Source organism: Pezoporus wallicus, unplaced genomic scaffold, assembly GCF_028554395.1.
Source record: "Pezoporus wallicus isolate ANWC-B61680 ecotype Strahan unplaced genomic scaffold, APGP_CSIRO_Pwel_v1 contig_8723, whole genome shotgun sequence".
NCBI lineage: Eukaryota > Metazoa > Chordata > Aves > Psittaciformes > Psittacidae > Pezoporus > Pezoporus wallicus.
In genome coordinates, this window is record NW_026635404.1 from 360,864 (window position 1) to 421,811 (window position 60,948).

At 43.4% G+C, this 60,948-nt stretch overlaps 1 protein-coding gene across 1 annotated transcript; it reads right to left on the reverse strand.

The window, feature by feature from the left end:
• Positions 1-19,281: 19,281 nt before the first annotated feature.
• LOC130606904 (uncharacterized) lies at positions 19,282-60,636 on the reverse strand. The gene is made up of 76 exons (XM_057423526.1): positions 60,415-60,636; positions 60,182-60,325; positions 59,932-60,088; positions 56,272-56,299; positions 56,062-56,173; positions 55,771-55,863; positions 55,583-55,646; positions 55,393-55,491; positions 55,183-55,286; positions 54,963-55,101; positions 54,554-54,672; positions 54,310-54,459; positions 53,496-53,666; positions 52,590-52,899; positions 52,360-52,433; positions 51,535-51,622; positions 51,323-51,440; positions 50,857-50,980; positions 50,634-50,770; positions 50,274-50,529; positions 49,306-49,548; positions 48,942-49,118; positions 48,715-48,860; positions 48,538-48,628; positions 48,061-48,450; positions 47,788-47,914; positions 47,506-47,624; positions 46,858-47,054; positions 46,371-46,554; positions 46,119-46,284; positions 45,822-45,946; positions 45,356-45,664; positions 45,053-45,256; positions 44,658-44,783; positions 44,392-44,562; positions 44,201-44,305; positions 43,975-44,070; positions 43,262-43,413; positions 36,199-36,412; positions 35,966-36,109; positions 35,716-35,872; positions 34,060-34,087; positions 33,869-33,972; positions 33,567-33,679; positions 33,374-33,437; positions 33,184-33,282; positions 32,974-33,077; positions 32,515-32,653; positions 31,830-31,948; positions 31,585-31,734; positions 30,771-30,941; positions 29,870-30,179; positions 29,639-29,712; positions 28,508-28,595; positions 28,299-28,416; positions 27,862-27,985; positions 27,136-27,272; positions 26,789-27,044; positions 25,515-25,757; positions 25,124-25,300; positions 24,825-24,970; positions 24,648-24,738; positions 24,171-24,560; positions 23,898-24,024; positions 23,616-23,734; positions 22,968-23,164; positions 22,481-22,664; positions 22,229-22,394; positions 21,932-22,056; positions 21,466-21,774; positions 21,163-21,366; positions 20,768-20,893; positions 20,502-20,672; positions 20,311-20,415; positions 20,085-20,180; positions 19,282-19,493 (listed from the first exon to the last, which is right to left on the reverse strand). Exons 1-76 carry the CDS (start codon positions 60,619-60,621, stop codon positions 19,338-19,340), a joined length of 11,667 nt encoding a protein of 3,888 aa, XP_057279509.1. The 5' UTR covers positions 60,622-60,636; the 3' UTR covers positions 19,282-19,337.
• Positions 60,637-60,948: the final 312 nt, after the last annotated feature.

Below are 60,948 nucleotides of genomic sequence, written 5' to 3' on the forward strand. Positions count from 1 at the left end.
CAGAGAACATAAACCACCTCTTCCTTTCTGAAAGGACAGACCTAAGATTATTGAGACAACTGGGAAAGGACTGTGGTGACCACCCTGTGCCTAAAATAACAAATATATTCTTCGCAATATGTGACTGCCAGGGCACAGGGATCTGTTACCTATCCTGACAGGAGAAAAGATATCCTTGAGCTTCAACTGATCCCATAAAGGAGCTGCTCATTGAACTGCTGCTCAGCTCCAGCCCAGACAACGCGTTGCAGGGTGACTGTGTCTGTCCAGCTGCTACACATTCAAGCCATCATACCTACCTGCTTTACTGCTGTGTGTTGGCTTGTTGTGACAGGCTTGTCAGGACATGGCAGATGGTCTGGGCCAGCCTTGAGCAGTGTCTCCCTGGCAGTGGCTGAGAGCCTCACTGGTGTCTGAGACTGACAAAGCTCAGGAATTATGGGTACAGACACATGTGCAGAGGCTTTCCCTGATCACTGCCCCATTCCCCAGGTGTTCTGAGCTTGGACACATCCCAGTCCTGATTCCTTTGTTGTGTGTGGGATCAGGATCAGGTGGGATCTGCACCTGGTTCTCCTCTCATGGATTTGTGTGGCAGGTTCTTGAACAAATGAAAACATACAGTAGCCACTCCATTGGTGCTGAGGGTTTGCAGAGTAATTATATGTGACAATAAATGGTCTCCAAGGAATGATTCTTCTCATAGTGGAGGCACCCTCTGGGTCTGTGAACATCCTCTCCAGTGCCTTGGGGGTTTTTGACCATATAGCAAGCTAAAATGAGACAGAGGGCAGATCCTATTCCAGCACACATGAACTGTGCAAGTAGCTTTTTCAGATTTGTGTTGCTAGTTTGAAAGGACTGAGTGACATCTAATATGATACGGACATCTGCACTGTCTTGGCCTGAGCAACTCTGTCAATGATACATCCCTAAGGATCCCAGGCCAGACATGGATGTTTAATATCATTACTCCTTGTGGCTGGGTTTTAGCAACATGGATCCCATTCTTCACTGACATCTTAAAATTTGAGGGTGAGGTTCAAACTTCTGGAGAGCAAGGGTAGGGTTTCGCTCTGTCAGCTGCACAGAATATAGGATCTGTTCCTCTAACAAAACACAAGGATGTGTACAATTCAAGACATCACAAATTCATCCAAAAGAATTATTTCTTTCTATGTTTGGGAAATTACACTCATGGATAAATGAAAGTACACCCACGTATGCCCACACACTGTTGATGGCCCTCTAATATTTTACTTCTGTGTCAGTTCTCTGATGGCTGTGCAGAGCTTGGACTCTTGCTGGAAAGAAATCTCTGCAGAATACAGAGTGGTGACATTTTCCTGAGAGAGCCATGAATGTTCCTGAACACAAATTCCAGGATTCTACCCTGTTTCATCTTCCCAGTCCTCACTGTATTTATTGCCAAGTGAATTCATCCAAATGCTGACTTCTCTTTTTGGTAGGAAAACAGGTTCCTTCATGTCGGGGGGTGAAAACCAGCGTAGGCTGATATGAAGAAAGGCTTCCTGCTGGTTTTCCATGGAGGGGGATGGACTCATTTTCTTCTTTGCAGCAGCAGTGAGGTAGTAGATATGTTCCTTTTCCCTGGTCTCCATGAAATTCACCTGGAGAGCAGTCTCCTACATGGCATCAGAGTTCCTTAGGAAATTAGGATCATCATGTGTTGGGGACATCACAGGTTCCCTTGAGAAATGTCTGCAGCAGGATCTCTGCTCCCTCCGTTTTCAGCACCAAAGATTGTAACAGGCATTATGTCAGCAAAGTTTCAGGGTGGGTCCTGAGTTTTCCCATGGAAAATTTCACACAGCAATGTGCTCCATGCTTGCATTTGTCCTGTCCTCCTTCCATTGCAGCATTACTGAACAGTTCCAGAGCTTTTGGGAAAAGGAGGCAGTGAGTGGGGGTGTGGTTTGGGAAAGCTGCCCTGTAGGGACGTGTGCTCACAGCAGCGTGAAGGAGACAAGAAGAAACCTTGCGGAGGTATTCTGGCTCCCAGCACTGCGCCCTCCTGTGCCCTCTTCTGCTGTCATCCCAGACCCACTGGACAGGGAGAAGTGGGAAAGCCTGGAACCTCACTGCCACAGCATGGCACTGTCAGCCATGGGGTATAACAGCATGAACATGCCCCAGGGGGGTAAGGATAGCTGCTGTGGTGCAGTGCAGCAGTAACACATCCACTCCAGAGTATGAAAACATCACTGACCTTGTGTCAATCTGACAGTCTTTTTCTTCCTTCTCCTCCTTCTGTGGCAAATTCTGGTCCCCTGCCATGGCAGGACAGCCCTGTTGTAGGTTTCCCCATAGCTGTATGATGGTGTCTTGCAATTATCTCACAGGAAGGTGCTGAGATTCTATCAGTTCAGCCTTGCCAGAGCAGCAGTCCCCTTGTGTCCTTAGATGAGATGCCCATGTGGCAGTCATGCCAGAGGCAGTCTTGCAGCAAAGGGCTTGTTAACACACCCAGTCAACAATCCACACATTCAATGGCTTCTTGGATTGTTTGGGAAGAGCCTGAGTGGAATGACATCTACTAAACAGTGGATTATCTGCATAACAAGGAAGTTTGGCTTCTGCCTTACGCAGGGCATTCATGGCTCTTCTGATGCAGGCCAACAAAGTGTTAGGCATGTGCAGGCAGAATGTGCTTCCCCTTTTAGTGTCATAATCAGTGAGTACAATGTGGCATGAACGAAGTCTTCTCATAGCACAGAATTGTATAACCTCCAGCAAGCAGCTCATCGGGAAGAGAACTGCAGGTGGGTGCCAGAGAGTACAGGCAGCAGTGATCTCCTGTTAATAACAGAAACAAAAAGAAGCAAAGTGAGGAAAAAAATGTAATGATGTGCCATAGAAATTCTGGAAAGAGGATTCAGTCATTTTAGAAGATGAGAAGTCACCAAGAGTCAGTGCAATATTCCCATCTCTTTTTCTAAATTCAATATTTACAGGGGATGCACATTCTCTCCTTGATGGTGAGAAATGTTTGGCATGTCATGTAAAATTATTTTTGTTCTTTACAGATTACTGTTGCTGAGTGGGCATTTTGGCATATGAATTTGTCTACCTAATAATAATACAGTTTGTGCCCTACTAATCTGGACAGATAAAGAAACTTGTCATTCATTTGCTATCCATGACACTGCCAAAATGTCCTGAGCAGAAGGACATTGTACTCCTGACGGTCCAGCTGGGATCAAATGAATAATTTTGAGCTTTGAATTGAAAGAAAGAGTGCTTTTAAACAGAAGGACAGGAACACAGAATAAACACCTTCCCAGTCTGTCTGTACCAATCAACATGTCTTAAAATCAATTCTGCAATCTCATTGTGTCCCACATTACTACCATTTATAATGAAGAACAGTACAAGGATGGAGAAAAATTTATAAGATGGAGCTCACCACTGCAGTGACCAGAATTTGATGTCATCTTTCAAATTCTCAAATTCCACAGAAATTATTTGTTTAGCTCTAAGATTCTCAAAAGATGGATCTAACATACAGGTGTTTGAGGATCAGAAATTGACCTTTAATTCTCAAAATGATTTAGCATATGGTCTCTTCACAATCATTCATTTACTACTAGGATTTTCTTTCAGCCTAAAGAAATTCTTTCTCTTTATGGTTTTCTCTCCTCAGTTCACTTACACAAATAAATCCATCTTGTATCAGCTTCATCTCACTGGATTAACCAAGTCAATCTTTTCAAGTCACTCACCATAAAATAGTTCATCCATTCTCTTGATCATTTGAATAATTTTGAGCTGTACTCCTTCCATGTAAGTGATTCTTTCTCCACTATCTCATCACTTCTTGTTTCATTGAGATCACTTTCTGATGAACATGGTTTGCCTATTTTTCAGTCCAGCTGGGTTTTTTTTGCTATAGTTGACTGCCAGTTTGACAGATTCACATGATCACAAAATGGCACAAATAGTCTTTCAGGCTGCAAGGGATCACAGCCACATTGCTGCTTTGCAGGAATGCGTCTGTGCCTTCAGTACAGGCAGCAGAACTGACATACTCAGAGAAGTTGCTGTCTTTCAGCTGGAGCCACAGGCTGCAAGAAGGCAGAAGGCATAGGTCAGATAAGAAGGAGCCAGAGGCACTCAGAGTAAAGATATCTAGGTTTTAAATGTGCATCCATTGCATGACTGCAGTAATGGAAAAAGATGAAAAAAAATGTAATGCAGGATTTAACCTCTGAAGTACCCTTAGCTATTTTTTATCACCTAATATTGTTTCAGAAGTTAAAGTTCTGGCTTGCAATCCCCTTCCAACTTTTTTTCTGTAGATCCCTGCTGTTCTATGTGCTTCTTTACTGCCCTTCAGAGAGGAAGGGAGGCTCTAATGACTCAGTCATTATGAATGAGGCATTATGGTGTGCAAGCTCCCAGTAGAGTTGCTTGCACATTTTAATATACATGGAAATCTCAGACTTTGCCATTTTGCTGCATCATTTGCCTTTCTGCATTTGTGAAATTACAGGATTCAGTTAGTTCTGGGCTCCAAATCTAATATTAATATTATTCTCTTGTCATTCATAAGTCTGGTGACAATTGTTGTCCATTTGCCTGTTGAATAGTAGCCTACACTGATCTGTCAAAAACAAACCACCCCTAAATGTTCTGTGACATTTTGAGATACTCTCAGGATAGAAAAAAAAACAGTAACTTAAGTAAAACTTCCGAGAAGTCCTGATATTTCCTTAGAACATACAGGCATTCTGGAGACATAAAGATTAAGATCAAAATACTAAGGAAATGCTCTCTGCTGAAAGAGTAGCAATACACAGTATCAAAATGGAAGAATGTACTGTGCTGAGCAGCAGTGATTTGAGATGCGCATTGGAGTTATATATACAGAGCTTTCACTGTGAATTTTCAGCTGGTCCCATAAGTTAAGAGGCTGCCAACATACCAGAAGGCAGTACTGAGAAAGCGACACTGGAAAAATTAACTTGAACTATTCCTTCAGATAAAAGATGTAACCGCATAAGGACAAGTTCCAGCTGTTCAAACTACAAATAAACACTAAATCACACAAGATGAAGAGCAACCCAGTTAGGTCTCATTTTGCACAGAGAGAAGCAGAAATGCTGTTGCAGCAGGGGCTGGACATTCCCCGTCACATGGCTCATCAGGGGTCCACACATGTCCCAAAATGGAGAATTGGTTGTATAATGCCAAGTGGCAGCATGTTGGAGCTTCATGATCCATCACAGCAATCCTACCTTCACACCAGGGAGAGAAGAGATCTCAGAAGTGTATGTTGTGACACAAGTGTAACACTGACAGCACTCTCCATGGCAAACTGCAGCAGCTATCAGGCTGCAGTGAGAGAGCAGGTGGATGAGGTGGAACAGGAGAGACAGGGAGGCAGAGATGTGCAGTGGGGACCAGGAGGCAGGAGCCAAAAAGCGATAGGGAGGTGAGTAAAAGGAAAGCTGGGTGCCATGGTTTAGTGTGAGGTGTCCCAGCCCATGGCAGGGGTTGGAACTGGGCATCTTAAGGTCCTTTCCAACCCTGACTAATCCATGATTCTGTGAATCTATGATTCAAGAAGTGTGGGAAAGCACTAACGCCCACCTTGTTCAGGGAGCAGTATTTCTTCCCAAATCAATTCTTTTAATGACCAGCCATTCACTGACTTACTGTGTTTTCCACCTCTCCCAAGACTTCCCAAGCTGCTTCTGGACAGCATACCCTTCTTCAGTGCTTAGGCTGGTACTGTGAGAAGGACCATGATCTCACAGCTCTCTGCTTCATAGCTGATTGCAGACTCCCTGTATCTCAAAGAGCAACCTGCTCATAAAGTATCTTCTCATGCACTGCCCAGTGCACACACACTCTCAGCTGTCCCAGGAGCATCCTCCCAATCCCCACCAGTAGCTCTGCTTTCCCTTCTTTTGCTGTTTTCAGCCATTTCTTTTGGCTCACAAGGACCTAAGGAGTGAGGAGGCACCAGACGCCTGCCTGCTTGCCTCTCCTGCAGTGAAAAGACAAAGATTTGGCAAATGGATTCCCAAGGCACTCTTTCAGCACCCAGTGAGACAGGCATTGAGGCACCCAGGCAATGGGTGTGAAATGGGTGGAAAACCACAGAATATGCCCCAAGGCTGGTAGATCTTTTCTGCAGACGTTTCTGAGAGATTTACTTCCACTCTTCTGTGTGAAATTACACATTTGGCTTTAAAGATTGCAAACCACCACTCACCACTGCTTAAATAGTATTTATACATACTAGTACTCTTTTTATTTTGAAAGAGCCCAACAGCATGTGCAAACGGTGAACATTCCCCACTGTGAAAAAACCCTGCCATATTATCAAACCTTAAATTACATCTCAGGAGTCAGATATAGTTTCTTCCTGGGCATCAGATTACTCGGGTTAAAGCAGTTTCACTACTTAGTCTTACAGGACTTAAATCCCTCAAGGAAAAATACTTTCTGTGGAACTGAGATGTGTTCACCTAACTCTGATGATAAGAAAGGGAACAGAGCTCATATATTCCTAGAAATTCACTCACTTTTACATCAAGGTTGTTGTGGACTCAAAGTCTGTGCAATACAAACAAGGTATCAGATGCATCTATTTTAAACTTCCTCTCAGAGGTGTTCATTTATGCCTATTATGGACCCATGTTTTTCCCAAGATCAGTTACCTTTGCATCAGCACTTACCAGCTGACAGGCAGCCTGACTCCAGAAATAGTGTGTCAATGCAAAGTGACTCCTGTCCTTCCATGTATGACAGCAAATTACAAAGGGAGGAGAAATTAATTTTCCATTCCACCTCTATTAATACTCCATTTTGATCCTGATAATCCTCTGTACTTCATAGGGTGTCTACTGGAGTTCTGCACAGTGCAATGTGTGGGAATTTTGTGTTTCTTGAATGTACCATTTATAACAGAAAACCCAACAGAAACTTTGAGTTTTAAAAACTTGCAGTTTTCCTATTAAAAAAAACCAACAATAACAGTTGTTTGTGCAAAGCACTGTGACAAAAAACCTTATTAATGACAAAGAAATAAAAATCTTTGATTTAAAATATTTGTGATTGCTTTAAAATAAAAATATATAATCTACTCTTTATGAGATCATCCAAAATAAACAGATATGGTTAATCGTACAGTGCATGTAATAGTGTATGGCTATTTGCCCTTTAGCAAATAGTCATAAACTTCAACCTTTTCTGCACTTCAGACTTTTTATGGATTCACAAAAGTGGAATGCAAACTGAAGGCTTCACATTCTCTCTCTTACTCTGTGTTGTGGAAGACTGTAGGATGGCTTCACCCACTTTCAGTCTCTCTGGTGTTACACAGGACTGGTATCCAGATATCAAATATTGTAACTAGTGTCCAATAATCACAGACTTATGGAATGGTTTGGGTTGGAAGGGACCTTAAAGCTCCTCCAGCTCCAACCCCTGCCACGGGCAGGGGCACCTTCCACTAGAGCAGCTTGCTCCAAGCCCCTGTGTCCAACCTGCCCTTGAACACTGCCAGGGATGGGGCAGCCACAGCTTCTCTGGGCACCCTGTGCCAGCGCCTCAGCACCCTCACAGGGAAGAGTTTCTGCCCAAGATCTCCAAGGACTCACTCCAACAGCTCCACGTCCCTCTTGTGCTGCTGCCCCAGAGCTGGATCAGGACTGCAGGGGGGTCTCCCCAGAGCACAGCAGAGGGGGAGAATCCACTCCCTTGACTGCTGCTCACGCTCTGGGGATGCAGCCCAGCACACGGTGGGGGGGCAGTTCTGGGTTCAAGTGCACACTGAACCAACACGCCCAAGTCCTTCTCAGGGTTGCTCTCCATCCAGTCCCCCCGAGCCTGTGCTTGTGCTTAGGATTGCCCTGACCCAGGTGTAGGACCTAGCACCTGACCTTATTGAATTTCTTGAGGTTAGTGTTGGCCCACCTCTTGAGCCTGTCCAGGTCCCTTTGGATGGCATCCATTCCCTCCAGCACGTCAACCGCACCACACAGCTCGATGTCATTGGCAGACTTGCTGAGGGTGCTCAATCCCTCTGTCCTTGTCACCGACAAAGATGTTAAACAGCTGTTATAATTCTGTAATGATAAATACACCAAAAGAATAAACATAAATGGATGAAGTCCTTACCCCTGTGCAAGGTCCCACATTGATGCATATCCTGAGGATGAATCTTTTTCTATTCTGTGACAGTGAAAATTCTAACTCTGAGCAACAGCCCACAGGAAAACATCATGCCCCTGCCATGTTTTCCTGTACACAGATCTTCCTTTGGCTATGAAATTCTTTGCCACAGTTGAGCATCTCAGCCTTTTCCCTTGCACACACAATGCGTGTGGGGTATCAGTTACGTTAAACTGTGCAGCAATGTTGTCCTAAACATTTTATCAGTTCTTTGTATAATCACAAGATAATATGTTAAAATGATCAATCCAGATCAAATAGTTAAGAAATGCCAGGACAAAAAAAGACACTGGAGAGAAGGAGTTAATTTGCTGCATTTAAAGTGTGTGCAAAGGAGTTCACTGAGCAGGACTCCCTGCAAATGTTAGTTCTTAATACACACAGTTCATGCTCCATAGCAAGAGTTCTTGCTGGATCAGCACTAGTCCATTTGACATGACATGTTAGCAAATCACAGAAGACATTCAACACCGTATTTGACAGTGGCAGAACAGGTGCATCATGCTAATGTTTCTGGACTTTGGCAAATCTTCAGGAGTGTTTAATTTCATTTCACAACAAGCAAAAGAAAGATGAGCATTTTTCAGATTGGCCAGTAGCTTACTTCTCCTTTAACATGTTTCTTTTAACAAATTTTATTTCTATAGTGACACAACTAGGCATGCCAGTAGTTTCAGACTGGGATCATGAACGTAACCAGCTGAGACAAAGCAGATGGCAAAGCACCAAAGCCACCCTAATCTGACTTCATTTCAGTCTTGAACATAAAAGTGAGGCATAAATTTAATGTGCTCCTGTGAGCCAGAAGGACACATCCAGTCAGGACACTTCTGGGCACAAGAACACATTGGGCAACAGATGACATAGTTACCAAGGAAAGATAGTTCTCCGCATCGCCAGATTCTTACTCAGCAGAGTAAGACACGGGTTTACAAACAATTTCTCTGAGACTGAATAGCAATTCTACAGTAAGAATAAAGATACGCCATCCTTCCTGGTGCCCCCAGAGACTTCTGTTGGACATTTTACTCTGTGTTCAGTAACTATATTCTTGGCTACAGTTTCTTCAGATTTGGGTTCCATAAAATCAGTCTTGAAACCTTTTTGAAACTTTGGTGTCTCTTTTTACATGCTTAGTGGGCTGGGGCAGAGTGAAAAGTTATACAGAAGACAGAGTACTTTTGATGCTGTTAGCTGTCCTGCGAAACCACCTTTCAAAGTTAATACACTCAGGTCTTGGCAAGCCATCAGGTTCCAAAACCTCCTCTTCAGACTCATGGGGCAGGAGTTTGGGACTAGATTCTCTTTGAGCATCCAGTAGAACATTCTGATTTCCGAGTCTGTCATTAATATGGCTTCCTTGCTCAAAGGAGAGAAAACTTGAGGCAAGTAACTAAGACCACATGAACTGCCACATTTTATAGCCCATTCTCTTAATAAATTGTCAACGGCCAGTTAAAAAGTCATTACAGCACTGATAAATCAGATATTAGTGGAACGTATTCTTTACACTTAAACTTTTTTCATAGGTCATTCAAACCAACTCACAAGGCAAATAAGGGAGGAAGCTCAGATTCTAGCATATTGGTTCAAAAATTGCATATACGATATATCATCACCTTGATTTGACATCTTATATTTATTTTCACCTCCCAAGCTAACAGGAATTATCTAATCAGGGAACAGATTTAAGAAGGAATGATGGATGAATTGTGATATTACTCTACTTCTTTCACTGTCTCACTTGATATCTGAAAATGAAAGTCCTCAACCCTTGGGCTCCCATTCTATGAGGAATATTTAACCTTTTTTTTTTTTTTAGAAATTAAAAAAAAAATTAAAAAATATCCCATATATATATAAATAGAGAATACTCCAGTATTTTCATAGGAGGCAACTTCAGATCCACACAGGAAATACTGCTCTAGCCTACTGCTATTTACCATCAAACTTCTTACCCCTGACTCTGAGAAGGCAGAAAAGGCCAGCCAAAAGCTATTCTAACCAAGATCATTATTTTAAAACCGGCACGGTCTGGCTGGTGGAATGAAAACAGCTCTTTAGTGGCACTGATAGATCGTGTGCTGATGCCAGTTGATGGGTGCAGAAACATCCATTCTCATACTCCTCCGCAGTGTCAGCAGTGCCAAACATGACAGTGCTGTTCTACTTATGTTATCAGTGACAGAGAGTTTCATAAGATGTTCATCGTCTGGATTTCAGTATGTATATAGTATAGCATACAGAGAAAATTTCCATTTGACGTGAAATATAAATGCCACTATCTGTTTAGCTTCAATTGGAAAAGACCATCTTGCACATATAGACTCAGACATAGTAGGTTTCACTGTCTCAAAATTTGACTTCTAGTTTAACTTGGTCTTCTAAACTCATCTTCCTTGGAAAGAAATAGGTACCTCTGTAAGCGATAAAGTCTTTTTAGCAAAATGGTCATAGAAGAAAGTGCCTTTCAGAGCAACTTACTTCTTTCCATGTGCTACAGATTGAAAATCAAAGTTAATAGCTTGAACCATGACAATGACCATTCCATCCCAGACTAAATGTCCAGCCAGTTCAGAAGGTGCCTAAAGCAGTTTCCTAGTGTAGCCCCACAACATATTACATTTCCTGTTGCCATTACTGCCAGAAGGCCAGAAGTCGTGAACTAGCTTAGCAATACAAGAACTCATCAGAGCTTGCCTGGGCTTGCTGAGTCTTAGGCTTGATTAGTTTTGTTTAGCCAAAGCAGCAAGTTTCCTAACAGTCTGGAGGCAAATGTGTAACTTGATTTTAGCTTTAGCCTGGTTTGTGAGAAGAAATTATACCCTTTGAGTTAAAGATCTAAGAAAAAAACAAGTGAGCACTAGGTAACTGGATTTGTGGACTGAATAAATAAATAAATAAAGATTAGCAACAGACTGTTCAATATCATATAAAAATAATACCAAGTGGACCCAAGACAGAGGAGAATGAAAACCCAGCAACATCATACTCTAAGTGGGAAAGAGCTCAAGATGGTGAAGACTCACTCTATCAGGAAGGACCCTTGACCTCAGAAGGCTAGAAAAATAAGAACTTTGCATTTTTAAAGAAGGAGCAGATCCTATTGAATTTGTTATTTATTCATTTTGACTGTATCACAAATGGGAGAAATTGTATCACAATGGGAGAAACTGGGCAGTTTAAATTTTAGGCAATGGTGACTGGACAAATGTTTTTTTGACTAGGCTGTTAAAATAGTGATTAGACTAACAATGAATTTTCTTGGATTCAGGTGTGCCTTACCACTGACATCTGGGGATGTAATGATGTGTAGGTCATGGCATGGTCCATTGCAGATCCACAGGACAGGGAGCAGCAAACCTCAGTACTGTTTTTCCTCTCCCAATAGCTCCATCTATATGTGAAGTATTTTTCCTTGTCCACGTCCCAGACACAGTTGCCCAGGTTCCCTGCAGCCCTCTTTGTCAGCTCTGGGTAGGGAAACAAGGAAAGCAGCTCTTATTCAACATGCTTTGTTGTTCCTTTTGAGATGTTGCTTGAAGGACAAGGCTCCCATCTAACCCCCAGCCCAAGTGGGGCCCCTGTACAAAGCTACCACCACAAATCACCTTCTGGGCTGAGGCTGTGGCTGGCTTCTGCCCCAGTACACCTTCCCCATGCAGGCTGGAGGCTAGAGCCCGTCATGTGCCTAACTGGTAGCTGGTTTGCACTCCTCCAGCTCTGTATTGGCAGTGGCACCTCCCCAGCAGCTGGCATCACCCAGTTGTTTGCACCCCTGACCCAGCAGGTCCGTTAGGCACAGCAACAGCTCTTACAGTGGCCATCCTCCTTTTCCTGGACCTGTGGGAAATATTGTCCTCATGCTGGAGCAGGCACTCTCCTATAGGACTGTGTCCCATGGATGCATGCTTGCAAGTCACACCTCAGCATCTGAACTCAGTGAGCATCCAAAGTCATGGCTTGGCAGCCATGGGATGAGTGCATGGAGCGCTATGTGCAGTGGCAGCATCTGAATCTGCCTGTACTCAGCCTGCCTACACATGCAAACGGAGAGATGTTGTCCCTCCCATGGAGCAAAGCCTGTCCTGGCACCAGAGAAGCTGCACACGGGTTCCAAGCTCTCTGTGGTACAGCAACTTTTTTGTTGATCCCGGGTTGGACCCATAGCCATCTATCAGTAGTAATAACGACAACAGTAATTTTCAAAGAAAATACCATTTTTCAGAAATATCAGTAATTTTCAGTTGGGAACACACAGGGACACATGGTAAACTTCTTTTCCCGCCATATATGAATTGTGCAAAGTCTTCTTAAAATGGACCAAGCTGAAATAGGGGCCTTTCAGGGTCTGACTTGCTATGAAAATGCCTGTTCTATACTGGGCTCAAGAATCCAATAGCAAACACTTCTCTAAGGACCCCAGCCCAGACAGTTATTTTTATGGATGCTTGTGTCACTGCTCCTTGGAGTTGGGTTTCATCAGAAAGAAGCTAGTGTTTCGCTGACATCTTAAGATTTGAAGGAGAGGTTTGAGCTCTCTGAGGAGTGAGTGAAACATTTGGCTTGACCAGCTGCACAGGGAATGTGATCTGATCCAAATATAAGAACTGAGGGATTTATACATTTGTTTCAGGCATTGTAAATTCACTTTAAGAAATCATTCTCCCTGCACACATGCACACATGCACACACCCAGCCTCTGGCTGGGTTTAAACCACGACACACATGTACTCCCTTACACCTTCGTGTACTCACACAGAACTTACGATGCTCTGGCATTTTCCTTCAGGGTTGGTCTTGCTGCTGCTGCGCAAAGCCTGAAGTCTTCCTGGGAAGAAATCCCTATGTGATGTACAGAGTACAAAGAAATTGAGTTAATTCATTATCAGCCAGACATTGCATTATATTGGCATCGAGGTATTTATGTTACTCGGAAGACAAAATGCTGGATAATTCAGTGAAGTTTATGCTTGAGTTGTTTCTGTAACTCAAAATAACTTTTGAACAGAAAAGAGTTCTTCTTGACTATATATGTATCTTTTATAAGCCAAGTGCTCTTTAGATGTTTTCTCCATCTCCACTGATACCTGAGGGAATGGTTTCTCATTATGTCTGAATTTGGCTTAAAAAATCAGACTCTGTTCAACAAGAAGACATAAGATTCAGAAGAAGGACAATTTGCCTTCCTGAATCCTGTTGCTTTTGAAGTGTTTTTCTCCCTTCTTTGGCTGACTTACCTTCTAGAAAGCTTCCTATCTATCAACACTGACTGGTTAATAACTGCTAATTATTTAAAATAGATGAGAAATGCTAGATTTGTGTCTTACAAGACAGTCAGGCTGTGGAGCTTTCCAAACATGCTTGTCATTCACTAGTTATCTAAGACACTGCCAAAATATCTTTAGCAGTGGTTATTGAATTTCTCCCAGTCCAGCCAAGGTCAGCTAAAAGGTTAGCTTTATCATAAGAAAACAAGCCTAGAGGAGGAGTGGCAGAGGAACACTGAACGGGCAGTGAGTCTCACCTTCCTTTATTATAAGCTTCAGCATTAGAAATAGAGGAAAATGGCAATTGCCTAATTTCTATTAAATGCAACACTAATGCACTGTAGCATTAGTTAAACTTATTGCCTAAATAAGTGCCAGATGCAATTGTTCTTAAATGTTTAGTGTTAGCTGTTATGGTCACTCAGAAGCAGCCTCTGTCTGGGGAGACAGGTAGCTTTTTAATCCCTAAATCTTTTGGGATCTTTTAAGTTACACAAAATGCAATCTAAAAATCTCTTTCAGTTTCTGGGATATGTAATCAAATGTATGGTGCCAGAATGCCTAGTGATTACAGCACATGCTGAGATAGCAAAATAGCTATGCTATGGGGTGGGCTTTCAATAGCCTGAGTGTCCCTCAAATAATACACTATGACAATTCTGTGATGATTAGGATATAGGCCACTTCATGTAGAACAGCATTTAACATTCAAGATTTGTGAACTAGAAGAACAGCAGACAAGAGAATACAGTTATCAGACCTCTGATTCTTTATCAGCTTGTTTGACAATTTACTGAAGCCAGTTTGTTTATGACAAAATCGGGAGTGTTAGTATAAAAGGGAAGCATTTGGGGATGAGAATAGTGGAAAAGGAAAGAAAAAGAGAGTAGGTGTATAGCAAGAGCAAGGATCCTACAAACGTTCACCTGACTGATCTCTGAGATGTAATTCTCTTTTTTTCTACCCAGAAAGACCCGAGTTAAACTCAGCTCTACCTATCAGGAGGTAGTTCATCCACAAAATTCAGCCTATCATTTTTTTTCATAAAAAGAGATCTGAAACAAAATCTGAATTTCCTTGTGCTGATTGGTACACTCATTAAAACAAAAAACAAAGAAAAAACAAAACAAAAAAACCCACCCCAAAACCCAAACAAACAAAAAACAAACAAACAAAAAAAACACAAAAAAAACCCTAACAACAAAAAAGTCCCAGAAAACTTTGTGTGATATTGTTGCAAGCCATGCTATCAGAATTAGAATGCTTAGAAATATCAATATGGCCAGTAAATCAACAGTGTATATGGTATGATATAGGAAGCATGGACTCATTCTGCTGTTCCCTGAGTAAAAGGAGATCTCCCTTGAACGCTGGAAGATGATAAGCAGAAATGCCAGAACGCTAATCCTTCAGAGCAAATCTTCTCATTGCTACTCATTGGACTTACATGTTGCTGTGAATGGGACATGGAGATGGTAAGGACACACTCTCTTTATTAGATTTAATAAATATTGGATTAGATTAAATAAATTCCAGGGAATACATTCTATATCCCCCATGGAACTTGCCTGTTAATATGGAGTTTAACATGCCATGTTACCTTCTTAAGATGTTCTCTGAGAATCTGTTTGAATGTTCCTCATAGAGACTCTGTGAACTCGGGGCGAGGGGGGGGGGCAATGGAATTTTGAACTGATTTCTTGAGATAACCCAATAATTACAATTACTAATGTGGGTAGCAGAGTAATTCTGTGGGAAGAAAGGCAGTAGGGACCAATAATGCAAAATGCACTGTCTGGGCCTAAATGTAAATCTCCAGAATATTATTTGTGAAGAATGGCTTGTTCTACGGTTCACACAAGGCAGTGGCAGAGATGTCCATCCTCTTTCTTAATCTTGCTCTTGCTATCAAGGACTAATATGTGCCATGCGTTGTGTGTTTGTAATTCAGCCTTAATACATGAAAATAGAAGTAAACATTCCATGTCTCCACGTAGGGAATTTGGAAAATGTGCATGACACATGAAGTCTTTTTCCATCACTAACTCCCTGTTCCACACACAGATTAAAGCAACTTAATCCCTGGAAAGTTCCTGAAACAGCCAACTGAGAGTAGAAAGGTGAGTAAATGTAAAACCTTTGGTTGAAAATTGTCAGTACTGAATGTGCAGCCAAAGTATATAATGCACACCCCTCCTATTTCATAGCAAATATTAAGTAACTCTTAGGTGACACTCAGAATGCCACTTCCTTCACACATGTGTATTGAAGCAGCTGAGTGATTCCAGTTACAGAGCAGGTTAGTGAAGTAAAAAGGGCTTAGAAGCCCCGGAGTAAAGTGCAGAAAGCAGAGGGACAACAGGTGGCAAAAAGAGTCAGAGAAGGACAGAGAGGGATGGAAGGGAAGTTGGAGTTGCTAGCATGATGTTACTATCAGGATGCCAGTGACTCAGAAAAAAAGGTTAGGTGGCATGTTCTGTCTGTCACAGAACTGGAGAGGTGTCATGATGCCCGCAGATTATCATAACACTGATGCGTGACTCTCAGACACTATAAATGGAAAGTACAACTAAACTACGTGTTGCCTGAACTTTGTGTGAATATTTCCCAATCATCTTCAGCTGTAAAGACAGATTCACTTAAATCACTGCTTTGCCAAGCATGCAGACATAACCTTTGCCTTCTGCATCCATATTCTGAACTCCCTGATGCTCCCTCAAGGATTTCTCTGGCTAGCCTGAGTCCTCCTGGGGCAGGGTGACCTCTAGGGGCCTCTGGGCAGAGCCAGCATGGAATGAGCATGTCAGTACTCTGCCCCGCACTGCCTTGCACGTTTGCAAACCTTGGACTTTGCTTATTAGCGCCCCAGACTGAGACCTTTATGTATCTTGAATCATGTATTCCCATCAGTATTGTCATTGTCTTCCAAAGGGCTGCCCAGGTAAGTAGAATAAGACAACGAACTTCTTTTCTCTCTTTCATGAGAAGGATGGGATCTTTTTCAGCTAGAAGTTTCATCTGGGCTTTGAATAGTCATGAAGAGCTGAAATTATAAATCTGATGTGTCAAAATTCACTGAATAAAAGTTTCTTTTTGCAGGTCAGGAATGTTGGAACTAGATGACCTTAAGGTCCTTTCCAACCCTAATCATTCTGTGATTTTCAGTTAATGCTATTCTGTCAATGAAACAGCATTTATTTACTTTGGAGGCACATAATTGCCGTCTAGATTATTATAACTCTAAGAGTCTTTGCAATCCATGCAGCTCTACTGGAGTACACCAGCTGCATCTATCCTATATTCATATTTATGGTAAATATGAACCACTTTTTTTCAAGGTCAGTAACCTTTGCATTACTTACCAACTAGTAGGCAGTCTGACTGCATGGGGTGTTTATACAAGCTGATTCTAATCTTCAAGATATGTCATCAAATTATAAATACATGAGGAATTAAATGTGATCTCATTTATGCGAATGAATGAGAGATATTTCCTCAATGCAAATAAGGAACATTTCCAGATTCAAAGAAACTAAACAAAGAATTAGGACATAATAGTTACTCTTTGAAGTTTTCTGGACAGATGCAGACGAATGACATATGCAGGTTGAGGTGCTGCTGTTAAACCCAGTCACCACCATAAATGTTCAGCACATTAATCATAAATGTAGTTTAATATTTCACTTAAAAAAAACCTTGAACTCCTATTATAATTATAGAGTACTCATCTCCTATTCAGAGAAATTATCAGATCAAACATGTAAAGTCTTTGCAAAATTTCATTGCAAAATACCCATGGAGTTAGAAACACTTGTTCATGCTTTTACTGAGCCACAGTTGCAACACACTGACCTCCAAGTTAAGCTTTTTGGATCATCTGTCTGTTCCTTTAAAGAAATATGTGTAGTAAAACAAAATCTTTCTGCTTCCTTTCATGTTTTGACAACAAAGGTTTTGTCTGGAATGAATGAAGTGTGGGAAGGGAGAGAGGAGAGAGGTTGTTTCTCTTCTTTGATGCCCAGATACTGCTGGCATTGATGCAGCTTTCACAGCTTCACCCATAAAGATGGTCTCTCTCAAGAGCATCACTTAAGGTGACGCAGGAGTCAGCACAGGGTGTCATCTTTTCCTTTAATATATTTAGCTGTTGCCCAGCAAACTACTTCCATATTTAGAACATGGGAGGATTCCTTGGGTCTGAACCTCAGCATGTTTGTGAGGAGGAGGACCTCCTAATCCTGCAAACACGCTGACAGCTGTGGTCAGTGCAAAAGGTTTTCTTCCTGCTGCCTCCTCTACAGCTCCCCTCCTGCAACTCCAACCCCAGCTCCTTTCCCCAGCAAGTTCACAGCTTCTTGAAGTACTCCCTGGAAATGCAGCAGTGTAGAGCTAGCCAGGAACCTGGAGAGACCCATAAGTGTCCCTGTAGTGTGAGAGATGACTTTCATTTACCATTCCTGACATCTGGCTGTAGAATCTGCCCTGAGCAGCTATGTGATGCAGAATGCTCCAGTGCTGCCAGAATGGCTGTTCCGTATTTTAAGTACTACTTGCCTTGCAGGAAGCAGGCTGTCATTTAAGAATTCACATCAGCACACATTATGTTGATGACTTCTTTCTGTTTTATCCAGCCAGGATGCACTTAGTATCTGCATTACAACTCATCCATTGATGGAAGAGTCAGACAGGTAGGATGTTTGGGTTGTTTTATCTCAGTGAAGTTCTAGGTGCTGTGGTTTCTTTAAAGCTGTAATGTTTCCAGGATTATTCACACTTCAAGTCGTATCTTCATGATCAAAAGTAGTTCTTTTACCTTTTTGTATTTACATAACTACACATTATTCTTTGACGCAAAAGCTCATTATAGAATTATATTGATATTTCAGTGATAGAAAACACTATACCATACTGCAGCAGTCTGCTGCAGCTAGCAGCTAGTTTTGCTAGCTCCACACATTGTGTTGGCTGGGGTTTATCCCATAGTGAGTCCTCTTGTTCACACTTACTTCTACCAATCTGCTCATCAGTCTCCATTTAATTTACAACAGATGCATTATGTCTTGATTTTGGCTATTCTGTCTAACAGAATTTTGGCTATTCTCTTTCCAAGAGAAAGTAACGAACCGCAATGTCTTCTTAACCAAATACATTGCTTGTTTTGCTTTAGAACTAACTATTAATAACATCTTCTATAAAAAAAGATTTACCTGATCTTTAGTTTTGCCCAATAAAAAGCCACTTTCTACAGTTCATGGCCTTCACCTGCCTTGTTCAAAGGAGGCAGCACCTCAGTTCTTCCATAAGTTACTCCATGAGGTCTCAGAGACATTCAGATGGGTTTGGGACTCCATTTTTTCCTTTTTAATGGGAGGACTTGCCTCTAAATCCAGCTTGCTGAAATGTGAATGGGACCAGCAAAGAGACCCTTTGTGTACTGCACCCATTCAGAAAAAGAACTCCTGAAGGTAGAAATACATTTCTGTGCTAGGACAGACAAGATACTTCTCCTGCCTTTGTCAAGAACGGAACCTTTTCCAAGTATGGGAATTAAATCAGTGTTATTTCCTACCTAGTAATGTAATAAGATAGTGGAGAAATACTAGAGATGGAAAAATTAAGAATCTACTGCTATCTAAGGGTTACATGAAATGAAATGTTTTGTTGGTAAATGCCTCAGACTTATGCAATTGCCGAATGGAATTGAAACAGGCAAAAGCACTGCTTCTGCTGTATATGCAGAAAAATCTATGGTCTTTATTCACTAGACATTGACATTGCTACAAAGACTAATTACAGGAGAAAGCGACCGAGAGGTTCACATTTTGTGCAGCCTCCAGGTCACTTTGCTGCCTCATGAGAGCCTCACTCTTCCTCTTCTATCTTCTTGCCATGAAACTCCCGGCTCTTCACTCGGAGCTTGTTGACCTGGGACTCTGCAATGTCAGCCCGCTCCTCAGCTTCCTCCAGCTCGTGCTGGATCTTGCGGAACTTGGAGAGGTTGACATTGGACAGCTCCTCCTGTGCGGGGAGAGGGAGCTGGTGGTGAGCAGCCCAGAGCAGGGGTTCCCTGCACCTCAGCCTTGAAAGGCTACAGCTGTTCCCTGGGGAAGGCACAAACTTCCATCCTCCACCCACTACACAAAAGCACCACACAGACCTCCTCATCCTCCCTTATTCAGGATCTCACTGTGACAAGCTTCACCAGCACCATGTCACAGCTGAGGAGAAATCTCATTACTTGAATTTGAGATTTATGTACTAATCCTCCCACTACTTCATGCACAAAGTGTGACATTTCAGCTTGAAGAAGAACCTAACACCTTCTGCTGTTGATTACTAGCAGAGTCATGAACTCTCAGTCAGTTGTGGCCCCTGGAATTGTTTAGTCTGATCTACTGTGTAACACAGGCTGCAGAACTTCCCTCAGTTCATCCCTCACTACTCCAGGGTGCCCAGAAATCAGAAAGACCTCCTGACAGGAAACCAAATGGCATGGCCAAGACTGGCGTGTCTTGGCAGCTTCTTTCATACCCCTATCCTGGTAGTCACAATCATGGCAATGAGCCTGCTGCCCCAGTGGAAGGTGCCTGTTCTTCAGGCAATACTTACAGCCTCCTCTGCTTGTCTCTTGTAGGATTTCACTTTCATTTGCAGCTTGTCCACCAGATCCTGCAGCCTCAGAATATTCTTCCGGTCTTCCTCAGTCTAGAGTGGTTGGTAAGCAGGAAAGAGAATGAATTATTCATTCTTCATCATGTGAGCTAAAGAATTCCCCTAGGGGATGGTGTGTACAAAATGGGACTTGCTGTGAGAGCAAGGACACCACCTGCCTTACCTGGTAGGTCAGCTCCTTCACCCTCCTCTCATACTTGCGCACACCCTTCACGGCTTCAGCGCTGCGCTTCTGCTCAGCATCAACCTCCCCTTCCAGCTCCCGCACCTGCAATCACAAGCCCATCTTTGGAGCTTCCCTGCTATCTCTCCAAGGCACATGCTCACTCTTGCACAAACACCAGCCCTACGCACTCTGGCCTCCAGCTTCTGGATTTGCTTCTTGCCTCCCTTCAGTGCCAACTGCTCAGCCTCATCCAGACGGAGCTGCAGGTCCTTCACCGTCTGGTCCAGGTTCTTCTTCATCCTCTCCAGGTGGGCGCTGGTGTCCTGCTCCTTCTTCAGCTCTTCTGCCATCATGGCCGCCTGAGGAGAGCAAAGGGTCAAAGCCATTTTGGGGCTGGAGACATTTTTGGGGAGAATACATCCACCATCAGCAATGAAAGGAGCCCCCAACTCACATCTGTGATGGCCTTCTTGGCCTTCTCTTCAGCATTGCGGGCTTCCTGGATGGTATCTTCCATCTCACCCTGAATTTGCACAATGTCTGTTTCTAGCTTCTTCTTGGTGTTGATCAAGCTGGTGTTCTGTAGCACAGAAAAGACACAAGTTGTACTTTTAGAACTAATGCCTCCATATCACTTGCTTAACGTGCAATTATTGTTTAGGAAAGTCTTTAATGCATGAGTCATCTTTGGAGCCATAGCACCAAACAGCACCAGCAGGTGGCTGGCTGCAAACGCTTTAACACAGCATGTTGCTTTAAGAGATTGCATAGTAATCACTTTCAATGTCTAGCGACCACATTCTGAGCTGACCCTTGCTGATGGGATTAATTTCCAGCAGAGTGCCTGACCTGGGTATGGAGGAGCTGCACACGTTCAGTGGCATCCAGAAGCTCCTGCTCAGCCAATTTCCTGGACCGCTCCGTCTGCTCCAGGGCTGCCCGTAGCTCCTCAACTTCAGCCTGCAACAAGTTTGCTCTGCGCTCCACCATGGCCACCTGCTCCTTCAGGTCCTCCTGTGTCCTCAGAGCATCATCCAAGTGTATTTGAGTATCCTGTAAAAGAGGCAACAGAAATTACGAGGTGGAAGTGTGAGCTTGGGTGTCAAGAATGTCAGGGATGTCATATCTCTTTTGTAGCATTGCTGAACGAACCTTGAGCACTCCCTGAGTGTTTCTCAGGTTCTTCTGTGCCTCAGCAGCCACTCGGTTGGCATGGCTGAGCTGGATCTCCATTTCATTCAGGTCTCCCTCCATCTTCTTCTTCAGACGCAGGGCTTCATTCCTGCTCCTGATCTCAGCATCCAGGGTGCTCTGCATGGACTCCACAATTCTGAGGTGGTTTCTCTTCAGCTGGTCAATTTCCTCATCTTTCTCTGCTACCTTCCTGTCAATCTCAGACTTGACCTGGTTGAGCTCAAGCTGGAGACGCAGGATCTTCCCCTCTTCATGTTCTAGGGAGGCCTGGACAAGTCAGCAGGAACAGTGACTTAACTGCTGCTTCTTTTCTAAGTAATATTTTTCGCAGCACTTCACAAATGAAAGCTTGCGTTCCTGCCATCTCTGCAGATAACTGTTACCATACGCTCAAACTGGACACAATTATTAGCTCTGTGTGTACCTCAGCTTCCTCCAGTGAGGCTTGGAGCTCAGATTTCTCCTGCTCAATCTGCTTCTTGACTTTCTCCAGCTCATGAATCGCTTTCCCTCCCTCAGCAATCTGCTCCGTGAGGTCAGAAATCTCCTCTGTGGGAACAAGGACCAATGGCATGGTCGGGCACAGAGCAGAATGGGAAGGGCCCTCACACACCAACATGACAGGCACCTTTGCCCACGTGCAGGCACAGACCCATGTGAAGCGGTGGGTACTGGTGGGTGCTGAGAAAGCCCTGCCAGGAGCAGAGGGCCAGGCACTTACGCTGCAAGTTCTTGTTCTCGCGCTTCAGCGTTTCCAGGTGGTCCAAGGACTCCTCATAGGCATTCTTCATCTTAAACAGCTCCGTGCTGAGAGAGCGGGCCTCCTTCTGGGAGGCTTCCAGCTCAGCCTGTGTTTCCTCATACTTCTGCTTCCATTCTGCCAGGATCTGTAGAGAAAGGGGGTGTCAGTATGGATGTGACAATCAGGACAGGATGCTCCGTTCATGATTCCCCAGTCTGGAGCCCAAAAGACCTTGTCAAAGTTCTTCTGCTTCTTATCCAGAGCTGCACAGGCAGCATTTGATCTCTCCACATCAATCATCAGGTCCTCCACTTCATTCTGCAGCCTCTGCTTTGTCTTTTCTAGGGAGGCACATTTGGCATTGACAGCTTCAACATGTTCCTCTGCATCCTGCAGGCGCTGTGCCAGCTTCTTCCTGCAATGCGGTAAGTACAGCTGCAGGTTAGAGGTAAAGGGTTTGACACAGCTGTGTCCCAGCACCTACTGATTATTAGGCCTGTCTTAACCATTCTAGCCATGAAAAAAACATTTCTCCTTCCAAACTTTTCCACAGGACACTTTTTCTCTCTCTCTCTCTTTCTCTCTCTGCCCTCTATCACAAAGACACTACATGCCAGCCTTTTTTTCCTCCCTTGTCCAAACCCAGTTTCAGAGACTTTCATCTCCCTGCAGAGTCCCAGTGTTCTCCAGTTCTCTCTATATCCCACTTGCCACGTACTTGGCCTCCTCCAGCTCCTCCGTGCGCTGAATAGCGTCCGTCTCGTATTTGGTTCTCCACTGGGCCACTTCGCTGTTGGCCTTGGACAGGGCACGCTGCAGCTCCCCCTTGGCTTCCTGCTCCTCCTCATACTGTTCCCGGAGCAAGTCACAGTCATGACGAGCAGACTGCAAGGCGTGGGCCAGTGCGTTCTTGGCCTGTGGGGAATTGGGCTTTGTAACTGGAATGTCCCTTGACAGTGAAATTGAGAGTGAAATTAGAACACAATTCTAATAAGGCAATGCAAAGCTGCCAGCTGATGAAGCCTACAGTGATATGGTCAGGAGGATCAGCATGTGTCAGTGAGAGTTACTCTGGGGACAGAAAACTGCTGTTTCTGTAAATGTTTAGACCTAAGACAGGACGACTCCTGTCTTACAGACTATCGTCAGAACCTCACGAGAGCCTTGTGGATGACTTCCTCCAGCATCAAAATCATTATGCTTCAATCCCTCTCTAGCTTAGGGGTTGAGGTATATTCATTACTGGTGTTCCCTCTGGTATTCCATGTGTTTGGAGAAAGAATACTGAACCAGTCTTGGATCAGACAGCGTTCTCCAGATGCTTCTGAGGGTGATGAAGTTTGTGGACACACGGGTACTTCCATACCTTAATTTCTTCCTCTAGATGCCTCTTGAGTTCCTCAATCTGTTGGGTAAATCCTTGTTTGCCCCTGGACAGCTGAGAAATCAGGGAATCTTTTTCCTCCACTTGGCGTGAATATTCACCTTGGAAGGGTGAATTGAAAGAAGGTAACTGGAGTGTTCGCAACAGGACAGTTTCTGACTGTGAACCCATGTGACCAAGAGCGGCCTGAGAGCTAACACCAGTTGTCACATCTCACCCCTTGATGTCCTCCCATTGTACCTCAGGAATGAAGATGCCCCTTACCTGATTCTGTCTGCAGCCGAGCTCTTTGAGTATTGAGGTCATTGATCATGCGCTGGTTCTGCTCCTCCTTAGTTTTAAGCTCGCTCAGCTGGTCTTCCAGGGTGCGGCACATCTTCTCCAGATTTGCCTAGAGAGGAAACACAAAGAGGGACCGGTGCTGAACACCTGGACTCTTCCTGATTCTCACAGTAGGTAACATTTTTTCATGAGAATGTCATGGTAGAAGCAGCCTACACCTTGTCACTGTGAGCATGTTCTACTGCAATTGTGTACCTTGGCTTTGGAGACGGACTCCATGTTACTGGCCAGGTCGTCGATCTCCATCTTCAGCTCGCTCTTCTCCTTCTCCAGCTTCTGCTTCACTCGCTGCAGGTTGTCGATCTGCTCCCCAAGCTCAGCGGTGCTGTCCGCGTGCTTCTTGCGCAGGGCAGCAGCCGTGGCTTCGTGCTGCAGCGTGGCCTCTTCGAGGTCACGACGCATCTTCTGGAACTCGGCCTCACGCTTCTTGTTCATCTCGATCTGAGCTGCTGTAGCCCCTCCTGCTTCTTCCAGGCGCTCGCTGATCTCCTCCAGCTCCCTCGAGAGGTCAGACCGATGCTTCTCTGCTTTTGCCCGAGAGGTTCGCTCTGCCTCAATTTCCTCCTCCAGTTCCTCAATACGAGCCTGGAGAACATCAGGGACCATTCACACCCGTGCCCTCCTCTTACCTGACCTGAGGTTTTGTGAGAGGGGCAAGGAACAGAGACTTGCCTGCAGCTCCTTGATCTTCTTCTGTAATTGCATACCCAGGGCTTGTTCATCCTCAATTTTGCTCTGGATCTGGCTGATTTCAAAGTCTTTCCTTTGGGCAAAGAAAACCGTGTTGGAGCTGAAAGAAAAAAGACAAGCACAGCAGACCAGCACCCACATGCCCCACACCACACTTACTTCTTGAGTTTCTCATCCAGCTGCTGCTTATCGTTTTCCAAATCCATGATGCTGTCCTGGGCCAGCTTCAGGTCCCCTTCGAGTTTCCTCTTGGCTCTCTCAAGGTCCATGCGCAGTTTCTTCTCTTGCTCCAGGGACCCTTCAAGCTAAAGGAAAGACCATCAGTGTTCTGTTGGTAGTGTCTGACTGTAACAGCTTTAATCTCATATACATCTTTACCCTTCCAGCTAAAACAAACAAGGCCATTAGTACCCTGCTGGCTATTCTTTCCCTTTTCATTTAACTACACAGTTGCTTACATCATCCACTTGTTGCTCCAGCTTGGTCTTAGCCTTGGTCAGAGTATTGACTTTGTCTTCCTCTACTTGCAAGTCATCCAGTGTCTGCTGATGGGCCTCTTGGAGGGCTTTCTTCTCTTTTGTCAGCTTGGCAATAGTCTCATCCAGGGCTGCCATCTCCTCTGTGAGGTTTTTCACCTAGTGATTAGGAGAAAACAGTCTGTAAAAGACCTGACTGCTAGCACAGGGACCTTTTCACTTTGCAGTGTTTAGCCATGAGTGTGTTTCTCATTTGGGTTGCCTTGCTGTGATGCTACTGGTATGTTCCATACTTAGCTTTGTTCTGAGGCTACCAGGAAGATGTGGGAAGCGCCTGTCCCTTCAGCCCTTTCGTGTCTCCCCATGAGTGTACCTTGTTTTCAGTGGCATGCTTTTCCTTCTCCACTTTGGCCAATGTTAACTCAAGGTCATCAATATCTTTCTTCAGCTCTGAACATTCATCCTCCAGTTTTCTCTTCTTGGCTGTCAGCTCCGCATTCAGTTCCTCCTCATCCTCAGCCCTTTCAGTCACCTCCTTAATTTTGGCTTCCAGCTGGATTTTGGTTTTGATGAGCTGGTCACATCTCTCCTCAGCATCAGCCAAACTGTCTGCTTCCTGGTGGGGAGACACAGGTTTTTGTGGGTTGTAATGTTTCACCCCTTTGTCTTTTCTATTGCTAAGTAGACATGTGTTAAAATGGGGGCTGAACCTGGCCTCCAACTTCAGCAAGTGGAAGATCTTTCCTGGAGGCCACTGGGAAACCTTGTCATCTGGTAACAACATTGATTCCAAATCTTTTGGGTCTCTGAAAAATGCCTCACATAAAGGGTAACTATGAGAATATCTCACAGCTACTGCACTTATAGGCAGAAGTACAGAGTGGTCACTTCAAATAATCTTTTCAGCAGGAGCAAGGTCTTAGTGTGTTTTTTCCTGACAGAAATGTATTTTGTAGTTTTTTCTTTTCGATTGTCTCATCATGAACCTTGCAATATTTCAGATGTAATGGCTTTTCCAATTTTGAGAATAACTCCACTAAACTGAAAGTAACTAAATTTAGTTGAGAAATACATTCATCAGTTTTCTACATGCATTAAAAGCACTGCAAGACCAATAGAGTTCTTGCCTTTTCTATCAGCTTGCCTTGTACCTTACTTTTACTCCACACCTAGCATTTCCAGTGCTTTCAGTTTGATTACTTCATTTGCTGTTAAGAACTTGCCTTTTCCTAACTGAGTCTGAATGAGAAGTAGCAATGCTTCCAAAAGCAATAGAGGCTTTCTGGTGTAGCTCTAAGTAGGAAAACTTATGTTTGCCTTTAGACAGATACACTGTTTTGAAAGTTGAGTTACATGGAGATACTTCCCTTCCAGTGGAGATATTTCTGCTCTGGATTACATGCTGGAAAGTGCTACCTGGATCTTTCCTCAGATAGCAGGAATGCCGAGTTTCATGTGGAGCTGCTATGAGTCTCAACATGCCCCTGCCAGTGCCAATTTACTCCACATCAGAGTGCCTTACAGTGTGTGATTTAGACTGTTTCCTACTGCACGTTAGTCAGCTCTCTGCAAGTCTCTGCTTAGGGTCAGCAGCATTCTCAGTGTGTGTCATTCTTTTCCTCAGGACAAGTGAATAGCGATACTTACTGCCTGTACTTGGAGCTGCAGGTCATTTTTCTCCTGCAGCAGGGCCACCATTTTTTCTTCCAGCTCCTTCCTCTTTGCCTCAGACTTTTCAAGTTCCTCCTTCGTTTTCTCAAACTCTTGTTTCATGTTGGCCATCTCTTTCTCAGATTCTGCACTCTTTAGCAAGGGCTTGATCTTAAAGAACAGCTTCATCCAAGGCCAGTGCTTCACATTCATGAATGACCTGACATTGTACTGAATGCAGAAGATGGATTCCCTGAAATGACATTCACATGGCTCTTGCATAGCTTTGTTGTGACAAATTAGGCACGTTCCACGAGAACAAACTCAATATGAGAAATGTCTACCTCCTCTCCACCATTTTCCGGTACTCCACCCTCATGAGGAAGCCCCTGCACCTGGCTTGTGTCATGGTCATAATTTCTGCCAGCTTGTCATCTCTCATCTCCTCCAGGAGTCCCAGCAACCCAGCTTTGAAGAACACCTTAAGACAGGAAATGTTACAGCATGTCATTGTATAGTAGTACAGAATAGTGGCACAGAGGCTTTCAGGTTCCTGGTAGATCTTAATATTAGGGCATGGGCAGCCTCAGCTTGGGCCCACTCCCAAACAGTAAGCATTTAGTCCCAATCTGAGCTATGTGGTATGAGTTCTGGTTTCCAGATCAGCCATAGCCATAGCCACAGCCACACCTATGCCTGGTCATGGACCCCACTAAGATTTACCATGATGTGCAAACTCTCTTCCTCGCTTGATGTTAGATTATTCCAGTTGCTGTAAGTATTTCCAGAATTAATGAGTAGAGCCTGGGCCTTGTTAGCCTATCTATATCTGACTCTTGCCAACCTAGAAAATCAGGCTTTATGGCTTCACCTCAGACCTTTATTGTCACAAACCTCCCTGATGATCTGGAATCTTGGTTGCATGTGACTACCGTTACAGGGTCTTCCCCATTGGCTTTGCTTGAGTACTGAGGGTTTGGGCCCCTACACTGCCAGATGCGTTCTTTTCTTGTGCTCCCTCCCCCTGGCAGAGCTCCCTGACAAACTTTTAACAAAAGCCTGGTTCCTACCTTGGTGTGACCAAATCTGTACTGGGTGTGGTCCACATCAATGGAACCAAGGAGCTTCTCTGAAGCCTTCTTGCTGTCCATGAACTGTCCATCTGGAATAGCACTGGCATTGAGCACTCTGTATCTGCAGAAGAAAACAGAACATGGAGAAATGCCTGTCAACAAAACTGCCAGTCTGATTAAACCCCACAGCCTTCTCACAGAACCAGTCTCATTCCTGCAGACAGTTCACCATTTCACAACAGGATAGGGTGAGTGTTTTCACTATTAAGTTCCAGAGAATCCTGATCTCATCAATGTCATATCAACATCAACTGGCAGTGAAAAAATTTCATATTGCTGCTCAGTACCAATTTAAAGCATAATGTTTTGAGTGTATCATGATACTCAGGGCTCTTCAGCTGGTCTGAATGGGCAAAAATGTGGAGCACTCTTACCTTTGTTTGAAGTCAGCATACAGGACTCTGCTGGGAAATCCTTTCCTGCAAATCCTGATGCCTTCCAGCACACCGTTACAGCGCAGCTGATGCAACACCAGTTCATGTTCCATGGCACCTAACAATGACCACCATTAGCGACTACCCAACTGTTTCACACTCAGAAGAGCTTCTGCTGCTCATGCTTCTCTCCTGTTGGATCCCCTTACCAGGTGTTTTTGTTTCATTTGGGATGATGCATCGTACAAAATGGGGGTGAGTGCTTCTCAGGTTAGCCATCAGCTTGTTTAAGTTCTCCTGTGAGATCATGAAGTTTGTATTATTAAGAGTATAGCATTGGAAGCTTGACAGTGGATATATCAAGCTATTTCAGGATGCAGACCTGTCTTCTCTAAAGCATCTTGCAATACTCCCAAAAGGATACTTTAAATTTTTGGCTGTAAAATTTTTCTGTAGAGTAATGGTTAGTGTCACTTTAGCTTGATCTCCTTATGCAAATATACAGCTGACATTTCCCAGCTTTCATTCCAGCTGGTATTTCTTGTGATATTTAGTTGGGCATTTTAAGTGGTTGATATGTACTCTTTGTTACATGTGACTAGTGTCTTATCTGGCACTTATTTAAGTTTTTTTTATAAATGGGCAGACTGTTTTTAAAGCCCATATAATCTGACATTTTTAGTAGTAATTCAGTCTCCCTAAATATCTCCACCTCAGTCAAATGGTAACCTTCAAAACCTAACTGAAAAATCACGTCAAAAATCATTGATTTGTTGTCATTTAACAGCCACTCTTTTTCCCCTCTGAAATTAAAACACTGCCTTAAAATCTACCATTCTCAAGGAAACTTTCTTAGCTTATGATGTCTAATCTATTATTTTTAAACTCTACAATGTGTACATGCTGAAAATCTTCATAGATATGTAAAACATGTATAGAAAATAGCTCTGAATTCTCCAGGGAAGGTTTTAAGGAAGTTGAGCTGTTGTGGTATTTACTCCCAGTATGAGTAGGTGAACTTCAGCCCCTGGAGTTTTTCATTGAATATACAGAGAAAGTGACAGCAAGAGAAAGACAAGTGGAAGAATTCAGGAAAATATAAAAATCGATTTCTATAACTAGATGGAAAAGAAGTGCTTAACACAATTGCCAAGCAAATTCCAGGAGGCTGACAATGTAATTCTGTCTCCTGAAATAAAAGAAAGTTCATACACATATTGGGGTAGAAGTTTTGTGGCATTCTAACAGCCTAATTCTCCTATTTCCAAAACTGAAATAGACTTTTCAGATTCAGAGTAAAAGATTTCCATCTTCAAAGACAAAATGAATTCTGTACATACCCGGAAAAGAGCTGAGACAGTCTGGAAAGAAGAGCCCTTCTTCTTGCCACCCTTCTTGCCACCACCACCAGCATCTGCAAAAGGAAGAACAACAACAAAAAAATAATAAAAAATGGATTGTGCATACTGGAAACTACAGAATGCAAAACAGCATTGAATGTTCAGTGTTCACTGCCTTAATTCCATGTCAGCATTGTCTCATAATGAATGTACAATTTTCACAAAGCTGACCTGCATCTGCTCCACCATAGCTGGCAAAGAGTAAGGCCAGTGTCTTCAGGGATGACTTCTGGTACAACCCGATGACTGTTTCATTCAGAGGGTCTTTGTTCTTCTCAAGCCAGCCACTGATGTTGTAGTCCACCGTGCCAGCATAGTGTACCAGTGAGAAATGGGCCTCAGCCTTGCCTTTGGCAGGCTTTGGCTTCTGGAAGTTGTTGGACTTGCCCAGGTGCTGGTCATAGAGCTTGTTCTTGAAAGAGGTGTCAGTTGCCTTGGGGAACATGCACTCCTCTTCCAGGATGGAGAAGATGCCCATGGGCTGGAAAGTACCACAAGCAGTGACAGAGAGAAATTGTAATGATGTGAAGCATGTTCTATGAATATCAAAGGTGTGAGCATGTAGCTGGTAGCATCTCAGCCTGGATAAGGGCCTATGATTGTTAGGAGTTGTTCTCATCCAGGAAGCTTATTTCTGCCTTCCCTTGCCTTCCTGCAGCCTGTTTTCATGGAACTGGTAAGAACATCAGTTCAGGTTAGAACTGGAAGTAGAAATGGAGGGAGAAGTGGTATACAGGAAAACTATTGGGACAATAGCCACAAGAGGTGCTGAATTTGGTTGTGGAGGAGTCCCAGTTTGAGTCTTCAGAGGAGAAAGGAAAGGGGAGCAATTCCAGTTTGTTTTAAGAAAGTCTGTTGGTGGGAATCCAGGCTACACTTTCCATGCCTGAAAACCAGGCAATGCAGGATTGATGGCACAGGTTTGCGTTTCCCAATTTCTATTCCCCAGATGAAAATACATTTCAGTGCAAACTATTTTGTTTACATGACACTGAATGTCTGGCTGTGAGGTCTTTCTGAGCTGAAACCACAGAATTCCAATATACATTGCACACTTGTATGGAAAAGGTACCTTCTCAATGAGCTCAATGCAGGCAGCCAGGTCCATCCCAAAGTCAATGAACTCCCATTCAATTCCTTCCTTCTTGTACTCCTCTTGCTCCAGCACAAACATGTGGTGGTTGAAGAACTGTTGCAGTTTCTCATTGGTGAAGTTGATGCACAGCTGCTCAAAGCTGTTGAACTGCCCAAAGCAAGGAGAGGAACACAGGTTCTCAACATGTGGCAAACACCAAAAATGTTTGCTAGCATAATCCTAGTGCTGTTTGAAGTTCCCCACATGAAACACCACTCCTAACTGTTACAGCATGTGTTTCCTTCTGTAACCTTAGCTGCATCTTCGTGTAGGTGTCTCAGCTCTCTGACCACCCAGCCAAGCATTTCTCTGCCCTTAGATCAACAACCTGGAGGTTTCTCTGCTGCGGCACAGACGTCCTAGCACCATCACTGCTTTCACAGCAGAGGAAACATGCTGTGAACTTTCCCAAAGCACTACTCTTTCCATAGCTTTTCCACACTTTTGGCCCACATCTGTGTGAGCCTGAGTCCTAGAGCTGTCTCTTTTTTTGCAGAGACAAAAACCTTTGCAAGCTCAAGGGTCTCTGAGATCATTTGTCAGAAAGCAGAGCTTTCTTCTATCTGATGGTAACGTTAGAATCCAAGTGCTGGGTAAATCCAGTTGAGGGTACTACTGTGACAGTGAAGTGGGAAGGGTTTCTAGAAAACTGCAGATGAGAATAAGCTTCTGATTCCTTTTAAAAAAGAAGTGTGTTTCTGAGTCCTCATGACTCCTCCCTTGACTATGGTGCCAAATCCTTGTTTCTTACATCAAAGATTTCAAAGCCAGCAATGTCCAGGACACCAATGAAGTACTGTCTGGGCTGCTTGGTATCCAGCTGTTGGTTGATACGAACAACCATCCACAAGAACATCTTCTCAAAGACAGCTTTTGCCAGGGCACCAACTGCATTGTTCACCTACAGCAGAAAAGAAAGGACAGGAGTTACCCCCCAGTATCAATGAAGAATGCTTAAATATTTTTGAAGCCATTTTCAAACTATCCTCTATTTACCTGCTCAACAGTTTGACCTTTGGTCACGTATTCGTTCCCGACCTTGACTCTGGGGTAACACAGGGCTTTGAGCAACTCAGCTGAATTAAGTCCCATAAGGTAGGCAGCCTTGTCAGCCACTACAGGAGGAGAGAGATAAGTATTTGTCTTTGGACAATGGCTAGAATTTGGTTAATGTGAACAGCTCTGTTGTCCATGTTCTAGAAATGGAAAAGCAATGGCCTGGCTCATACAGATGGTCTGGGAAGGAATATTAATTCTAAAAGATGTCCTTCTTTGAAAGGAAGGTCAGGTATGGCTTGGATAGGAATAGTTTGAATATGAAAGTTCCCAGAAGGAACCCCAAAGCCTCTGGGAATACCTGAGGCATGGGGGGAGCACATTTCTGCGGAAAGTGGATTTCTGCATAGCAAAGAAAGCAGGATTTATTTCACAAAACCTGTGATTGCACATCATCGTGACCTAGTGGTTGAATGATTTAGAGAGAGAGTTCCTGCCCTAAGGCTGTGTGTGTTTGGGATGTACCATTGCATAAAATAAAGGTATTTCCCATGATCAGGGAAGCTTTTCTCCAGTGTTTTATGTGGTGACTCTGGCCAAGAAAGGCCTGTCTTTGGAGGCCAACATGTGTTTCCTGCAAACAGAGAATTTCTTTGAACAAGTCAGTTGCTGAATCTACTGTTACCTTCAGTGCCATCAGGCTCTGCCTGCTCCTCTCGTTGTTTCTGCTTGAATTTCAGGTTGCCATAGTGCATGACAGCTCCCGTCAGTTTGTAGATGGCTGTCTTCTCATCAGCACTGAAGCCCAGGATGTCAATGGCACTCTGCAGTTGAAACAATGCAGCAAAAACATTACCTAACCTAACATTATTATATTAGGTTATATTATATATGTAGGTAATAAGTGATATTTTAGGCAATTGATTGATGGATTGATGGCTTTGCTTCATGAGAGAAGATATGGGATGTATTACATATATATAGGCAATATATATACTTAATTTACATTTATATAGAGGTAATATATTATTATATACTGTATATGTAATAAAGGTTTAGGTAATATAGGTATAGGTAGTAATACATAAGATTACCAAACTGAGATTAACAATCTCATTACAAATGTTTTCTTCATAGTACTTACGTCTGTAGCCATAAGCTCTTCCTGGTCATCAATACTGGGAACAGTGACCTCACCTTGACTCACGTAGTGAAAGTCATAAGGGTTGGTGGTAATGAGGAGCATGTCTGAAAACAGGAAGAAGCAAGACACAGGTTTAGTTTTGCCAACCAGGTAATAGAGGGAACTGTTTCTCAGCAATCATCCTTACAAAGTCATAGTGATCCTTCCTACCAATGAGCTCTGGCTTCTTGTTGGACATGATCTGATAGAATATGTGGTAGCTTCTTTCTGCCTTGAGCTGGAAAGTGACTCTGGACTTCTCCAGCAGATCTGCAAGGAAGGGAGAAAGATTCATTCACAGGAAGGCATGCAGAGGTGGGAACTTAGGAAGGAAAGGGATAAGGCCAGGGGAGTGTCTTACAAGTTTCAATGTCAGCAGAAGCCAGTTTGCCTGTGGCCCCAAAGTGGATTCTGATGAACTTGCCCTGTAAGGACAAGCAGCAGTGTTTCAGTGTGGATGGGTTTTTTTCATGTCTCCTTTATGGAGAATACTGGTAGGGTCATCATGTGTTGTGTAATAAGAGGGAGAGATTTTGTCCAAAGCAACAACTTACAAAGCGTGAGGAGTTGTCATTCCTCACGGTCTTGGCATTTCCAAAGGCCTCCAGCAGTGGGTTGGCGCTGATGATTTGATCCTCAAGCGTTCCCTGCAGGATGATAATTGTTTCTGGTTAGCCTTCCAAAAATCATGTCAGGAACAAAGGAAAGTGTTGATTCATACTGCTATTTATTAAGTAATAATTTCATTCTCAAGCAATCCCTATAGGATGACAATTATTCAGTTACAGTGTTTAGTTGGCATCACAGTCACATGCCAAGCATTGGGTCTCTTCTTCCTGACTCACCTGCATTTTGCCTGATGGCTGATCTTCTTTCTTCTTCTCCCCGCTCGCTGCAATTGTTGCAAAGTACTGGATGACACGCTTTGTGTTCACAGTCTTCCCTGCTCCGGATTCTCCGCTGTGCAGGCAAAGAGAGAAGCAGGTCAGGAAGGAGGTCCCTGGCACCAGGGAGCCCCACAGGGACCGGGGCAGAGAATGTACATACGTGATCAGGATTGACTGGTTCTCACGATCTGTGAAGGAGGCAAAAACAAACATGCTGTCAGTGGCATCCTTGAGTAATACAGAACACAATGTGTGTAATGGATACATCACTGCTTTTTGAGAGCCTATGTTCTATATAGAGACAGCTGGAGTTATCATGTTTGTATTTATTCAATGTTCTTTTCACCTGTGGGGTGTTCATTTAAATTCCCTTCTTGGTCATTGAAATAGGACTTTTTTTTCTTGATTTACCTAATTCTCATAGTAATCGCTGAATGAATACTGATGCAGGAATGCCTGTTATTGCAAGAAGTGGAGGCTTATCTTCCTCTGTGAAGTTTTGTATAGATATTGGAAGATTTTGGCATGAAAGAACTCCATGTAGAATCCACAGAGATAAATACCACATTTCTTTTGTGTCTTTTTAAGGTTCCTGTAAGCATAACTATACATCAGTGAGTCCTCCAACAATTTAGGAATCCAAGATCAGTTTATACTTGTTTTCTTTTAATCAAAATGCTTTTTGGGATGTCTGATTAATTATTATGTGTAAGTAGTGAGGGGTTGTAGCCACTAACGCTGTGTCTAAAGAATTCTGATCTCTCCCTTAATTAAGTTATTTGTAGAAATGTAGAGATTTAATCAATGCTGGTAATCTTTAAACAAGATCTTTTTCTTCCTTTTTTCCTTTTCTTATGTTTCCTTTTCACCAGTGAATTTAAAGAATGGATTTCTGAGGTGGGAAAGAATGTGGGCTTTTCTTGTTTTCAGTAGTTTTTGTTCCAGTATGTTCCTGCTCATTATTTGTTTGTTTCTTTACAAGTCTGTTCTTTAAGGCACTAGTTAGTGCCTGAAGACGAGAAAGAAAGATAACAAATGTAAATAAAAATGCCAAGTGACTTGTTATACATGAACCTGATCCAGAGGTGGGAAAGGAGAAAAACAAACCCCATGCAAATTACCATTCTATTTTTATCCAATATTCAGTACTTTTTTAAACAGTCAATATAATTATTCTCTGATGTTCAGTTATGTCCTTGTGGAATCATTAAACATCTGTAGATGTGTGACCATAAAATCACTGATTCCCTTCGGTATACTGCAACTTTGGTGCACAGAATTCTAGACATTTCTGTTCAAGTAACTTTCATGTCTAAGAAGCAAATCTGTAATACAAGAGTAGGAACTAACAGCTAATTTGAAATGAAGGCATTTATCATTGTTTCCAGATGGTGCAACTTCTCTGTGATTTTGGCTGTTATTATTTCCCAAGAAGCTGAAAATATCAGAATAGCACCTGAAATCAAAATAAGTCTCCATGAAGCCAAAACAATAATTTTTTTAGGACAGATTAAATAATTTGTTCAGAGGTTTCTTAATATTTTCTGTCACATTTGGAGCAAATAAAATCTCATTTTGTTTCACCTAAGCAAATTAATTTTACCAATTATTCTTTAACTTTTTCAGTGCTCTTGTCTGCATGCTATCAATTAGAGTTTTAAAAATTATTTGGACAGAACTGGTTTTAATGCATAATATCAGCAACTGCTAAAATAAATTCATTACGGGCTCAAGCTGAGGTTTACAATAATTTTTTTTCCTTTTTTAAAAAACACCCAAATGTTATATCATGATGAAGATGCTGCCATTTTCTCACCAGTCAGCATGAACTGATAGGCGTTGTCAGAGATGGAGAAGATGTGTGGAGGGGCCTCCTGGCGCTTCTTGCCTCGGTAGGCCAACACCACCTCGGGGTTGTACACCGGCAGCCACTTGTAGGGGTTGACGGTGACACAGAAGAGACCCGAGTAGGTCTGTGGGGAAGGGAGACAGCACGTTGGCTTCCACTTAGGCTGGCAGAGCAGTTCCTCCCAGCTACCCAGAGGAAGACTGCTGCTGGTACTTACGTAGATCATCCAGGCTGCGTAACGCTCTTTGAGGTTGTACAGCACAGCGGGTTCATGGAGGTGGGTCATCATGGCCATGTCCTCGATTTTATCGTACTTGGGAGGGTTCATGGGAAAGACTTGGTCTTCCTTCACGGTCAGGGTCTGTCAGATGGAGAAAGAGATCGATGTATGTCAGCTTAAAGCGGACAGTAGGAATTACATACAGATTTTAATCTTAGATCTTTCCTCACCTCTCCGCCTTCAGTCTTGACAGTGACTTTCCCTGATTCTTTGCTCTGGACTGTCCCTTTCACAAAGGATTCCTTAGGATGCACCACAAAGACCGATGATTTGGCATCAAAAGGCCTGTTCTGGGCCTCAATTCTCTCCTTTTCTGATTTTCGGAGGTAAGGAGCCGCCTCCCCAAAGGCGGCCATCTCAGCGTCCGGAGACGACATGGCTGCACTTTATGCAGGAGTCACAGTCAGCAGAGTGTTCTGTAATTAAGAAGGTATGTTGAATCAGTGAGTGAACAGCTTTGTGTGGAAGAGGATATCTCTTTCACTTTGACCTATTCAAATATTTAAATAGGTACAAACAAGTCAAAAGTTGGATTTAAACTTCCCATTCTTAAAAATATTTGGATAGTTTTCTGAAATTGATCCTTAGATATCTCAGTATGTAACAAAGAAGAGCACTTCTTTAGTGCTGCAGTATTGTAGTACAGTTTAGCAGTATTATCTCAACTTTGTGAACTCTAGTGAATTTGGACACTGCCGTAAAAGAGATGTCATATTAAATAAGTCTGATTATTTTTTTTTAACATTACTTGAGAGTCTCTGAGAGACTTCATTGTCTGATAGCAAATAGTACGTTTTCACTGGAAAATTTACTTGATATGGATGTATCGTCTTCCATTATGATAGATATAAAAGTCATTACTGCTTTTTCTGCTTTTTAGAAATCTTAATCTTTTGGATTGTGTTACACAGATATCCGAGCTAATATGTAAGTTGAAGGTAAAAATGCTGCCTTCAAATCTACAAAATCATCACTGGTGATAGAGACAGTCCCTGATAGAAATGGATAGTCAAGGCTTAAAGGAAGTTAAATAGAATAAAAAGGTCTATGTTTTGCCCAGAAGTTCACAGAAGCCATACACTTACCTTGAAATTTTCTGCAAGACTGGGCACAGCACTCCAAAGGGACTTTTATAGAGTCTGGTATGCAGATGCTCAGGATGTTTCCTTTTCCTTCAAGCGAAATGTATTTTGGCAAACTACCTTTGGCAAAACATTGTCTGGCAAACTTAACTAATGGCATAATTGTCATTTGATTTGACTAGATATAATTAGAAATGTTTTACATCTTACCATTCCTGTGGATACATTTCCTATAAATAGTCTGACAGGATTATTAATAAGGGAATCTTGAATAGTCAAGGCACCTAAAGAACTTTGATGTAGAATTTATAGGTACCCCTACTGCCTTTACTGATAACCTAATCTTTGACCCAGACATTAAGCATTTTTGTACTGCAACTATTCCGGATGTAAAATGGGAATGATACAATATATCTTGTGCAAATGGTCCTGTGAATATAGGGGGTGTCTTTACAGCATTAGAGAGGACAATTTCACAAATGACAAATCATGACCAAATGTCATTTTGTAATTCACTATATGTTATACTGAAAAAGAGAAAACCAAAAACATATTGTGGTCCAGGACTTCGACTGCAGTAGCATTAGATACTGAGGAATCCAAGAGACAGAAAGTCAGAATACAAGTTCAAGTTTGGACATGTAAGTCATGCTCAGAGTGTGAAAGGTGACTCCTTTGCTATAAAAAGAAATAAATATCTGTGTGAGCAAACCTGCACTTGGTTTTGGTTGGGTTTTTTTGGGGGGAGGGGGTCAAAAATTGAAAAATTCAAAATGTGCATACTGGAGGAATTGTTCACTGTTGCTGTAGTCAGTGCTAATTGATGTTAGGGAAAAGCCATACCTAGTCAAACAAACGAATCATACTCGGCACCAGAATAAATTATACTGCTTTTTTTTTCCAAAAACTTTCTGGTTTTAAAAGATTTAATGCTTTTGCTACAGAGCAGACCTAGATGAAAGGTGTATCATTTAATGACTAGCACTTTTATTAATGGGGAAGTTATTCATAGACATAGTTATTTCTGTTTCCCAACCTTGAGTAAAGATACTCTAAGGGTTAAGAGAGACAAATCTGCAAAAGTAACCTAGACCAGGGAATACCTTCAACCCCAAATATATGCATACTCAATAAATACTGTGATGTTTCTCGTTTCCTCTCACATAAACAATGTTAAGTGTTAATATGCATTAAACAGCTTAAGCCTGTGTTTCCAACATGCATGTGTCCACTGTCAGCATATATCAAGCAATGTCGTCAACCAACTCAGGAAGCAGGAGGTCCTCTAGCCCTTCACTACCTACAACTCCCCCACAAAATACCCATCTACCTAGACACAACTCTACACACAATAAATTTAACCCTTGTGGTCGTCTAATATTTGTAACGAGAGAAACAAAATGTATTACAGTCCAAATTCCTGCATAAAACATTTTTTGGAAGAGAAATGCAGGTCATGACAAAGAAACAAACATATTCTTTTTCTAAACATTTCTATTAAAGATAGATTAAATGCAATAATGCATTAGATACACAGCTGAGTAAGAAGAAATGTGTAATATTTGGTGCCTAGCACTAAAGTAACAAAGTTTATACGGCACTTCCACGTTTAGTACAGTTTTTATGAACATGATAGAGTGAAAAGTGCAAAGTAACGTGCTAAACAGCTTAAGCCTCACCTATGTGCCCATTGTTAGCATATATTAAGCAGTGTTGTCAACCAACTCAGGAAGCAGGAGGTCCTCTAGCCCTTCACTACCTACAACTCCCCCACAAAACACCCATCTACCTAGACACAACTCTATATACAATCACACACCCAGCGTACACTCCAAGATCTTTTCCACTCCGACACTCTCAGTCCAGCACTCCCATCCCATCACAATGTCTTATACCCATAATCACACAGATACAGCAATAAAAGCTATCAACACAGTGCTGCCTATATCAAGGCATTAGAGGCAGTCCTGTAACAATGCTGATACACTGAAAAAGAGGGAATTTGCCAGTATTCTTTGGAGGGTGACTGATCTAGTTGTAGGAAAAAGGCACTGGCACTTGAGCTGCTTTAAGCACTGTCAGTTCAAAACACACCTTTCTCCTGGTCATTGGCATTTTGGTTACTAAAAGAGCAAAGTGGATAAGGCTTGGGGAAGAGTACCAAGGTTGGGAAAATGATGCCTGTGATTCAAGGTAGTATTCAGCATCAAACACTGGCCTGTGCTTGAAGAGCTTGTTCTAAAGAGGGCTCTGGCACTGCAGCACCCACTTTTCTGGAGTTCAAAATCAAACACTCATCCATGGGCTCCCTGCACAGGGCATGGGGAGGCTGATGGAAGCACCCTGTACCCCTGATGTCTCTGAACAATCTCTGACTCCTGTGGTCATGGAGAAGTTAGATAATAGAATCATAGAACGGTTTGCGTTGGCAGGGGCATTGAAAAGATCATCTAATGCAACACCCCTGCTGTGAACAGGGATATCTTTGATTAGATCAGGTTGTTCAAAAGCCCCATCCAACCTGACCTGGAACACTTCCAACCATGGGGTATTCCCAAATTCTGAGGCCAACTTGTTCCCGTGTCTCACCAGCCTCACTTTAATGTCTCCCTTGTCCAAACAGAATCTACTCTCTTTAGTTTAAATCCTTTGCCCCTTGTTCTGTTCCTGCAAGTCCTCATAAAAAGCCTTTTTCCATCTCTCTTATATGCCTCCTTTCTGTACTAAATGGCCACAATATGGCCTCCTCAGAGGCCCAACTCTCTCAGCCTTTCTCCACAGGGGAGGTGTTCCAGTCCTTGGATCATTTTTGTTGCCCTCCTCTGCACCTGCTTGAGTGGGTCTTTGTCTTTCTTGTGCTGGACTCCCAGATCTGGACACAGTACTCCAACTGGAGTCTCATGAGAGCATCCCATCCACTAGCACTAGTGAGCAGCAGTTCTTTACTGTGAAGGTGGTGAGGCACTGAAACAGGTTGCCCAAGGAAGTTGTGAATGCTCCATCCCTGGCAGTGTTCAAGGCCAGGTTGGATGGAGTCTTGGGTGACATGATTTAGTGTGGTGTCTCTGCCCATGGCAGGAGGGTTGGAACTAGATGATCTTAAGGTCCTTTCCAACCCAAACCGTTTTATGATTCTATGATTCTGTGTCTGGGTGGTTAAAGTCTCCCATTAGGTTCAGGGTCTGTGAGAGTGATGCTTCCTGCAGTCAGAGAAAGAGCTCTTAATCAACCTTCTCCCTTTGATCAGGTGGCCTGGATGAAATACCAGCCACGCTTTCTTTTGTTGGCTTGGCTGCTAATTTTTACTTATAAGCTCTTAACCCAGCTCATAACTGTTCTTCAAATATAGCTCTATAAAAGCAATACATTTTTCACATAGACGGCAACCTGCCAACCTCTCCTTTCTTGCCTTACCCTTTTGTATGGTTTATAGACGTCAACCACAGTACTCCAGTTGTGCAATTCATCCAACCAAGTTTTAGTGATAGCAATCAGGTCATAGTTTTGCAGCTGGGCAGTAGCTACAAAGTCCTTCTGTTTATTTCCCATGCTGCATGTGCTGTTACAACGGCACTTCAGCTGGACTATTGGCCAAATTCCTTTAAATGTGTTCACCCAAATTCCCTTAAAACAATTCACAGGCGTTTCCCTGTGGAGCAACCAAAAGGCACAAAGTCTGTGCAGCCAAATGGGCCTGATTGAAAGAAGCTGATGTGCCTTTGGACAACAGTAACGTTTTCTTCCCATTCTGACATGCCTGTCATTTAGATGGAGATGCACCTAAATACAGTCAGCTACAAAGCACAGGTCAAACATTCTTTAGGCCTGCCCACTGGTTCTTTCTGTCACACTTTGCTTACTGGTGGCAGTTATGCCTGTGACCATCTGCCAGCAGGAAGCTGTCTGTTGGTCCTGCACACTGCAGGAGGGATATTGATTTGAACCAGCCAGTGGTCATGGCTGACAGACCTCAGATCTCAGCTAGTCCTCTGAGGACTGACAGCAGACTATTCCTTGACCTGCACCACACAGTTTTTGTTCCCAGCCAATGCGGGCTTTTCCCCCAGCTGCTGCTGAAACCATTGTTTCACATGGTACACATGCTGTTAAGTTCAATAATTAACACATCCCTGGTAAAGTAACAAGCCATCCCAGAAACATCAAAGGCCAGGATGGAGTCAAACCCTCTCCTCAGCTGTTTTCAATTGCCTCTGTGAGATAACAACTGAACTTCTGCTAAGTTCTAACTTCTGCTTCAACTCTTCTGCTAAGCCCAGGATGGGATAGAGCTTGAGGTTCTGGTAGATGACCTTGAAAAAATCAGTCTCTGTGGGATTTGCAGCATGTTGGTGTTGTTAACAGCCATGCTGTTTGGATTAACAGAGCATGCCTGTAGGGATCAGTGTGTCCTGAGTTATGTGACATGGAAGATCTAGCTTGAAGCTAGAGCATAGCAAGGCAGGCTTGATAGACAACAGAAGAGGCAGCTACAGCAGAGGTAAGATGTCAGTGTGTCATCAAAGCATCCACCGTTCTTTCCTTCTTTTCTTCTGTCCTCCCAGATTTTTTTGTTTCACAGAGCAGATTTACTATCCACAGGCCTAATGGGATGGTGTCTCTCATGGGTGATATGGCAGTTCTTAGGTGAAAAAACTAAGATATGGTAAACTACTATTTTATAAGGGGTAAGGACTGCATTTGATTATCAGGGAACCCAGGGTGCTATAAGGTGAAGCAAAAGTATTTCATGCATGACAGAGACAAATCATGTTAGAAAACATACACTGTAAGAAGTGCAGCTTTCAAATCATGTTGTCACTTATGTTGCAGTTATTTGTTAAGCATGCTGAGAGAAATGTCACCAGACCCAACAGGCAGTCTGACAAGGAATGCCCAGCCTCCACTCCAGCAGTGTTTCTTCAGACAGCAGTCCTCTGTGTAAAAGAACTCCTCCCAGGAATGCTAGCCCTGGCTGAACAGAAATGCCAGCACCCTGATCCTTTGGAGGGAAACTCCTCTTCCCTGACCCTCTGCTAAGACACAGCTGAGTGCTGGAGCCTACAAATGGTACACACACACTTTCTCATTAAAAAGCCAGTCTTTTCTGCTGATGGGCATTGACTCGTGGAATTAAACACAAGGAGTGCTTTCTCCACACCTAGCATACTATGCCTGCTCCACTTAGGTGTTTGTGGATTTTCTGGTTGAGATGCATCCCATCTCAGGATAGCCATGAAGAGACCAGGATGGCCTTTAGCCATCTCCTCCTCCTGCTTCTCTGCTCAGGGACCAACTTCTGCAGATCTTTCCTGACCTCACAGCAGGGAAAAGGGGAAGGAATGCATTTTTCCTTTAGGGAGTTTATTCACAGCTTTTTCTATTGGTCTTCTCTTTCTAGTGAGAACATTCTTACTTGGCTTCCTGTAGCCTGAAAAGACTGTCTCGGTGGAGAAGGACAAGATTGACTGGAAAGGTAAACAGAGTAGCTGGTAGGACATACCTGCCATTTGAAGTTGGGCTGTACTTGAATGAGTGCCCTATTTGCACAGTTATTGAGATACCTTTTACTTCTAAGCTAAGATACCTGGAAGCAATCATTGCTGGGCAGTGGGTCCTGGCTGAGAAGGTGGTCTTCTGAATGCTCTTTCCATCACCCACTAAAGCAATTGGAGGGCTCCTGCTACAGGGCAGTTGAGGAGACAATCAGGCCTCTTTGGTAATGACAGGGAAGGAAATCAGACAGAAATGAAGATAGGATGGTAATGTGACACCAGATAGTCAGCAGCCATCATGTCAGGGTGTTCTAAAAGCACTTGCATACCCTTGTCCTGAGGAGATTTTCTGCTCACATCACCAAAGGCTCCTGGGGACACACGTTTCTCTTCATGAGGCTTGTGTTTGTTCAAGTGAAAGTTTAATACAAGTAATAGGGACATTATATGAGCTCTAGTCAGGCAGACTTGGGAAAATGCATCTCATATGCTCTCCAGTTCAAATAAAAATTGCTCATGGTCTGTATGTAGCAGATTTTGTGTTCTTTAAACTCTAGACATTCACACATTGGCATGGTTGCTAAGTATGGGAGAAAGTGACTGAGATGTTCACATTTTGTGCAGCCCTCAGGCACTTTGCTGCCTCATGACAGCCTCACTCTTCCTCTTCTATCTTCTTGCCATGAAACTCCCGGCTCTTGGCTCGGAGCTTGTTGACCTGGGACTCTGCAATGTCAGCCCGCTCCTCAGCTTCCTCCAGCTCGTGCTGGATCTTGCGGAACTTGGAGAGGTTGACATTGGACAGCTCCTCCTGTGTGGGGAGAGGGAGTTGGTGGTGAGCAGACCTTGCAGAGCTGCGGCTCTTCTGCAGAAAGGCACGTACTTCCATCCCTCATGCACGACATAAAAAAGTTACACAGACCTCCTCATCCTCCCTTATTCAGGACCCAACTGTAACATACTTCACCAGCACCATGTCACACTTGAGAAAAAACTTCATCACTTGATCTTGTCATCTGTTTACTCCTTCTACCACTTATTCATTCTCAAATATCAGTGTGATTAATTATATGGACAAAGATCCTGAAGCTTTCTGGTATTGATTACTAGCAGAGATTAATGAATTCAGTGGCACCTGAGATCGTTTAGTCTGACCTGCTGTGTAACACAGGCTGCAGAACTTCCCTCAGTTCATCCCTCACTACTCCAGGATGCCCAGAAATCAGAAAGACCTCCTGACAGGAAACCAAATGGCATGGCCAAGACTGGCGTGTCTTGGCAGCTTCTTTCATACCCCTATCCTGGTAGTCACAATCATGGCAATGAGCCTGCTGCCCCAGTGGAAGGTGCCTGTTCTTCAGGCAATACTTACAGACTCCTCTGCTTGTCTCTTGTAGGATTTCACTTTCATTTGCAGCTTGTCCACCAGATCCTGCAGCCTCAGAATATTCTTCCGGTCTTCCTCAGTCTAGAGTGGTTGGTAAGCAGGAAAGAGAATGAATTATTGGTTCTTCATCATGTGAGCTTAAGAAATCCCTTTGGGGATGGTGTGTACAAAATGGGACTTGCTGTGAGAGCAAGGACACCACCTGCCTTACCTGGTAGGTCAGCTCCTTCACCCTCCTCTCATACTTGCGCACACCCTTCACGGCTTCAGCGCTGCGCTTCTGCTCAGCATCAACCTCCCCTTCCAGCTCCCGCACCTGCAATCACAAGCCCATCTTTGGAGCTTCCCTGCTATCTCTCCAAGGCACATGCTCACTCTTGCACAAACACCAGCCCTACGCACTCTGGCCTCCAGCTTCTGGATTTGCTTCTTGCCTCCCTTCAGTGCCAACTGCTCAGCCTCATCCAGACGGAGCTGCAGGTCCTTCACCGTCTGGTCCAGGTTCTTCTTCATCCTCTCCAGGTGGGCGCTGGTGTCCTGCTCCTTCTTCAGCTCTTCTGCCATCATGGCCGCCTGAGGAGAGCAAAGGGTCAAAGCCATTTTGGGGCTGGAGACATTTTTGGGGAGAATACATCCACCATCAGCAATGAAAGGAGCCCCCAACTCACATCTGTGATGGCCTTCTTGGCCTTCTCTTCAGCATTGCGGGCTTCCTGGATGGTATCTTCCATCTCACCCTGAATTTGCACAATGTCTGTTTCTAGCTTCTTCTTGGTGTTGATCAAGCTGGTGTTCTGTAGCACAGAAAAGACACAAGTTGTACTTTTAGAACTAATACCTCCATATCACTTGCTTAACGTGCAATTATTGTTTAGGAAAGTCTTTAATGCATGAGTCATCTTTGGAGCCATAGCATCAAACAGCACCAGCAGGTGGCTGGCTGCAAACGCTTTAACACAGCATGTTGCTTTAAGAGATTGCATAGTAATCACTTTCAATGTCTAGCGACCACATTCTGAGCTGACCCTTGCTGATGGGATTAATTTCCAGCAGAGTGCCTGACCTGGGTATGGAGGAGCTGCACACGTTCAGTGGCATCCAGAAGCTCCTGCTCAGCCAATTTCCTGGACCGCTCCGTCTGCTCCAGGGCTGCCCGTAGCTCCTCAACTTCAGCCTGCAACAAGTTTGCTCTGCGCTCCACCATGGCCACCTGCTCCTTCAGGTCCTCCTGTGTCCTCAGAGCATCATCCAAGTGTATTTGAGTATCCTGTAAAAGAGGCAACAGAAATTACGAGGTGGAAGTGTGAGCTTGGGTGTCAAGAATGTCAGGGATGTCGTATCTCTTTTGTAGCATTGCTGAACGGACCTTGAGCACTCCCTGAGTGTTTCTCAGGTTCTTCTGTGCCTCAGCAGCCACTCGGTTGGCATGGCTGAGCTGGATCTCCATTTCATTCAGGTCTCCCTCCATCTTCTTCTTCAGACGCAGGGCTTCGTTCCTGCTCCTGATCTCAGCATCCAGGGTGCTCTGCATGGACTCCACAATTCTGAGGTGGTTTCTCTTCAGCTGGTCAATTTCCTCATCTTTCTCTGCTACCTTCCTGTCAATCTCAGACTTGACCTGGTTGAGCTCAAGCTGGAGACGCAGGATCTTCCCCTCTTCATGTTCTAGGGAGGCCTGGACAAGTCAGCAGGAACAGTGACTTAACTGCTGCTTCTTTTCTAAGTAATCTTTTTCGCAGCACTTCACAAATGAAAGCTTGCGTTCCTGCCATCTCTGCAGATAACTGTTACCATACGTTCAAACTGGACACAATTATTAGCTCTGTGTGTACCTCAGCTTCCTCCAGTGAGGCTTGGAGCTCAGATTTCTCCTGCTCAATCTGCTTCTTGACTTTCTCCAGCTCATGAATTGCTTTCCCTCCCTCAGCAATCTGCTCCGTGAGGTCAGAAATCTCCTCTGTGGGAACAAGGACCAATGGCATGGTCAGGCACAGAGCAGAATGGGAAGGGCCCTCACACACCAACGTGACAGGCACCTTTGCCCACGTGCAAGCACAGACCCATGTGAAGCGGTGGGTACTGGTGGGTGCTGAGAAAGCCCTGTCAGGAGCAGAGGGCCAGGCACTTACGCTGCAAGTTCTTGTTCTCGCGCTTCAGCGTTTCCAGGTGGTCCAAGGACTCCTCATAGGCATTCTTCATCTTAAACAGCTCCGTGCTGAGAGAGCGGGCCTCCTTCTGGGAGGCTTCCAGCTCAGCCTGTGTTTCCTCATACTTCTGCTTCCATTCTGCCAGGATCTGTGGAGAAAGGGGGTGTCAGTATGGATGTGACAATCAGGACAGGATGCTCCGTCCATGATTCCCCAGTCTGGAGCCTGTAAGACCTTGTCAAAGTTCTTCTGCTTCTTATCCAGAGCGGCACAGGCAGCATTTGATCTCTCCACATCAATCATCAGGTCCTCCACTTCATTCTGCAGCCTCTGCTTTGTCTTTTCTAGGGAGGCACATTTGGCATTGACAGCTTCAACATGTTCCTCTGCATCCTGCAGGCGCTGTGCCAGCTTCTTCCTGCAATGCGGTAAGTACAGCTGCAGGTTAGAGGTAAAGGGTTTGCCACAGCTCTGTCCCAGCACCTACTGATTATTAGGCCTGTCTTAACCATTCTAGCCATGAAAAAAACATTTCTTCTTCCAAACTTTTCCACAGGACACTTTTTCTTTCTCTCTCTCTTTCTCTCTCTGCCCTCTATCACAAAGACACTACATGCCAGCCTTTTTTTCGTCCCTTGTCCAAACCCAGTTTCAGAGACTTTCATCTCCCTGCAGAGTCCCAGTGTTCTCCAGTTCTCTCTATATCCCACTTGCCACGTACTTGGCCTCCTCCAGCTCCTCCGTGCGCTGAATAGCGTCCGTCTCGTATTTGGTTCTCCACTGGGCCACTTCGCTGTTGGCCTTGGACAGGGCACGCTGCAGCTCCCCCTTGGCTTCCTGCTCCTCCTCATACTGTTCGCGGAGCAAGTCACAGTCGTGTCGAGCAGACTGCAAGGCATGGGCCAGTGCGTTCTTGGCCTGTGGGGAATTGGGCTTTGTAACTGGAATGTCCCTTGACAGTGAAATTGAGAGTGAAATTAGAACACAATTCTAATAAGGCAATGCAAAGCTGCCAGCTGATGAAGCCTACAGTGATATGGTCAGGAGGATCAGCATGTGTCAGTGAGAGTTACTCTGGGGACAGAAAACTGCTGTTTCTGTAAATGTTTAGACCTAAGACAGGACGACTCCTGTCTTACAGACTATCATCAGAACCTCACGAGAGCCTTGTGGATGACTTCCTCCAGCATCAAAATCATTATGCTTCAATCCCTCTCTAGCTTAGGGGTTGAGGTATATTCATTACTGGTGTTCCCTCTGGTATTCCATGTGTTTGGAGAAAGAATACTGAACCAGTCTTGGATCAGACAGCGTTCTCCAGTTGCTTCTGAGGGTGATGAAGTTTGTGGACACACGGGTACTTCCATACCTTAATTTCTTCCTCTAGATGCCTCTTGAGTTCCTCAATCTGTTGGGTAAATCCTTGTTTGCCCCTGGACAACTGAGAAATCAGGGAATCTTTTTCCTCCACTTGGCGTGAATATTCACCTTGGAAGGGTGAATTGAAAGAAGGTAACTGGAGTGTTCGCAACAGGACAGTTTCTGACTGTGAACCCATGTGACCAAGAGCGGCCTGAGAGCTAACACCAGTTGTCACATCTCACCCCTTGATGTCCTCCCATTGTACCTCAGGAATGAAGATGCCCCTTACCTGATTCTGTCTGCAGCCGAGCTCTTTGAGTATTGAGGTCATTGATCATGCGCTGGTTCTGCTCCTCCTTAGTTTTAAGCTCGCTCAGCTGGTCTTCCAGGGTGCGGCACATCTTCTCCAGATTTGCCTAGAGAGGAAACACAAAGAGGGACCGGTGCTGAACACCTGGACTCTTCCTGATTCTCACAGTAGGTAACATTTTTTCATGAGAATGTCATGGTAGTAGCAGCCTACACCTTGTCACTGTGAGCATGTTCTACTGCAATTGTGTACCTTGGCTTTGGAGACAGACTCCATGTTACTGGCCAGGTCATCAATCTCCATCTTCAGCTCACTCTTCTCCTTCTCCAGCTTCTGCTTCACTCGCTGCAGGTTGTCGATCTGCTCCCCAAGCTCAGCGGTGCTGTCCGCGTGCTTCTTGCGCAGGGCAGCAGCCGTGGCTTCGTGCTGCAGCGTGGCCTCTTCGAGGTCACGACGCATCTTCTGGAACTCGGCCTCACGCTTCTTGTTCATCTCGATCTGAGCTGCTGTAGCCCCTCCTGCTTCTTCCAGGCGCTCGCTGATCTCCTCCAGCTCCCTCGAGAGGTCAGACCGATGCTTCTCTGCTTTTGCCCGAGAGGTTCGCTCTGCCTCAATTTCCTCCTCCAGTTCCTCAATACGAGCCTGGAGAACGTCAGGGACCATTCACACCCGTGTCCTCCTCTTACCTGACCTGAGGTTTTGTGAGAGGGGCAAGGAACAGAGACTTGCCTGCAGCTCCTTGATCTTCTTCTGTAATTGCATACCCAGGGCTTGTTCATCCTCAATTTTGCTCTGGATCTGGCTGATTTCAAAGTCTTTCCTTTGGGCAAAGAAAACTGTGTTGGAGCTGAAAGAAAAAAGACAAGCACAGAAGACCAGCACCCACATGCTCCACACCACACTTACTTCTTGAGTTTCTCATCCAGCTGCTGCTTATCGTTTTCCAAATCCATGATGCTGTCCTGGGCCAGCTTCAGGTCGCCTTCGAGTTTCCTCTTGGCTCTTTCAAGGTCCATGCGCAGTTTCTTCTCTTGCTCCAGGGACCCTTCAAGCTAAAGGAAAGACCATCAGTGTTCTGTTGGTAGTGTCTGATTGTTAACAGCTTTAATCTTCTCATATGCATCTTTACTTACATCGTCCACTTGCTGCTCCAGCTTGGTTTTAGCTTTGGTGAGTGTATTGACTTTGTCCTCTTCTGCCTGCAGGTCATCCAGTGTCTGCTGATGGGCCTCTTGGAGGGCTTTCTTCTCTTTTGTCAGCTTGGCAATAGTCTCATCCAGGGCTGCCATCTCCTCTGTGAGGTTTTTCACCTACAAATATAAGCATGCAGTGAAATGTTCACTTTGCAGTACTTAGACAGGGGTCGCATTATTCCTTTTGCTACTCAAGTGAGGGCCAGCTAAGATCTTCCAAAGCTAACATGTCCTCGGTAGCAGGCTCTTTTGTTTCAAGAAGCAATGATTTTTTGATTCCTTATGTGATTCCCTGTGTGTGTACCTTGTTTTCAGTGGCATGCTTTTCCTTCTCCACTTTGGCCAACGTTAACTCAAGGTCATCAATATCTTTCTTCAGCTCTGAACATTCATCCTCCAGTTTCCTCTTCTTGGCTGTCAGCTCCGCATTCAGTTCCTCCTCATCCTCTGCCCTTTCAGTCACCTCCTTAATTTTGGCTTCCAGCTGGATTTTGGTTTTGATGAGCTGGTCACATCTCTCCTCAGCATCAGCCAAACTGTCTGCTTCCTGGTGGGGAGACACAGGTTTTTGTGGATTGTAATGTTTCACCCCTTTGTCTTTTCTATTGCTAAGTAGGCATGTGTTAAAATGGGGGCTGAACCTGGCCTCCAACTTCAGCAAGTGGAAGATCTTTCCAGGAGGCCACTGGGAAACCTTGTCATCTGGTAACAACATTGATTCCAAATCTTTTGTGTCTCTGATAAATGCCTCAGATAAAGTGGAGCTGACAAAGTAATCTAGAATCTTTTAACATTTGGTGAGTACAGGTTTTGTGAGAATGCAGAAAGTGGTGTTTTGTTTACTGCCAAGGACCTCTCATTTTCTGAGTCTGCATGACAGTATTGATGTTTCTGAAACCAATCAAGGCTTTCTGGTGTAGCTCTAAGTAGGAAAAGTGGGTTCTTCTCAGGCTTGTTTTGACACTATTAGGCAGATACACTGTCTTGAACATCGAGTAGATGGAGAAGATACTTCCCTTCCAAATGAGAGATTTCTGCTCTGGATTACATGCTGGAAAGTCTTATATGACCTTGTCTTCAGACAGGCTGCCATGAGTCGCAACATGCCCCTGCCAGTGCCAGTTTACTCCACATTAGAGTGCCTTATAGTGTGTGATTTAGACTGTTTCCTACTGCACATTAGTCATCTCTCTGCAAACCTCTGCTTAGGGTCAGCAGCATTCTCAGTGTGTGTCATTCTTTTCTTCAGGACAAGTGAATAGCGATACTCACCGCCTGTACTTGGAGCTGCAGGTCATTTTTCTCCTGCAGCAGGGCCACCATTTTTTCTTCCAGCTCCTTCCTCTTTGCCTCAGACTTTGCAAGTTCTTCCTTGGTTTTCTCAAACTCTTGTTTCATGTTGGCCATCTCTTTCTCAGATTCTGCACTCTTCAGCAAGGGCTTGATCTTAAAGAATAGCTTCATCCATGGCCAGTGCTTCACATTCATGAATGCACGAACGTTGTACTGGATACAGAAGATTGAGTCCCTGAAAAAAGATTCACACACCTATTACATACTCTGCGGATTGTGAATTTAGTCTCAATTGGCCATGTACTATGAAAACATGACAAGTGACTGAGAAATGTCTACCTCCTCTCCACCATTTTCCGGTACTCCACCCTCATGAGGAAGCCCCTGCACCTGGCCTGTGTCATGGTCATAATTTCTGCTAGTTTCTCATCTCTCATTTCCTCAAGCAGACCTATCAGCCCAGCTTTGAAGAACACCTAAAGAAAGGGAATATTGTAGTATGTTCGCCTCAGGTGGTGTATAATACAGGCACAGTGTATTTGAATGCAGGACTTGTTCCTACCTTGGTGTGACCAAATCTGTACTGGGTGTGGTCCACATCAATGGAACCAAGAAGCTTCTCTGAAGCCTTCTTGCTGTCCATGAACTGACCATCTGGAATAGCACTTGCATTAAGCACTCTGTATCTGTAGGGGAAAGCAGAACATGATTACATCAACAGTGTTAAAACCACCACTGCGTCTGAACCCCCCAGTCTTCTCAGCAATGCCTGTCTCGGTAAAGTCGTATCTCACGGTTCATTCTTTCAAGACAGTGTAATTGAACTTTTCATAATGTTAACTTGGTTAAGTCAGGAGAATGCTCACCTTCAAGATAAAATCATAAACTCACAATAAAACATCTTTTCTACATATGTCCTTTCAAAGTGTAATATACTTTGAATATATAAAGAATATACTTTCAAGTATATCATGATACTCAGGCTCTTCACCTTGGTCTGAATGGGCAGAAAGGTGGAGCACTCTTACCTTTGTTTGAAGTCAGCATACAGGACTCTGCTGGGAAATCCTTTCCTGCAAATCCTGATGCCTTCCAGCACACCGTTACAGCGCAGCTGATGCAGCACCAGCTCATGTTCCATGGCACCTAATAAAGACCACAGTTAGTGACTACCATGCTGCTTGACACTCAGGAGGAGTATTTCTGTGGCTTGTGTTTTCTTTCTATTGAATCCCCTTACCAGGTGTTTTTGTTTCATTTGGGATGATGCATCGTACAAAATGGGGGTGAGTGCTCCGTAGATTTGTCATCAGCTTGTTTAAATTCTCCTGTGAGATTATAATGTAAAGTTTAGATCAACAAGTGGGAGACCTGCTTCCCTGCAGCTGCATGTGTTTAATCCCAGAAAGGGGTTAATAACTTGTCAGATTTAAATGTGATAGCAAAATTTCCATAGTACTGTACAGAATCTTATGCAGTCATCCATGGAAATGTAATGGTTTCTGCGCCATAGTAATTTATAAATTACAAAAACTGGGACAGAATTGTTTTGATACCCTGAGACTCATGGCTTTGAAAGTCATGAGAAATTTCATATGGTTCTCTCCTCAATCTGTAAAATTAGACTTTTCTAGGTGATTATCTTAAAGAAAAACTGTTTTTTTTAAAACTGCTACATTACTTATGAATCATGCTTGGCAGTAGGCTTGAAAGCATGCAGAAGTCCACAGTCACTATTTGGTTAAACATTCTGAACACTGTGCTACAGCTGAAAGAAACTAACCTATTTCAATGTTACACTTACCTTAAAAAATAGAGATGCATGAAAAAAGATGTGAATGACAAGATCCTTAAACATTTAAAAGAGTTTTTGTTTATCTGTATTATTGAAAGAACATAATTCCCATGTAGACAAAAATAAGAACCTACTCCATCGTTAAAATAAAAAATTACCTATAGTACATGATCTTCATCCTCTTGCAATAGGACTTATAATACCACTATGCACATTTCAATTCCGCTTTATTCAAGTCAAAAGACAAAAATGGATGAAATCAGTACATACCCGGAAAAGAGCTGAGACAGTCTGGAAAGAAGAGCCCTTCTTCTTGCCACCCTTCTTGCCACCACCACCAGCATCTGCAAAAGGAAGAACAACAAAAAATAATAATAAAAAATGGATTGTGCATACTGGAAACTACAGAATGCAAAACAGCATTGAATGTTCAGTGTTCACTGCCTTAATTCCATGTCAGCATTGTCTCATAATGAATGTACAATTTTCACAAAGCTGACCTGCATCTGCTCCACCATAGCTGGCAAAGAGTAAGGCCAGTGTCTTCACAGATGATTTCTGGTACAACCCGATGACAGTTTCATTCAGAGGGTCTTTGTTCTTCTCAAGCCAGCCACTGATGTTGTAGTCCACCGTGCCAGCATAGTGTACCAGTGAGAAATGGGCCTCAGCCTTGCCTTTGGCAGGCTTTGGCTTCTGGAAGTTGTTGGACTTGCCCAGGTGCTGGTCATAGAGCTTGTTCTTGAAAGAGGTGTCAGTTGCCTTGGGGAACATGCACTCCTCTTCCAGGATGGAGAAGATGCCCATGGGCTGGAAAGTACCACAAGCAGTGACAGAGAGAAATTGTAATGATGTGAAGCATGTTCTATGAATATCAAAGGTGTGAGCGTGTAGCTGGTAGCATCTCAGCCTGGATAAGGGCATATGATTGTTAGGAGTTGTTCTCATCCAGGAAGCTTATTTCTGCCTTCCCTTGCCTTCCTGCAGCCTGTTTTCATGGAACTGGTAAGAACATCTGTTCAGTTCAGGTTAGAACTGGAAGTAGAAATGGAGGGAGAAGTGGTATACAGAAAAACTATTGGGACAATAGCCACAAGAGGTGCTGAATTTGGTTGTGGAGGAGTCCCAGTTTGAGTCTTCAGAGGAGAAAGGAAAGGGGAGCAATTCCAGTTTGTTTTAAGAAAGTCTGTTGGTGGGAATCCAGGCTACACTTTCCATGCCTGAAAACCAGGCAATGCAGGATTGATGGCACAGGTTTGCGTTTCCCAATTTCTATTCCCCAGATGAAAATACATTTCAGTGCAAACTATTTTGTTTACATGACACTGAATGTCTGGCTGTGAGGTCTTTCTGAGCTGAAACCACAGAATTCCAATATACATTGCACACTTGTATGGAAAAGGTACCTTCTCAATGAGCTCAATGCAGGCAGCCAGGTCCATCCCAAAGTCAATGAACTCCCATTCAATTCCTTCCTTCTTGTACTCCTCTTGCTCCAGCACAAACATGTGGTGGTTGAAGAACTGTTGCAGTTTCTCATTGGTGAAGTTGATGCACAGCTGCTCAAAGCTGTTGAACTGCCCAAAGCAAGGAGAGGAACACAGGTTCTCAACATGTGGCAAACACCAAAAATGTTTGCTAGCATAATCCTAGTGCTGTTTGAAGTTCCCCACATGAAACACCACTCCTAACTGTTACAGCATGTGTTTCCTTCTGTAACCTTAGGTGCATCTTCGTGTAGGTGTCTCAGCTCTCTGACCACCCAGCCAAGCATTTCTCTGCCCTTAGATCAACAACCTGGAGGTTTCTCTGCTGCGGCACAGACGTCCTAGCACCATCACTGCTTTCACAGCAGAGGAAACATGCTGTGAACTTTCCCAAAGCACTACTCTTTCCATAGCTTTTCCACACTTTTGGCCCACATCTGTGTGAGCCTGAGTCCTAGAGCTGTCTCTTTTTTTGCAGAGACAAAAACCTTTGCAAGCTCAAGGGCCTCTGAGATCATTTGTCAGAAAGCAGAGCTTTCTTCTATCTGATGGTAACGTTAGAATCCAAGTGCTGGGTAAATCCAGTTGAGGGTACTACTGTGACAGTGAAGTGGGAAGGGTTTCTAGAAAACTGCAGATGAGAATAAGCTTCTGATTCCTTTTAAAAAAGAAGTGTGTTTCTGAGTCCTCATGACTCCTCCCTTGACTATGGTGCCAAATCCTTGTTTCTTACATCAAAGATTTCAAAGCCAGCAATGTCCAGGACACCAATGAAGTACTGTCTGGGCTGCTTGGTATCCAGCTGTTGGTTGATGCGAACAACCATCCACAAGAACATCTTCTCATAGACAGCTTTTGCCAGGGCACCAACTGCATTGTTCACCTACAGCAGAAAAGAAAGGACAGGAGTTACCCCCCAGGACCAATTAAGAATCCTTAAATAATTTGAAGCCATTTTCAAACTATCCTCTATTTACCTGCTCAACAGTTTGACCTTTGGTCACGTATTCGTTCCCGACCTTGACTCTGGGGTAACACAGGGCTTTGAGCAGATCAGCTGAGTTAAGGCCCATAAGGTAGGCAGCCTTGTCAGCCACTACAGAGGGTGAGAGAGAGATAAGCATTTATCTTTGGAAAACAGCCAGAATTTCACAGTGAGAAAAACTCTGCTGTTCATGTTCTAGTAATGGAAAAGTAATGGTCTGTTTCATATTCCCCATGATCAGGGAAGCACTTCAGCATTATGTCCACAATGAACAAAATTGATTTTCCTCAGTGTTTTATATGCTGACTCTGGCCAAGAAAGTCTTGTCTTTGGAGGCCAACATGCCATTTCTGCAGACAGAGAATTTCTTTGAACAAATCAGTTGCTGAATCTACTGTTACCTTCAGTGCCATCAGGCTCTGCCTGCTCCTCTCGTTGTTTCTGCTTAAACTTCAGGTTGCCATAGTGCATGACAGCTCCTGTCAGTTTGTAGATGGCTGTCTTCTCATCAGCACTGAAGCCCAGGATGTCAATGGCACTCTGCAGTTGAAACAATGCAGTAAAAACATTACATAACCTCTTTAACAAACTCAATAAAACTGTTTTCTTCGTAATACTTACATCTGTAGCCATAAGCTCCTCCTGGTCATCAATACTGGGAACAGTGACCTCACCTTGACTCACGAAGTGGAAATCATAAGGGTTGGTGGTAATGAGGAGCATGTCTGAAAACAGGAAGAAGCAAGACACAGGTTTAGTTTTGCCAACCAGGTAATAGAGGGAACTGTTTCTCAGCAATCATCCTTACAAAGTCATAGTGATCCTTCCTACCAATGAGCTCTGGCTTCTTGTTGGACATGATCTGATAGAATATGTGGTAGCTTCTTTCTGCCTGGAGCTGGAAAGTGACTCTGGACTTCTCCAGCAGATCTGCAAGGAAGGGAGAAAGATTCATTCACAGGAAGGCATGCAGAGGTGGGAACTTAGGAAGGAAAGGGATAAGGCCAGGGGAGTGTCTTACAAGTTTCAATGTCAGCAGAAGCCAGTTTGCCTGTGGCCCCAAAGTGGATTCTGATGAACTTGCCCTGTAAGGACAAGCAGCAGTGTTTCAGTGTGGATGGGTTTTTTTCATGTCTCCTTTATGGAGAATATTGGTAGGGCCATCATGTGTAATAAGAGGGAGAGATTTTGTCCAAAGCAACAACTTACAAAGCGTGAGGAGTTGTCATTCCTCACGGTCTTGGCATTTCCAAAGGCCTCCAGCAGTGGGTTGGCGCTGATGATTTGATCCTCAAGCGTTCCCTGTAGGATGATAATTGTTTCTAGTTAGCCTTCCAAAAATCATGTCAGGAACAAAGGAAAGTGTTGATTCATACTGCTATTTATTAAGTAATAATTTCATTCTCAAGCAATCCCTATAGGATGACAATTATTCAGTTACAGTGTTTAGTTGGCATCACAGTCACATGCCAAGCATTGGGTCTCTTCTTCCTGACTCACCTGCATTTTGCCTGGCTGATCTTCTTTCTTCTTCTCCCCGCTCGCTGCAATTGTTGCAAAGTACTGGATGACACGCTTTGTGTTCACAGTCTTCCCTGCTCCGGATTCTCCGCTGTGCAGGCAAAGAGAGAAGCAGAGAGTGTGTGGTCAGGCAGGAGGTCACCTGGCACCGGGCAGCCCCACAGGGACCAGAGTCTGCAGTGTACATACGTGATCAGGATCGACTGGTTCTCACGATCTGTGAAAAAGGCAGAAACAAATATATTATTAATACGTATTATGAATATCCTGGGTAAAATATTCCTAGGTCTTTTTAAACAGGCACTAGTTCCTAATTCCTTTCATATACCTGTGTGTCTTCACCCCTAATTCCTTTTGCACATTTTAAAGTTCCCAGCTGTGGCTGGTAAGCAGACATGTCAACACAGATGTGGATGTTAGATGTAGTATACACACTTCCTTTCTGGATATTCTTTTCATGTCGAGCTGTTAATCTTTTTTATGGAAAGGATTCCAACTAAGGTGTTACTGATTAATTGTACAGTCTGTAAGCTAAAGTGAACTCTAGCAGGTGCTTCTCATAAGTGTCATAACAACAACCACTCCTGATCACTTCATAGGCCCCCCAGAGTGTTTCTCTGTCCATGGCAAATGGATTGCTGCCTATAGAAAAATCGCAAAAGCATTAGAAGTATTTTACCAGAATGCTCTCCAATACTCTACAACATTGAAATTTTGTTTTTTTTTCCAGAGTTAGATTTGATGCTTCTGTGTGTAATAACTTGGGCACAGTTTGCTTTCCAGAATTTTGTCTGACTGCTTTTTTAACCCATACTTAGTTCTTTTTGTGTTGACTTTTATCATCCAATCTGCTCTATTTTTGAACCCTTACCGTGTGAAGAAAAGAAATGTGTTTGGTTTTGAACTTGGTTTTTCATGTACTCTATTCATCTTTTCCATGGTAGGCATCATTTTATAAAGTAGCATGAATCATTTGACTAGAGCTACCGAGCAGATATCATTATGAAACACTTTCATCTCTGTCTTTACCTGTTCCATTTCTACTATATTCTTTTTTGAAAAAGGAAATGCATACAATACACAAGGTGCAAATATTCATTGGGTAATCACACTGATATAATGACTTCTTCTGGTTTGGTCTCTATTTCTTGCTTTCAACTTGTTATTTTGTAGATTTCTTATCACTGAGCCAAATTTTTTGAAGCTGAATTCAGAAATGCCAATAATAGAACTAGTAGTTTTTAGCAATGAGCTCATCTTTGGGGTTTGTTTTTTATGTTTATGTCCACTGGCTTGCGATCTTTTCTCCCAAACTTTGTCACACATCACTGGATAATTCAATCATTTAATATCATCAAGTCCTTTTGAGATCCTTTGGTGTTAGACTTATCTCTATTGGCCTGAAGGACTTAGTCAAATCAGAAAGCTTGTCAGCATTTCCAGATAATTTAAAAAAAAAAAAAAATTAAACAGCAGAAGTCACAGAATAGATCCCAGTGAGACTTCATTGATAAAATCTTCCATGATAACTGAAAAAAGAAAATGTATTTCTACCATGTCTTCCTTTTTCTTAATCAGCTCTTTTTGAACCTTTTCAATTAGCAGTGAACGTAAGCATGATAAATTATGCTAAGAACAGCTGCTCTATCATCCATACTGAAGATCTTTGTTAAATTCACACAGATTACCTTGACCAGCTCTCCTTTATTTAAAAAATAAGTAAATAAAAATAGTAGCTTCCTAAGGCAAAACTTCACTTTAACAAGTCCAGAGAAGGGCCACGAGGTTGATTAGGGGACAGGAGCACGTCCCATATGAAGACAGGCTGAAGAAGTTGGGGCTGTTCAGCCTGGAGAAGAGAAGGCTGTATGGAGACCTCATAGCAGCCTTCCAGTATCTGAAGGGGGCCTATAGGGATGTTGGGGAGGGACTCTTCATTAGGGACTGTGGTGATAGCACAAGGGGTAACGGATTAAAACTGAAACAGGGGAAGTTAAGGTTGGATATAAGAAGGAAATTGTTTCCTGTTAGGGTGGTGAGGCACTGGAATAGGTTGCCCAGGGAGGTTGTGAATGCTCCACCCCTGGCAGTGTTCAAGACCAGGTTGGACGAGGCCTTGGGTGATATGATTTAGTGTAAGGTGTCCCTGCCCACAGCAGGGGGTTGGAACTGGATGATCTTAAGGTCCTTCCCAACCCTAACGATTCTATTATTCTATAAAAATGGATCTTTTTCTATTGGTAAGTCTCATACATCCACATGCCTAGTAACTGCCTTATTTAGAAATTGCTGACATCAAGCTTACTGTGAGCTCCTTACACCACCTCACAACTCTTTTTAAAAGTAAATGGAACATTCGCCATTTTCCAGGCAATTTTCAGTGAGAAGTTTTGATCTGTAGAGTTCCACTGCAATGCCTGGTCGAATTCTGCCTTGTCAATGTGCTAGTGGATTTTTTATTGTTGGGTATTTTAAGGACACTTTAATCTGAAGAAGTTCCTCTGATGAATCTCACTATAAGGAGGAATTTCAGAAATGGATACTTCTAAAAAAAAAATCTCATTTAGTTGTTCTGATATGACCTTACATTTTTCAAGTTTTCTTTTAAAATTTTGACTGTGTCAATACAGATGCTACAGACTTCTTTTAACCTTTCTGCTTCTTATATGTTTAAGAAAGAAAGAAGTATAAGTTTTCATGTGTGCTGCAAGTTATTCTTTTACCTTTAATTCTGCATGCCTTCTTGTGTTCTCACGGCTAACCAGCCAGAGTTATATTTTGAAGAAAGTTTATGTGTGTTTAATAACCTGCTGTAATAGCTGTGTAACTGGACTGTCTTTCAAAGAAAATGCTTTTTGCCAGGTAATTTATGTTTCTTTTATGCCTCTAGGATGATGTTCTCCAATAATCTGCATGCAGTCAGAAGAGACTAAGGCAATAGGCAACTAATTCCTTGTGGAAAAGTCTGGGTTTGTATTCATCAAGTTCCTGCACATCTCTTGAAGATCCAGCAAGTGTACGTGCTTGATGACTTACAAAAATACTGCCATCGTGAGACACTAACCAACCATCAACTTATTGTGTTCCATTTTCATGGTATCCTCTTCCAATTAACCTTCTTACCAGTTTGAATGCTAAAGACTTCAGTGCATAGTAAATGGGGATGAAGGAGGGAGCAAGATTTATTTTAACAAATTTAAATATACAGCTCTTCGTTTAGCATTTTTCTGACTTATCTGATCTTTCTTGAAAGTCTGGAGATTCAGACAGTGCTAGAAAAGTTTTTACTACACTTCTTTCTTGTGGCTTCCCTTAATAGTAATGAATGGAAAAGAAGAAATTGTTTCTGAGATGGAAGGAGGAAGTACAAATTTTCCAAGCAGGTTTCACTGTAATGTCTGACTAAGTCTGCTTCCTGGGTTTTCATAAAGCCACCATATTTAGCACTGGCTTCAGTGTTGAGTCTTCTTTCCCTTCAGACCTAATCTTATTTACAGAACTCCACCCTAGTGCCTTTCAGTCCTGGAAAGCAAATCATTCAAAAAACAACCCTCTCAACAAAGAAAGAAACAGAACATCAAAAGTTCATCCAAATTCCTTTGAAGGAAAATCTGACATGTATTCAGTGTCAAAAACATATCCTCAGATGTATCTTGGTCAGTAAATTCTAACGTCAATTGTTAGAAACATGATCTCACTGATGGTCTCCAGTAAAGAAAGTATTTCCAATGATAAAGAGGACATTCACCCTCTTAACACCATTAAACTAAAATAATTTGCAATGAAAATATATTTTTGCTTCTGTGAGTCTTCAGAGACAAATAATTTTAAAGAAAACAAAGCACTCACCAGTCAGCATGAACTGATATGCGTTGTCAGAGATGGAGAAGATGTGTGGAGGGGCCTCCTGGCGCTTCTTGCCTCGGTAGGCCAACACCACCTCCGGGTTGTACACCGGCAGCCACTTGTAGGGGTTGACGGTGACACAGAAGAGACCCGAGTAGGTCTGTGGGGAAGCGAGACAGCACGTTGGCTTCCACTTAGGCTGGCAGAGCAGTTCCTCCCAGCTACCCAGAGGAAGACTGCTGCTGGTACTTACGTAGATCATCCAGGCTGCGTAACGCTCTTTGAGGTTGTACAGCACAGCGGGTTCATGGAGGTGGGTCATCATGGCCATGTCCTCGATTTTATCATACTTCGGAGGGTTCATGGGAAAGATTTGGTCTTCCTTCACAGTCAGGGTCTGTCAGATGGAGAAAGAGATTGATGTATGTCAGCTAAGAACTGAGAGTGGGAATTACATGCAGTTTTTAATCTTAGATCTTTCCTCACCTCTCCACCTTCGGACTTGACAGTGACCTTTCCTGATTCTTTGCTCTGGACTGTCCCTTTCACAAAGGATTCCTTAGGATGCACCACAAAGACTGATGTTTTGGCATCAAAAGGCCTGTTCTGGGCCTCAATTCTTTCCTTTTCTGATTTTCGGAGGTAAGGAGCCGCCTCCCCAAAGGCGGCCATCTCAGCATCCGGAGATGTCATGGCTGCACCTTATTGAGGATACGTCAGAAGAGAACCCTGTGGGACAAAAGAAATGCAACATCAATAGATCATTAATGTGCCTTGCTTGTGAAGAGACCTTTTAAATATCTTAAAATTAAGCATGTATTAGAACTGCTAAAACCAGCAAGACTAGCCTTCCTCCTATTTAATGATTTAAACCCAGGAGAGAAAAATCTTGTTTCTGTGCTTGAATACAGACTAACCTTTCAAGAGTTGCTGTTATTTGTATCTTGTGACACTGTACACATTGTACTTTGGCTTTACACAGTGTAAAGTGCCACATTTGAGAATATGAGTTATGTGAAA

Bases quoted from the DNA above. Each gene is read 5' to 3' on its own strand.
- LOC130606904 (XM_057423526.1), bottom strand. From the start codon at position 60,621: ATGACATCTCCGGATGCTGAGATGGCCGCCTTTGGGGAGGCGGCTCCT. The intron at 44,563-44,657 runs GTGAGTTGGGGG...TGCTCTCCTCAG, and splicing joins CCAAGAAGGCCATCACAGAT to GCGGCCATGATGGCAGAAGA. The intron at 27,045-27,135 runs GTAGACATTTCT...ATGTCATTTCAG, and splicing joins CGGAAAATGGTGGAGAGGAG to GGAATCCATCTTCTGCATTC.